Raw genomic sequence first — 69,949 nt, 5'->3', positions numbered from 1 at the left:
GACCCGACCCACGGGGAACTGCAGACCAGCCCGGGAGCTGCGGGTCTTCGCCTTGGCGCGGGCTTTCCCTCCGGTTTTACCTCTTCCAGACATACTTTGGCGACTTTCTTAATTTAGCTCACAGCTCGTAAATGCAAAATAGCAGCAAGTCGTGTTTCAAAAGAATGAATGATCTGAGCAGAGAGTGCTGTGGAATATAAACATGTCCAACCCTCGACCCACATGTCCAACCCCCACCCTCGAATTGTATTGGCCCTTTAGTGTCAGAAGTGTTATGATTGGCTCTGAGAGTAAATGACCTAGAATAGCTCAACGCTCATTGGTGTACCAGTGATCTGTGTCACGTCGTAAACCAATCAGAGTAGTTGTTATGGCGGTACCGAGTTTGATGGCCATCAAGTTTGAGCGGAATGCCAAGCCAATCATGTATTTTCCCTCCCGTTTCAATTTTCTTGGCGCAAAAATGTTCAGTATTTTGGTGAAGAATGTGATATTGGCTGTGTTCGAAATGGCATACTAGCATGCAGCTTACTACATACTCAAATGTACGTCATACATAGTACGAATGGTACATTTCGAACACAGCGATTGTCTCTATCTGTCCATTATTGTCACACATTATACCACTAAATGACATGTAATACTCTGTGATGTTATATATACGTTTCTATTTCACTCAGGAGAAAAAAATAACTTTTGGTGATTCTAGCATTTTTGAATATGGGGATTTCCTAGTGCAGGTTTGAATTCCAGCAAATGGGCCATCATCAGCAGGCTAGATGGGCCATCGTCACCCACTCTCTGGGGGGGGGGGGGGGGGGAATAGTCACATGATAAAGAGCCCATTGAGCTCTACCTTCCAATGATCAACACCCCACCCCACCCCAGTTAATAGGTTCCTAATGTTCCCTTTTACACAGACATTTGTGGGCAGAACAGCCATTTCTAATTACCAGGACGGGTAGATCTGGTTTCGCCATAATTTATGAAAATTGCAGAAATTCTAATTGGACCATATAGGCTACTGATCTCATCACCCAGTCTACCTACCCCGACCACAGACATCCGGGGTTCCTTTTTAGCTTTTGTGATTCATCTTCAATCACATGCAAATAAATCACGTTTATGACCAAATACAATGTGAGTTTCCAAAAAATAATTTATTTCAAATAAATTAAACATGACATATGCTCCAAATATGAAAGGATCTCTACGATTCAAAAGTTAAATTGTTTTGCTGCTTTTCGCATGACAATCAGACCAAAGGTCTACACCAAATTTAGAAGACAGCCCAGGACTGTCTCAAATGCCAAACAAGCTGGAACTTTTAAGAAGTCATACCAACCTACCGTAATTTTACCTGTGCTATTTTATGGCAAAAAATACAGATTGTGTGAGTGTACTTGGCAAACAGTATGCAATGATTATAAAGTCCTTCCTCTGAATAGAGGAGGTGGGTAGGGAACAACAATGATCCCTTTTCTACTATTGTATCACATTCCCTTCTTATAACATCAAATATACTGTAGGGATACAATACAAACTCAGAGCTAGTCAAAGTAATGCATTGTGCTGTTCTGAAATACACAAGCACTACATACTGTATATTATCAACAGAATGTACATTGAGTGGCAGCTCACTGATTCATTTTTCTTTTTCCTCAAAAAGCACATAATAATGTGCATGAGAACATTCATGTATATACATCTTTACATTTTGATTATGTGTATCTGTGAAAGGTAGAGCATATGTCCTGGAGGACTGCAACTTGGGAAAGTCTTGCATTGCAACAGGGAAAGTTGTAAAACCGTCTGAGCATTTTGTGAAAATTCTGAAACTGTTTTAATTAACTAAACTGTACTATTTGCCCTGAAAGTAGGAAGGACTAAACTACCCACAGCAATATGCATCCTGTCTGTCTTTTTAAGTATTGCATGTCCTCAGTCACTATTGCTGTCTGACCCCTAGAGTATTACTATAAAGAGGCTGGTTGAGTGAGGTTTTTTCTTAAAATTTGATAGCCAAAGCAGAGACAAATTAACAGTTTATGGTTTTAAAATAGCAATATTCTCCTAACATTCCACTTAATGATCTAAAAAATCAAATGAAAACACAGGCCTAGGCATACCTGTTTTGCTTCCTGTATAGGACACAATTAGGAACAATATTATAAAAAGAATAAGCCACTATTGAAGTCAACATTATCACCAACTTAAGACAAGGGTTGATATTTTGTTCTTCCACTAAGTTTTTTTTTTTTTTTAAATCAACACAACTAAACAGGAAAGAAACCACACGGTCATGTCTCTACATAATGCACCTACCATGACTCAGTATTCAGGGTGAACAGGGTAATCATTGTGTGTGAGTGCAAACAATACACATACCAATACACTTAACACAAGAAAAAGCTTTCAAGTGCTGTAAACAATCAGATAAAGTTCCAAAGTGCAACCAATAAAATCATCATAAATAATTTGGGGAGGCCACACTCTCCCTCTACTGCCCTCTTGTGCTCAATTAGGGATACAACATTTAATTCCATTCAAGTTTCTTCCTTCTCTGAATCCATCAAGCAGCAGAGGCTATTTCTTAAAATAATGAGCAAACCATTTTTCCAAAATGTGTGATTCAGGACTAATTTCCTCCATTCTGGTGGAGTGTTTCTTGTCCAGAGGGAGAGTCTTCAAAGAGGTAGGCCAAAGCATTGAAGACATACATGTGACCACCCACCCGGGGTGCACTGCCTACAAAAACTGAATTCATGTCAGCTTACCCATTTGATGCTAAATACAGAGGACATGTGGATGGGGTCTGACTTACACTCTTACAACCAGTCCATCCTCCTACCCCACCTGTGCCCGTCAGTTTTCCGCTGTGCTTGTCCCTCCGTTGGTGGCACTAGCTTTGCCCTTCGACTTGGACGAACGGAAAGAGAAGCGTTTGATGAGGCGTCGGGAGAAGCTGCCCGACTTCTTGCGGTCACCGGCAGTGGCAGAGGCAGAGTTGTTGTCAAGATGGGAGACATCCTCGTGTGACTGGCTGAAGCTAGGGTCCTTCTGTCGGTTTCTTCTACGGAAAAGCAACTTGGTCCCGCTGCGGAGGAAGCCCACTGGAAGACAAATGGGAGTAATATTATTGGATTTGATTGTTTGAAAGTTGGACAACAAGCAAATAATAACCAATTTGAATCCTCTCATTTCCTCCCATCATTATCTTTTGAATTGGAACATGCTTGGAAATAGTTTTTTTTTTTTTTTTGTGGCTCCAGCTACAGCAGGATGAGCTTAGAGCAGGCCTAGGGCTCTGGCACCTTTGTGGTCCTTGAGGCTGCGGGTCTCCATTGCACCAGTGGACCCGGTCTCTGACTCCACATCATCCACAGAAGGACGTTCTGACACATCAGAGGGGGTGGTCTCTTCTGGGTCCTGATGATGCCCTGCACCATAGTGGTTGGGGGCTCCGGCCTGCAGGGCAGCGTCCATGGCCGCAGCGTAGCCCAGCGACAGAGCAGAGTCATCTTCCGAGATGGGAACCTGAACCATCCATAGCCAGGAGACAAGATAATCAGTATGAGGTGCATCACGGAAAAAATGCACATGCACACAAATACACAATAGTTTGATTTCCCATGTTTAATGAACACTTGATGGATGTAATGAGTCAATCATTCTAACCACGTCAATAGTGTGTAGTGAATATAGAGTGCTGCGAAGCTGCAAAGAGCAGCTCTGTGTTTGGACACCACTTCTAGGCTCTGACCTTCGATACACCAGAGATGATGAGTGTGCTCCTTTTGGTCGGAGTCCTCCTTACTACCTTGCTGGCGGACTCTGTCAGCTGCCGAATCGCCGTCTCAGCAACAGGGTCCAGCCCATTGGAAAGAGGACTGTCCACTGGACAAAATACACACCAACACAAACCACAATCTGGTTGGTAAACTACTGTAGTTATGATACTGTATATTACATTGAGAGAGCTATAGATATTGTGGTGTGGAGCCACTCTTATATAGCACTTATTATTGTGCCTCTGTCGGGTAAACGCATGACAGCACTCACAGCTTGGAGTGGAGCTAGAGCTGGCCCTGCTGGCCCTGCTATGGAGGCCATCAGAGAGGATCATTTGTCCTTTCTCTGTCACCTCCAGTTTGGATGGGGACCGCGAGGGAGAGTCACCTGAGTCAGCACAGAGATAGGACGAGGAAGGATGAGTCACTTTCACATTGTTTTCACCTAATCACTATCAGTATCCCTGTCTGCGTTGTCATAACAGCACTCTGTCCATCCCTTCTATATTCATGCTCACACAGACCTAGTTTCCGGTTGTGTTTGGGTCGTGACTGGATGGTAGTGACAGTGGTGACGATAGTGCCATCTGGCATGACGGTGCGATCCACATCCACCTTCTTGGTTGGAGTGAGAGAAGTACAAAGGGGTGTTGCATTATGGCTGCCACGGGGATCCCCTGCCTCCAGGTACAGAACCTGTAGGGGGAGACAAATCATCACTAATAATATGGAGTCATATACAATAAATGAGGAAACAGATATAACAACTCATATTTGAATATACTTGAAGGAGCATTTGTGCTATTACAGACTGTTTACACATTCCCACTTGAACTGCAGTTCAACAGTTCACATTACACTCACCTCCAAGGAGACAGTAGCAGAGGGTGCCAGCCCATGGCCTGAGCTGACTGACACCACATGCTGTCCGGTAGGAGCTCTACGAAGGACATCCAAGGCTAAAGAGGCATGGCCAGGCAAGAATTCTGCCAGAGAAAGGAACACATGGGAGCTAAGCACATTACTGCTGAGAGAACAAATTGTGCTTTCTTTACTCTGACTGACTTTGCTGTGTCATTGCCAATCTATGGTATATAGCAGATAACTGCCTCGTATACACAAGTGCCTTACGTTCCCCCTTGCTGCTCCGCTCCAGCAGTCTCACTCTCAGCTCTTTGGTTTCCGGGCCCAGGTCCCTGCAAAACACACAGTAGAACAACTGGGTGTGTGAATGTCATAAGACATTAAGTCATAAGCATGTTTATCTATGAGATTTGACCTGATGGAAATGGACTAATTCAACTACAGTACGCTGTCGAAGCTGTAACTTACAGTGTGATGTCTTGGTTCCAGTCCAGCGAGGCGACAGGCCTGGAGGGAGCAGGCAGGAAGCGGGTCCTCCTCTCTGTGGAGGGCTGGTCCAGACAGAGGGCGCAGCACATCTCACGTGAACCGGATGAGTGACCTGCAGAAGAACACCAGTCATCAGCATTGGAGCCCTGGAGCTGCAGTGGACAGACAGTTCATGGGATAAGATGGTGGCTGATGGTGAAAGCTGACCTCCCCTGAGGCCCGTAGCACTGAGCTGGCGGAGCAGCAGCCTGCGGATGGGGATCCTCTGGGATGGGGGGTTCAAACCCCCAAGAAGACGCTCTCGGGGGAACTGGGGGAGAATAAGAGGTGAAATTAATTAGAGATCATTCTGCATTCATGTGTTAACGTTCGAAATCTGTATTCAAATATCAGGGAGAAGAGAGCGTTTCTTACTGCGGGGCTGGACACACAGGCTCTGAGGTTGAGGATCATGGCTGGTTGAGTGCTGTAGATAGTGTCCTCCACCAGCTCCCCGATCATCTTCAAATCAACCTCTGCGTCGCTGTCCTGAGAAGGAAACACCATCCACCAGAGTCAGGCACACAATCAGGCACAATTATCACCCAACAAATTCATCAGTTAACAATTGAGAATGCCGGGGGTTAGTAAGACCTGTCCGGTGTCTCACCTGTCTCTGGAGCCTGCGAGGGGCCACGGTCAGGGAGAGTGAAGGCTGCTGGGCCACGGTCCAGGACACCAGCAGACCCTCCTCCTCCACCTCCTCCAGACACACCACCAGCTGAGGGAGGAATGGAGGGTAGTGAGGAGGTTAAAAAGGGTGATTGAAACACATGACACAGCTGTTACATTTAGTAGGCCTATACAGTTCAGCTTCATGGTGTAGTTAAGGTTCTAATACTTGTTTTGGAGAGAGCGTTGATTACATGAGAATCAGTGTCATTCACCCACTAAAACAATTGATTGAAGTGAAAGTTGTCACTGTTTTGGGAGGCACACATGAACATTTACCAATTCAATATGGTAATGGTGTGTTGTGTTATACCTGGGCCAGTGGCGACTCTACAGTGATCTGGTAGGTATTCATGGAAACGGCTGCAGGTGATTGCTGAGTGACAGTCACTGGAAATGTTACTGTGTCAACTGCACAATTACACTGTAAAACCTGGAGATGGGTGGGAGAAGTCAGTGATTAGAATGTCCTAGAAAAAAAATGTCTATGGAACCACGAGAGGTCTGTCTTGTGATTACAGTAGATCATAGAGTTGCTGGCATGTGTAACTCAAAAGACAAACCATGACTGTTTGGTGGCTGTGTCAAAAGTAACCTTACTCACCATACTGTGAGCTGATTGGTCTGTGCAGGTCACACTATCTATGTTGGCAGAGGCAGAGAGCAGGAGACTGTTGTCGAAGGTTATCTGGATTGAGCTCTGAGGAAGAGAAGACAAACATACCATTTTACATCAGTCCAGCCTAGAGAATTTAACACAAGAGGGTGAAATGTTTAGGCAATCCCATCAGCATGATACAGATTATGTGAAAGTTGGCCTGCCAGTCAGGCTGCTTAAACCTATTAGCTGATGAGACTTCATTGCTCCTTTCACTCTGTGAAATACAAATAAATCTGAGCCTTTCTCGTAGTCAAATATCACTCTAAAAGCTCTCAGGCTCTCATGTATTTTGAGAATTCTGTTTTATACAGTACAGATAATTGTTTATTTTTAGGTCACATTAACAAATGGGTGTAAAAATGACAAGGAGCAAGAAAGAACAGTTTGCACATACATACAATGCAATCAATAACAGAAGTCAGAAACAGGAAATGGTGGACATCCAACAGTTTCCTGCCAATTCAACAACTTCCAGATATTAACTACCAGATTTATGAGAGAAAGAAACCAGATGCATATAGTGCCATAAGACAATTACGCAAAGTATGTAGCTGCCACACATTGTGGCTGGTGGGTGAAAAATACGAACTCTTCCTTGCAGCGCTCACTGTGATAATACATAATACGCTTGGGTCAATATTCACCCTCATGAGCTAGGATGCCTAAAAAATGAGAACTTACAAGTCACAGTAGCACTAAGAATACTGCAGGCTTTGAAATAACATCAAATGATGTGTAATGTGAAAGGTCAGGACTGCAGTGGCTTCAGCACAGAATGTGCAAGGCTATCCCCAAGTGCATGTGAATGACGGCATACACCATCCCAGTCTCTGGTCTCCATGACACAACAACCCAAATCAATAGTCAAACAAACAGTGGTAGCTCCAGCAGTCATGCTGTTCTTGTTTGTCAAATACTTTGCCAAAATGACTGGTACCACAGGCAAGCGCAATGATTGAGGGACCCTTGTGGAATCTCTCTGATTCTCTCCCGCTCTGTGCCTGTGCCAAAGGATTAGCAGCTCTGTATCATAAGTAGCTTTAACTGGCTCAGGAGTGGTCAAAATCCTTTATTTACAGGGCATATGTAACACCCCATCATCCAAGTCCAAATTCCATCAAACATAACTGATGGGACCAGACAGAAGTGGTGACGGTGCAGAGTAGAGACTGTGCGTGTGTGTCTGTGTGTGTGACGGTGCAGACTAAAGTGTGAGTGCGGCTATGTGGTTGTGTGTGTGTGTGTGTGTGTGTGTGTGTGTCTGGGTAAATGTGTGGAGAGATGGGTTGGGAGAGAGAGAGGTTGCCAACCTGAGTGCAGAGAGACAGAATTGCTGCTGCATTCGTACAGTACATCACGCAGCAGCAAGACTGCAGTCACACGACTAAGCCATCTAGCCTACTGTGAGTACTGGAGTTTGTGCTCAGTCACCCGGAGTTCCACTGTGCAGTGCAAAATGCGATTTTGATTGCACAGTGTGGCTCGACCACCAGCTTCATACCATTTTGCATGACTATAGATGGTAATTTGCCTTCAGTATGAGCTATGGCCACTTAATTTACATAAAACAAAAACCGGCCTAACAAACATTTCCCCTGGCCAAGAGGTCAATTCAGTGTTTGGTAGAAGCTTCTTAACGTCATTTACTTTTAATTCCAAGGGATATTGATATGGTGTGTATCCCTTTGGGGGATAACATATACATTGTAAATGTTTCAGTGTGTTAAGATTGTATATATTTAAATGACCTTTGAGGCACAGGAACTGGAGGGAGTGGTCCCACTGAGCAAATCAGCTTAAGTAATCATTCTACACCTGAGACAATGGAGACCAGCTCATTCTACACCTGAGACAATGGAGACCAGTTCCTCCGCTCAAGTGCTTGCATTTGCATTGTCATAAGGACCTGATCACCTCTTTTGTGTGCCCTGGGTCTGTCTGGAACACCCAGAAACTGGAATCAATGTAAGTGTGAGTGTTAAACTCATAGATCAGACAAATAAGTGAATTTGTATGTTTATGATATATAATATGACAAAATATAGCAGTCGGTCAATACCGTAACAAAATGTAATTAACAAAACTTATATCGAACCAGAACTCAAATAAAGCCTACCACCTCAGTGCACAGTATTTTGCCAATCTTGATGTTATGATTTGAAAATACTACAAGCTGAAATTGCACACACACAGTTGTGTAAATGCAGAAAATTGAGCCTTACTGTAAAAGCTAATATGACCATTAACATTATGTATATCTATAAATGGCCTTTGAGTTTAAATTTGACAGAACAAAACAACAAATAATATGTGGGCAATCCAGGATGTTGTGTGTTTTCCTGCCAACCTCATTGCAGATCCAATTATCAATTGGCTTAATCACAAAGCTAAGACCAGGTGCAGATGAATCATAATCGTTGTCATGTCTATTACACCACTGGAGGCTACATCCATATCCAGATTCATAATCACACAGTAAAATGTGTACCATTGTCAATCTTGCCAAGCAAACTTGCCACCATGGAAATAAGTTGTTGACTTTGTGGACTGTGATTTTATATGTATGTTTTTTAATATTGTGTGTGCTTTTTTTCACACACACACACACACACACACACACACACACACACACACACACACACAGGGTACTGTGGTGTCCTTCTAATCCACCATAGTGAGTGTATCTAGAGGGGGGATTTCTGGAAAAAGACCACCCTAAGGACAGTCATGGTGTCACTTTATGTTTGTCAGTATCCTGAGCCCTCTAAGGCTGGGTGCCTAATACACTCTGAAGAGCATCTGGATTCTGGAGTAACTAGAAATATCCATCTTTACTACACTCAAACTCAAGTTGGCCCCTGTCAGCCTCCCAACACAAAACGGTAATTAAACATTACCAACTGAGAAGGAAAGCATAGACAACAGGGAAATACTTCATGGTGTCCTACAGTCAGCAAATGAAGTTTCAATGGATACCTACCCCATGATGACTCACTGTGTCTATTCTATATTTACAGCCTAGACCTATTTGTGTATGCAACATTAAATCACAGAGGATGCACACACAAAGGTAACATATTCTGTGAAAGGGAAATGAAGGAATAAGATTGAGGGCAGCTGTCTCTCGAGTAAAACAGAAACAATAAGCATTTAGCCTATTGTCCAACAAAGCACCAGGCACAGAGAGGTAGGAAGAGACTGCTGACTAACTCAAGGCCAATTTATAATTGCAGGTCTGCAAGCCCATTAACAAGAAGCCTTCTTTCCTCCAGATGTATAATGATGCTCAATCCTGCGGCTCCCACAGTGACTGCCTTTAGAACAACCAGTGAGTGTTCCAGAGGCAATGCAAGTGTTATAATTCTAGCCCTGTCCTATGTATTAATTGAGTCTTTCTTCGTGTACCATTCCAGCCTGATTTCTGACATCCAAATGGCTATACATTCTATGTATCTGCAATGTCACTTCTGCAGATACATCCCCTCTGGTTAATTACCGTAAATGAGTCATGCACACCACACATCACACTCGGATAAGAACACAGCTTCTCTGTGGCAGGGGGGGGGGGGTCATCTGTGGCTCAGTTGGTAGAGCATAGCGAGTAACAACGCTTATGTTGTGGGTTTAATTCCCACTGGGACCATGTATACTGAAAGATGTATGCACTCACTGCAATGTAAGTCACTTAGATAAAGGCATCAGCTAAATGGCACATATTAGTGGCTTCCAAAATGCTGCCCCGAGGTGCAAACACACATACAGTAGTAAACATCTACAGCAGAATAGAGGGTAATAATGCATGCTCAGCCTCCTCTTAAGTGTAAGTGTATCTACTCTGTTTGTGAGACTCTATTCACTGTGCATTAGTCTGGAGAATGATGCTGTTGAATCAGCTCGTAAGAGCTGTGTCATCTGACAGTGCACATATGGTCCTGTTCTTACTCGTGGGTGAGTGGGAGCATGTGTAGGTTTACACATTAGCCAGACGTGTCTGTATATGTCTGTGTTAATCAATAGAGGTGGTTTATATTGTAAGAGCGAACAGATTTACATTATCTAATGTGCGCGTGCGTGTGTGTGTGTGTGTGTGTGTGTGTGTTTGTCTATGTATGCATACATACACATATGTATGTGCTCTCAGAGGACATCCTTCTGTTGACATGATCACACATAACCAGCTGTGCTGAGGCCTAACGCCAAATCCTTGGATTACGAGAGAGAGAGAGAGAGAGAGAGAGAGAGAGAGAGAGAGAGAGAGAGAGAGAGAGAGAGAGAGAGAGAGAGTGAGAGAGAGAGGGGGAAATCTGCTTAGTGACCCTACATCATCATTACCACCAACCGGAGGTGGACTGGACACAAACATGGTGGGAGAACACATCTGTAACACATGTTCCAACATCATGTCCTAACACTCTCCCTGGTGGGCACATGCCTGTGATGTTTCATACTGGTGGTGATTGATACTGTAACTAATATAAATGACGAGCAAGTCACAATGTCCTTTACATCATAAGTCCAATATGATCATAAAACAAATATTCATGTATATTCTTCTCTCGGGAATACATAGGAATAAACACATCAGATCCCCTGTCTGACCCTCACCACAAGAACATGGGTAATCTGATTGAAATGGTACTGTGGTATGTTGTTTGCAGGTCTATTAAGGCGTTCTAATTTTCTGTTCAAACATCTTCAACTTTAGGAGAGTGTGGGAGGGGGACGGACGGACGGACGGAACCGTCACACTGTATCAGACTCTCGGGTGTCAGCCGTCGGGTGTCTCACGCACCCACGCACACTCCTGCCTCTGACCTCCTCACTTCTGTGCTGTCAGTCCTCATAGCCTCACAGTAGCTGTATGTCTGGGATGGGAGTTAATATGGCAGGCTGACACAACCGAGCACCATGCAGAGATTCACAAAGGTCAGGACAAGGCCATAGAGGAGACAGATCCTAGCCCCTACACCCTAGACACGTGTGTATATCTGTAAGGATTAGATAGGTATAAACAAGATAGTGACGACTCCACCTTGCTCTTTGAATTTTATTTCTAAAACCCATCTAAACCTTTCAAATCTTGACATGTGTCTAGGATTTGTTTGTGCACGGGGCCAGACATTACCCAGTAGATTAGATTCAACCTTTTTGTCATTGCACAGAGTACAGCGAAATTGATTTTTTTTTACTCTAGGCACAGGGTCAGCCATAGTCAGCAGCACCCCTGGAGCAATTAGGGGTTAAGTGCCTTGCTCAAAGGAAAAACAGCAGTGGTAGGCACCTTAGATATGATGCCAGCGCCCCTCCAGTCGCCTGCTCACATGCAGCTCCCTCCTGAGGCAGGGATCGAACCAGCAACCTTCCGATTGCTAGCCAGCCTCTCTAACCTCTAGGCTACCGCCACCCCTTGGCGTGGTGTGGTGTGGTGTGTGTGGGGAGTATAGCCAGAGATGTAGTACTTTTACAGTAAACCAAATAAAGTAATTCCCTGGTAGTGTGTTCATGTGAGTATGTCACTATTTTCATTGGGGGATATAGTGAACAACTACTATGTCCTGTTTATCTGAAGGATATGATCATAACAATACTGTATAATGTATGAATAGCTGTCTTGAAGCTGCTCTTATATCATTATGGAAGTATTGTATGCCATGTGTGGTATATCATCTCATTACTACAGTCATGCATGATGCCAGGGCAGCACTTGGGGTTAATGTAATAACGGATTCATGTTTCTCAATCCCTGAGTAATGACACTGATGCCCTTTCTTCTAGGTCCTCTTTTCCTCCCAGCTGAGGTCATATTTTGCCCAATGCAGAAACATAATCATGATGATACGTAGGTCAGTGCTGAACGTGAGTCGCAGACACCATGGTTTGGGTTGTTGTCGAAGGTGTCCATTTTCGAGTGGCCACGGCAACATGCCTGGCAGGTGGCAGGTGCTTGTGTGTGGGAACAAGAGCGTGATGTGGCTCAGTGGCTACCTAACACTTGCCGTACCACAGCAATGTGCAACCCCACCGGCAGGTTTTTCAGGTCAGGTGTATTTGAGTATGAGAGGTGAGAGAAGGAAAAAAAGACAACCAGAGATATCTGGCACAAACAATGTTACCACATCATGCTCAACAATAGCATAGTGTGAAAAGGAAGTTGATTATGGAGCGGTGTTGCCTAGGGGTTATAGGTTATAGTGGGGTTAGTGGGTAACACAATGCATACCTTCCACAACAAAGGAGACGTATTAACTGCCTGAATGTAATAAAGACAACTTCAAGTCACCTGTTGTAATGAGGATGCCGACACACTATGGTATTCCAACCACACAGACTATGCCATTGAGACCAGGTGTTGTAATGAGTTATTAATTAAATAATGAGATATTTAGCGACGAGGAACATTAGGTGGCTCTACTAGTCTTGGCTTTTGGCCACAGCTCACAAATTAAACACCACACGGGTAAACAGCTTCTATCCGTTTCCTCTGCCCCGGTTGTATTTACTGATTGTGGAATTTAGAATTAAGAATGTTGCTGTGTTCTGAAATCCCTGACAATGTGGTTCTATCTAGGTTGCTGAACTAGCACTGCTATTGGCAAGAGACAGAATGGAAATAGTGTGTCAATACATGCTTTTTTTTATTTGGAAATAAAACAGGATCCAACCCTTTTAATCAAATTGTGCTACAGTAATTATGTTAAATAAGGCAGTGCGGAAGGTATGAAGTGACACATTCTGCAAGAATGTAAAGCTGCCTCAATATTTTTCCTACAGTACACAATATCATTCTTGCTCCAGGATACTATTGTTGTGGAGTGGTCATCGGCCTAATCAGGCAACCTCCTAGATTGGACTAAAGAGGAATAGGCTGTTTGTTCCAACGATGGTTTGATAAGCCTTGTAGGTCATAATGGGAGCAGGGTGCCGGAGCTCTTGGAAGTGTCCTCTTTCACTCTGGGGAGTAGCAGTGTGTGGGGGGGGGGGGGGGGGGGGGGGGGGTGGTAGAGGATTTCATTGCCCATGGGGCAGTCTCAGCAGTGACTTTGATACACACACATCAAAGGAAGTATTTAAATAAAGGAAAAAGACCTTTAGAGACTGCAGTCGGCCTCAAACACAGGATTAACCACAGTCAGGGATAGACAGAAGAGTCTATGACGAGAAATCACACAGCCATGGGCTTATGCATGAAAATCGTATATATAATTGTTATGCATTACTCAAAAAATTACTCAAAAAATTAGAAGCTCCCAAATGGATGGTGCATCTTGAGCATTCAAGTATAAATGTGCAGAGCATATGAAGGCATTCTTCAAAGACTAGTGTTGCCTTCTCTTCCCTTTCCTTGATTTATAACTCACTAAGTAATGTGTTACCACAGGGGATAAATATAAGGCATTGATGTTCATACTTGGCTGAGTTGGGTGGGATAGTCTCTATCCCTTTCATGTGTGTATTGATTCAGTGCTGTTACACAAGAACCTGCTTCAGTCCTGTTTATCGTGACACTCCAACTCCCACACCTCCAATGATAAGTAGCCCTGCCTGTGTGTCTACACATACTGCCAGCAAATATGGACACAGAACGTAGGAATGCACACACACATGGACAAATTACTTGCGGATACAGATAGAATTCCCTGTATCTTAATGTAAATTGCTACTGCAATGTTCAACAGTAACTGTAAAAAGCAAGTGTGTGCAAACTTTGTATTGCTGTACATATTCTCAATAAGAAATAAGTCTGTGAGCTTAAATGCACAGATCTGTAAACCACAAAAAAAATGCTTGACAATGCATATGAGTAACTCAGACATGGAGTCCTCAAGCTCACACTATTGTACTGAAGAACAATAGCCTTTTATCAGCAACAGCCAACAAATATAACAACTTACCCCATGCCTGCAAGCTTGCTCATTGAGTGCCCGGACCCAAGCTCTCTGCCAGTGTTCCCGGAAAGACTTGAAGTTGAACAGCGAGGTGAGTAGGCCCTTGACCCCAGCCTCTGAGGCTGTCCCCCCATCCTGGCCAAACCTCAGCTTGAGCAGGGACCCCCACACCCCTCCAGCCTGTGTCTGATGTGACAGAGTGAAGGGGAGCTGCCAGAATGTGTCCCCCCTGTTCGGGGTCGCTGACTTGGGGCTCTTGAGACGCAGTACAGCCAGAGAGTACTGGACCAGCCAGGCCAACACGATCAGCAGGGAGGCGAGGAAGAGCCCCACCAGACACAGCCAGCTTATGTCCTGGAGCATCATCATGCACTTCTCTGGCTTCTTCTCATATCACTGGAGGGTGAAGATCACGTCTGGGACTACTCTGCATGTGTACAGGGAGAAATTCAGTCTTTGATAAGATTATGAAAACATTTTTGAGAGGAATATTGAATGGCAGAAAGCAAGATGCCTCTGATATAGATGGACACACAATTGAGAGAGGATAACAAGTTGCCAAAAACATATTTCAATAGCCAATGGGGGGTGCCATCTCACCACTTTAGGCTACAATACATTGCGAATATGTGCGCTTTTGGCTACGTAGGTCATAAAAATGCTGCATGTGCGTTCACAGCGGAGTATACAGTAGTCGCGTCATCAGTAGGCTATTGGATATCAAAATGTTGCCAATTTAATATTGTGCAGACATGTAAACAAACATAAACCATGCATGAACAAAGATGTAGCGATGTGGTTGATCTCGATGACGCAAAGCTTAACACAGCAAAAATAAACAATTACCGTTTTTTATTCTCGAACGGTCCGACCCGCGACCATCAGCGGAGCATTGGCAGCGAGAAAGGTAACAAGTAGCGGGCTACATGTCATTGGCCAGCAGGTTACATTGTGTCAATGATATTCATATTCCGAATATGCTCCTATAGGCGACATCGCGAGTCATCTTCGGCGGATCGATGTGCAGTTTTTTGGTCAATGTGCAATTATCAATTCAATAGTTTGCTTTTACCTCTCACTATAAACGGATTATGATCCAATACAGTGCCTCCAGAATTGCGATTATAGCCTACCCCCGTACCTCCCACCTCTGGTCCAGTACAAAGTCGGCAGTGGTTATTGCGCAGGAACCAAGGAACTGTCAGATCGGTGCACAAACAGCGCGCGCGCACCGCCCATACATTTAAAGGGCGCGCGTTTAACGTCAATGACTTGCCATGAAGTGGTCAGAATTGGGGAACTCATCTCTCATCTAAATTAACCATTTACAGGTTAACGATTATTACCCAGGGTTTTCTGCAAAATTAATATCCACTTTTTTCATATCACTGTTTTTCCTTTTGCTTGCCTTCACATTTTCACATTTGATATCTTCTTATTGGCTACCTACGGTGGCTTCGTTTGCCGGTCTCGTTTCTATCAATCAGCGCTGATATGACCACACAGGGATAGGTGAAAACACTGATATGAACACACAGGGATAGGTGAAAACACTGATATGAACACACAGGGATAGGTGAAAACAACATCACTGATATGAACACACAGGGATAGGTGAAAACACTGATATGAACACACAGGGATAGGTGAAAACACTGATATGAACACACAGGGATAGGTGAAAACACTGATATGAACACACAGGGATAGGTGAAAACACTGATATGAACACACAGGGATAGGTGAAAACACTGATCTGAACACACAGGGATAGGTGAAAACAACATGATCATGAACATTCAGACTGTGATGTGCTTCCTTCTGTCCGTTTATTCACTTGGTGATGAGAGAAAGGAGACGAGGGGAGAAAGCCACTTTAGACTATTGTAATACACAGCGTTTAACGCATATGTATTATATACACAATATAAATAGACCTAAATCCTATCTCTGGATGTACAACATTCATATGTCTAAAAACGTTCAGTACATTGCGTGCTCTTGAACGCAACCCTGTTCACATAAACGGAAGTAGACGTGGTATTTGGAGTGTCCCACGCATACATGCTCGACGGGGAACACGGACGACAACCGATGTGTCTGTTTGTTTATGTCTGTGCACGGATTACCGTCATGAGATAGCTACAACTTTACTTTTCTTTCGTACAGTATTCTTGTTCTAATTAGCAATGTCCGCTTTTGGGATAACGATCTGACACCCTTTCCTGTTCTGCGAAAGCAAGTGTTATTATCTAATAAGACGTCAATGTATCTAGCGAAATAGCAGGTCAGCTCGCCTGACTAGCCCATATAGCTACTTAGCTACCAATGATTATTAGTGACAGCTCCAGATATCTGATATAGCTATTCCTGATCTAGTGCAAAGGCGATTCATATCCAGAAAATATGATGCCGATTCCCGTCCTACCCCTTGTCATCAACTGTTGCATGTCTGCACTTGGGTGCCTGGCCACATTAAAACTTATTCCTGCCTTCAAAGACCATTTCATCGCAGCCAGATTGTATGGGATGGACCTGAACAAAGTCTCTAAAAAGGAAGTGTGAGTTTATCTTTATTTGCTATCACTTACCCAGTGTATTAATGTTCAACTTGGAGAAAAATGTTGTCAATTGCATACAATACAATAGAGCTCTGAGAGTCAATCCATAGTTACAGCCAGCTCTTACAGTCAACCAGAAGCTATGCAGTCCAAACCCATGTGATTATTAGTTGTGTTTAACTCAATCATCACATTGTTAAGTAATAGGCCTCATAAATAACACATGTATTGTACGGTTGTTTTGTTGCTGTTGTCCTAATGCATTGTCCTTTCTCTCTGTTCACCCCCTCACCCTTGGCAGTCCAGAGTCTCAGGGCGTCATCAGCGGGACAGTGTTCCTCATCATCCTCTTCTGCTTCATTCCTGTGCCTTTCCTCAGCTGCTTTGTGGGAGAACAGTGCAAGGGCTTCCCACACAAGGGCTTCCCACACAATGAGGTGTGTCAACCCGGATAGTTTCTGATTATTCTCCCTGGTACAATTCCAGACACAGTATCATTGATCTGATCACTCTTTCAGGATCAGTGTGACCGACATCATGTCATGTGATGTGACTGACATTGCTCCCATTTCTCTCCACTGGTGTGAACAGTTTGTCCAGCTAATTGGTGCCCTGCTCGCTATCTGCTGTATGATCTTCCTGGGCTTCGCTGATGACGTGCTGAACCTGCGCTGGAGACACAAGCTGCTGCTCCCCACAATGGCCTCCTTGCCACTGCTCATGGTCTACTTCACCAACTTTGGCAACACTGTCATTGTGGTGCCCAAGCCCTTCAGGATTCTCCTGGGAATGAACTTAGATCTGGGTGGGTGTCACCATGGTCTTGTTTGTCTACAAAAGAGCTGCCCTGGGAGGTTGCTCTATTTCGAACTAAGATTTAGTGCTATTGAAGTTAGTGCAGTTTTATAACTGTTTTTGTACATAGCTTGCTGACAAGGTATTGTCTGTTTCTCTGTAGGAATACTCTACTATGTCTACATGGGCATGCTGGCCGTGTTCTGTACTAATGCAATCAATATCCTGGCGGGCATTAATGGCATTGAGTCAGGACAGGCCCTCTTCATTTCTGGCTCAATCATCATCTTCAACCTGTTTGAGCTGAGTGGTAAGTGGTCATTTACTTTCTCATCAATATCCCTTATTGAAACGTATAGAAAGATGATTGTAATCTCATTGTACTCTTCACTGATTGTTACAGGGGACTTCAGGGATGACCATGTTTTCTCCTTGTACTTTATGATCCCATTCTTCTTCACAACTTTAGCACTTTTTTACCACAATTGGTGAGTTTGAGCCTGTTCTAGGGTGATGTTCTAATGCATTATGCGGTCATTGCTGCAGCACCTTGATATTCTGTTAACATTTACGCATCGTCTCAGGTACCCTTCGTCCGTGTTTGTTGGGGACACGTTCTGCTACTTTGCTGGGATGACCTTCGCTGTGGTCGGCATCCTGGGACACTTCAGCAAAACAATGCTGCTCTTCTTCATTCCTCAGGTGGTCAACTTTGTCTACTCGCTGCCACAGCTTTTCCATGTAATACCATGTCCCAGACATCGCCTCCCCAGGTAACAAATCCTCTTTTAAAATGATCCCCTGAATTCTCATTGCGTGAATCATGACCCACCCTCCCATTATAAAAGCTATCCTAATCATAATTGTATCCTCCATACTGATTAATGGACAGACTGAACCCAGACACAGGGAAACTAGGAATGAGCTACTCTAAATTCAAAAGGAAGGACCTCTCCGAATTAGGAAATCTCATTCTAAAGGTAAAATATGTTTACTTGTGCTTTGTGATATGAGTTTCAAGCTTGCCAATGTTTTGTTTGTTGATGTCAATGTTTATATTAATGTTGTCTGTTGCCCAATAGGTGGCAGAGATGTTGCGGGTGCTAGAGGTACAGAGGGGCCAGGAGGGAGATGATGAGTTTGTGGAGTGTAACAATATGACCTTAATCAACCTGGTGTTGAAGATACTCGGGCCCACACACGAGAGAAACCTCACAACCATCATGTTACTCTTACAGGTACAACATGTTTCATCTGATAAAATAAGAGTTAAATAGAAAACAAATAAATACATATTTGGACATCACTATTTGGTAATGATTCATATTTTTCTGTGTCCTAGGTATTGGGGAGTGTATTGGCCTTTGGAATCCGCTATCACCTGGTGCGCCTATTCTATGACGTCTAGAGAGAAGGCTGAGAGACTACAGGGATGTCCATGTTGGAACAACTAATTTATGATCCTTCTGCGAGTTGACTGATTTCTTGATTATTGCTTCACATCTCCTTTTCTGCTTTAAGAAGGTGGAGGATTACTTTTTCTCTGTCAAAAAAGGGACAGTGAAGAAATTGTGCGTTCAGGCAACGCAATTGACGGAATTAAAAATCTATCAATGTATGAAACAATTTACCTTATTTTTGAATGAACAGTTAAGCACTGAATGGCAATCATAGAGAAGCTAAACTAACCCCAGTCCAATCTTATCCCAGTCTAAAGTCGTTGTACGAATGGCTGCTTTTTGGGACAGGTTCCATATGGAACTGAGCTATAATTATTCTATATAGGTGATTAAAGCGAGAGGCGCTGAAAGCAATGGGGGATATTACAAGGGCTCGATGAAATTGTTACTTTTCTTTATTATTGGTTTTAAGTGTATTTTATGACCCTACTGAATGTGTCTCAATCCAAAATATATTTGTTAGCCTTACCAATGTACGGCCAGCTTGTTTTCACATTAGACTTCTGCTTTTTGTATAGGAATGTAAGTACAAGTGTTGAATTTAAGAATGTATGTTTACTCTTGTAATGGAATGCTTGAGCCAGAAATTAAACAAGTGTTCAAAACAATCATTTTCCACATGAAATATTGAAAAGCTGCCTCAATCATTTTCGAAATTAAATCTAAGGTAATGTAGTACGCAAGCTGAATTCATTGCTGCAGTGGGTCAGTTACATGTTATTTGCGTGTATCCGGACCGTGTTTAACCGGTCTCGGTTTTGGAAGACAGATATCATTGTCGTACCCAGCAGCCGCCTTACGTGATTGGCTAAGCGCAGACTCGGAGGGACTTCTCATTGGACCACTGTTCACACCAAGCTAGTAACATTTAGCTAGCCGTTTGTTTTGTGTTGTCCTTTTTCTAAACAACTGGGGCATTCATATGTTCAAATGTCGTCTGATTTGACCAGTTATACACCGTCTTATTCGCTGTCATAATAACGTTGTTGGCATTAAGTGGTGGAGCCTAGCTAGCTAGCTGGCTGTTGACAGCTGACCAGTTGCTTACCAGGCAGTTAGGCATTTTCGTGTGAAATACACGACTGATAAAAACCTTCCTGCCATAATCCGTTTGCTCGAGATGCCTTCGAGCAAACGGATCAGGAAAGAGGACGCCCGGCTGGAGCTGGCGTGTGAGTGGGGGTCCTGTCAGGAGTCGTTTGGTCGGATGGAGGACTTCTGTGATCACCTGGACGGTCACCTCACAGCGCAGAGCAGCCTGGAGGACCCGGACAGTGACGGGCTAGGTGAGCTGGCCACGGACACATGGTTGATCAGACAGACTAGCGCCCTGCGAGAGTGACTGAATACATGACTGAATGACGAGGGCTTATTACAAACCCTTTATTGTTCACACAGTGCCAATGTGTCAACGTTTGACTTGTTATGAAGAAATACAGAGGGTTAACGTCCTGAAAAGACTAACTGACAATATAACATTATAAAGTGGAACACACTGAAGTGTTGATCATGTGTTTGCTTGTGTCTGTGTGTAGAGGAATACAGCTGTCTGTGGAGAGACTGTGGATTCTGCTCTGTGGAGTCTGCTGAGGAGTTGGTACGCCATGTGTACTTCCACTGCTACCACACCAAGCTCAAGCAGTGGGGCCTGCGGGTGCTCAATGCCCAGCCCAGCCACGGATCCTGTGCTATCGGCTTCCATAACCGCAACATTGTCCCTGACATCACAGACAATTTCATCTGCCAGTGGGAGCAATGTGAGGTAGGCCTACGTCTTGTGCAGCCTCTGCTGGTGTGGATCAAGCCAGCCTGGCCACTCCGTGGAGAGATATAGAATGAAGTGTGTTATGATGTCGACACTGCCACTGCATCGAATGCCCCGAAAAGTTATTGAAATGAAACAGGCAACAGCAGTCAAATCTTGCACTTCAGTTTATTCGATTTGAGTAACACTGGAAATTGTGTGTGTGTGTGTGTGTGTGTGTGTGTGTGTGTGTGTGTGTGTGTGTGTGTGTGTGTGTGTGTGTGTGTGTGTGTGTGTGTGTGTGTGTGTGCGTGCGCACAGCAACCACCCCTGGCTAACCCTGAGTGGTTCTACCGCCATGTGGAGATGCATAGCACCTGTATGGATGTACCATCCAATGATAAGGACTCCGTGGTGCGGTGTGGCTGGAAAGGTGAGTCAAATGAGCACTGTTTAAGGGGATGGTGTAGTTAACACACAAGACTCAGTTCACCACTACCATGGAGACACAGACAGGTGATAGTTTGTTTCCATTCCACTAGGTTCTATAGGTTTTATCATGGAAATTATTATTATTAGGGATGTAGTAAAACAGGCACACGGTGAATGTTTAAATGATGTATTTCTTCCCTCTAGATTGTGAGGCCGCCTTCAAAGGGCGTTTTAAGCTGCGAGAACACCTGCGCAGCCACACACAGGAGAAAGTGGTGGCCTGCCCCACCTGTGGAGGCATGTTCGCCAACAACACCAAGTTCTTCGACCACATCCGACGGCAGACCACCATGGACGGTGAGGAGAGGGGATACGTTTGTGTGTTTGCCTAGTGGACTCTAACCGAAAAGTCATTTACATTACCTTCTGGTGTCTGCGCATGTGTCTTGTAGGTCAGAGGTTCCAGTGCACCCATTGCTCCAAACGATTTGCCACAGAGAGACTGCTGAGGGACCACATGAGGAACCATGGTCAGTCCCTTTTTATTTATTTCTGTTCCTCCACTTCGGTTTATCTCCACTCTTCCTCCAAGTCGGACTCCTTCATAGTCATCCTATCCTCAGTGTTCATATCTGGCATGTTCTATTAATCTAATCTCTAATCTCCCCCGTCTCTCTGTTACTAGTGAACCACTACAAGTGCCCACTGTGCGACATGACCTGTCCGTCGCCCTCGTCCCTGCGCAACCACATCAAGTTCCGCCACAGCAACGAGAAGCCTTACAGCTGTGAATACTGCGAGTACAGGTAGAGCACCCTCTGGAGAGCCCAAGCCAAAGAGAAAAGCAACAGACTTGTTGACAGGATATCATGTAAAAAAGATTTGAAGGGAAGTTTTGCTAACCCCTCCTCCCACTGTTCCACCTCCTCCTCAGCTGTAAGAACTTGATAGATCTGCGTAAACACCTGGACACCCACAGCAGTGCGCCGGCCTACCGCTGTGACTTCACTAGCTGTGGCTACACCACCCGCTCCCTGCACTCTATCAAGGCCCACTACAAGAAAGTTCATGAGGTGAGAGGGGGACTGGCCACATACTCTATACACAGAGATGAACACTAATTCGCTTTCCGAGAGCAACTCTACTTCATTTGCACCCACATACAAACTACATTTGACCCCTTTCCTAAGAGGTGTGATATTGTGTTGTCATCTCAGGGAGATTTTGTGGCTCGCTACAAGTGCCACGTTTGTGAGCAGTGTTTCACTAGAGGCAACAACCTCACTGCCCACCTGCGCAAGAAGCACCAGTTCAAATGGCCCTCCGGACACCCCAGATTCAGGTAGGAGCGTGGTGGTGTTTTATCAAGAATCCATTGTGAGCGGTCAGAAATATAAAGAAGCTTACAGTTCTTCCTTGTTTGTGGTTGTCTCCCCTTCTCAGGTATAAGGAGCATGAGGATGGCTTCATGCGGCTGCAGCTGATCCGCTATGAGAGCGTGGAGCTGACAGAGCAGCTGATGAGCGAGAGGCCGGGTGAGGGGGAAGAGGGCGAGGATACTGTCCAGACTGGGGAGGGGGAGGGAGAGGAGGAGGAGGAGGAGGAGGAGGAGGAGGAGGAGGAGGACGCTGTTTCGGCAGCCCCGGCAGCCCCCATGGAGATGGAGGTAGAACTAAGAGGGGTCCTGTTGGAGGATGGGGGGGTGGGGGATCAGACTGGGGCAAGTGTTGGTGCCGTGGTGGCCAGCCAGGGGGAAGGGATGTACTACGTCCTGACTGGGGCCACCACTCAGGCAGGGGAGGACACAGTGATGCTTCAGCTCCAAGACACTGCTCAGCTGCTCATTATGCCAGTGGTGTAAAGACCACACACACAAAACACACACAAATGACACGCACACACACAGACTGTTCCTCTCACAGCATTCTCTCCTCTCAGCTCTTGTATGACCCAGCTACTGAGTGGAGCCACAATACAGAACAGCACCAGGACTAAGAGATGGTGGATGTCACTTTAAGGAATCATGGAATAACCATGGAATAAGTAAACCATGGCTCCTAAAGATTCAGCTTCATCATGCAGGTCCTGCCTCAGTGGACCTACTGTATTTTCACAGCAGAACGCTTGGCAGATTTCAGGCTGAAAATGTTGAACTGAGGGGATGAAACTAAACATCTGTAATGGGTAGATTTTGGTGCTATGTTTTCCTCTGATAACAATTATTGGTTGAACGGTTGCCATTCATGCTATTTATTTGAATTATTTTATTATTTCAATTGAAACACACTTATAAAGACGGTTTGCATTGGAAATGGCTCTTTCAATACTACCAGGCATCCTTACTCAATGCTGTAATGTGGTAACATACCTAAACCCTACATGTTGCAATTTGCATCAACTCTTATTGTGAGTTTCCTTTGCTGGTCTAATTGAGAATGCACTGACATACAGAATTAGAATAAACGGAATATTTCTGAAAGTATTTTTTTTTATGAATTATGCAATAAAATGATTGTGTTTTTAAAAATGGTCTCCTATTGTTTCTTTTTTGAGAGAGAAAGAGGGGCATTGATAGGCATTGAGGCAATGATAGACAGGCAGATATAGATGGGCTGCAGGACAGATATAGGGTGGTTAGATGCTGCTGATTGACGTTACACAGCGATATTCAAGGGCACAGATAACATCAACACTATTCAGTTGTGACTGCAGACATTTTGTTTCACATCAGTATCACAAAGGTTTTTGCAAAACCATCCTTTGTTTCCTGCGCTTTCTTTCCCTCTTATTTTTTGCCCATGCAAAATCACGTAATGTACATGGATACATCTTCAACCAGTTCTAAAACAGTATCATTTCTGTGGTGGTAGTCAGAATCAGAATTATTTGTTATTGCCAAGTATATTCACACGTACAGGAAACTGGTGTGGTTGGTGCATAGGACATAAAGATAAAAAAACTAAACAATATATAAGTAAAAATAGTTTCAAAAAGACAATAACAAATGGCAGTAGGACAATAATTACATAGGCTGGAAATTAGAATAATGTTAAACTAATATCGATTAGATTGTTGTATGTGAGTGTGTGTGTGTGTGTGTGTGTGTGTGTGTGACAAGGGCGGTGGGGGGCGGGGAGTGGAAGTCCCAGAGTCAATGAGAGGCAGTGGTTGTGTAGTGGTTGGGTTGGTGTTAGCTGTGTTTAAAAGATTAGCCAGCCTCTGGAGCTTAGTGTAAGCAGCCCTCACTGCACACTGCTCCCTCACTCAGTCTCCTCTGCAGTGACGTCTGGTTGGACAGAACGATAGGTCAATAATGTGATCTGAGTTCATAGCTGAACAGTCAGATGTGAGAGGTGTCTACCTGTCCTGCTTTAAAGGGACTAAGAGACAGGGCCACCATGAGACTACTCACACTGCTGCTTCTCCTGGGCTCCTCACATGGGGTGTTCACACAGTTGCCTGAAATAATGGAGGAAGAGCAAGGGGAAGGGAGCGGTAAGACAACTTGCTGTGACAATATTGCTTTTAAATCGAGTAGTCACTGGGAGTGCCTTACTTGGCTGTAGCATTTACTACTTTTGATATACCGTAGTCTGATGAAACTGATATGACTCAGGTGTGACAGAGTGGACTCCACTGCCGGAGCAGGAGCCTCAGGCGGAGACTTACTGGTCGGGAACGGCCCCCCTGTGTGTGGGGGGGTGTCGGGGAAGGCACCACGAGCTGAAAAGGGATCGCTGTGGAGACTCAAACTGCTGTTGGGTCGGTTTTAAATCCTTCTGCAGAGGTATGACTATCACACAGGGCAGACCCTCACATTGTTACAGGGTGTGTTCCATGCTCTTACACTGTAGCACACTACACACTAGCATATCCACACTGGACAGTAGCATATCCACACTGGACAGTAGCATATCCACACTGCAGTGGACACCCACCCATGACATTTAAAAGGGAACTGTCAGATTCTTATCACGTACGCAAGTATAAAATGGCCAGTGTGTGGTAAAGAGATTCCAACAGGGAATAGATAGATTCATCAAACATCTATCCCTCTTTACTTGTATGGATCATATGTTGCATATTGTCTACTGTGCTCTCTGGTGTTGGTCCTGTGTGAGGCAGTGAACTGCGGGAGGCCTGACGTGGACTTCAATGGCGTGGTGTATGGGAACGACTGGTGGGTGGACTCCGTGGTGAGGTATGAGTGCCGCTCAGGCTTCATGCTGGTGGGGGACCCCGTCCGAGCCTGCCAGTCCAATGGCCGCTGGACCGTCAAACCCTCCTGTCTCAGTGAGTAGCTGCTGGTTCATACAGCATCACAGATCACCGTTACATAACTTCAGTTGTCAGTCACTGAGTAGTCTTCACCTTTATTTCCTACTTTCTTTCTTTTGTCTTTCTTTCCCCTCCACCCCTCTCTTTCTCCCTGGCCCAGGGGTGTGTCGCCTGGGGCGTGTTGACATGAATGAGAAGGATATCGATGGGAACTGTTCCTCCAGCTGCCCCTCCAAGACCTACATAGGCCCTCCTAAGCAGGGCTGCAGCCGCATTGACAACTGCATCAAGAAGGAGTTAGGCTGGAACCGCTGGTTTACCCGCTGTGACTACTGTCAGTGTGACTGCTCTGTCGCCTGTGGTGAGTGTGACTACTGTCAGTGTGACTGCTCTATCGCCTGTGGTGAGTGGCTACTGTCAGTGTGACTGCTCTATCGCCTGTGGTGAGTGTGACTACTGTCAGTGTGACTGCTCTATCGCCTGTGGTGAGTGGCTACTGTCAGTGTGACTGCTCTATCGCCTGTGGTGAGTGACTACTGTCAGTGTGACTGCTCTATCGCCTGCGGTGAGTGGCAACACTACATTCACATAATATGATGTATCTGATTCACTGGCCATGGAAACAAGGTGATGAAGTTTGGCCAAACCGGTTTGACTGGTTTAACTGAACATAATGAAATACTGTATGTGGTTCTTTAGAGTGTGGTTAATGATTAGTTAGGGCTTCATTTGATCACATCTGCAAGGCGTTCATTGACCAGTTTCTACCAAACTCATTGAGACTTAATGCACACAACATATGTATACACAAACAATTAATTTTTGTTGTTCTGTCTTTTAGGATCTGCAGGATAAGAGAGTGAGTGAAATAATAAGAGGGTATGTGAACATCCTACTGTTTGAACCACAGATCCTCTGCAACTTCATCTCATCCGTGAGAGTTTACGAGGTCACAATGTTACATATCTTTGGAACTCACTTCAAGAACACTGGTAAAAACACTGTCTCATTTCCCCAGTTACTCTGCTGTTGGGTGACCACAATGTGGTCAGGTTTACCACAATAAGACCGTAAGAGAGAGTCTCTCTGCAGAGAGTGTTCATAAGGATTAAAGGCTCCTCCCCTACCTCCACCTGCTCTTCATTCAATCTGTCCTGCAATGATCTGAAACCTTAATCTTGTTACCTACCCAAGGTGAGAGGTGGCTATTGTGGTGTTGGAGATCAGAGAGAAGGGTCAGGCTAAGCACATCTTTGTGGGATAGCTCCATGGACTAAAATTGACATAGAACATGCAATATATTTAAGTGTATTGTAAACTAAATAAAAATAATAATGATTTAATGGAATCTACATTGTTGTACTGTATGTCCATGTATCCAGAGCTTGGTTAGAATGGTTGAAATGGTTTATTTGGATTCTGCGGCTTCCCATAATAAATCCTGGTTAATCTAAAACTGTACAAAGTCTTCATGAATGAATGAATGAATGAATGAATGAATGAATGAATGAATGAATGAATGGTCTTTATTGTCATTGCTATAGTACAGGTACCAACCAACGAAATTTGGGAGGGGGGGCTCCCCTGGTGCTAGGAAAGAAAAACAAACTAAAAAAACTAGAAGGGAAAGGAGCTGGTTTACATAAATAAAGGCTATGTACACTATCCACTATACTATACTGTACAGATAAAACACTGTGCTGTACTCTATGCTATGCTATACCTATTCTAACATTTCCTATTTCTCTGCAACCTTATGTACCCTAGGGTTGTCATATTGCACATAGTGTTATTGCACATTCATTTAAAGTGTCGCAGTTTGCAGGCTTGAAATGTACACATTTGTGCCTCAGCACTACACCAGATTTTTCAATACAGCAGCTGCCATCAATCCGTCCAGACTGTCCAGGGCCCAGAACCTAGGTCTTTGCTGTGTTCAGGGCCTGGATGGCCCTGGGGTAGAAGCTGAGCTTCAGTCTGTTTGTCCTTGCGGCCATGGTCCTGTACCGCCTGTTCGAGGGCAGCCGGGCAAAGTGTTCGTACCCAGGGTGGGATGGGTCTCTGGAGATCTTGGAGGCCTTCCTGAGGCAGCGTGTGTTGTACAGCTCTTCCAGAGAGGGGAGGGGGGCGCCTGTGATCTTCTGGGCTGTTCTCACGACTCTCTGTAGCGCATTTCTCTCTGCGGTTGTGCAGCTGGAGAACCAGTTGCAGATGCAGTAGGTGAGGATGCTCTCCACTGCGCAGCGGTAGAAGGCCACCAGTATCTCCTGCTTGTTGTGGTCCTTCCTGAGGACTCTCAGGAAGAAGAGCCGCTGTTGTGCCTTCTTGATGGTGGCTGCTGTGTTGTTCTTCCAGGACAGGTCATCCTGTATGTGCACCCCCAGGAATCGGAGTGTTTAGACCAAGTGCTGAGCTTTAGGATGATGTGTTCATGTGCTTTCGGCATGTAGCAGCCAATCCCTGCAAAGAAAAGAATATAATGTAGTCATATATACATTTTATCAACAATTTGATCTTATTTACTTTTAGAAACACACAAACACACTCACATTTTAATCATTTATTTCTGTCCACATAGAAACAAGTATACAAGGACACAAATACTGAAGGCACAGATGGGATGCATTCACAAACAGACATGGACAATGTCTTTCACATACAACAGGACAAGACTCACGGGTACAAGTAACACCGTCTCCGCCATATTTGGCGGCTGCCAATAATCGCAGAGACAGAGCAATACTTGCTGAGCCTTTTTGCTTCTCCCTTGGACATTCCCAGTAGACGTAGTCCTCTGACAACCAATCTGTGCACATGTCCAAGACTGCCAAATATAAAGACTAATAGCGTACACCTATAGCCTAGCTCTGAGATGGTGTCTACAAGCTGCTGGTATTTCATGACCTTAGTCATGAAGGCTTCCTCTAGGCTTATATCAAAGGTGCATGCTACCTCTAATACAGACACCTCTCTGGACTCTTCATTAACAACAACAACATCTGGTGTGTTAGCAGACAACTGTGAAAAGTGACATTGGTCATTACAGAAATTGAACATGGATGCATTGACACAAGCATGTGTATACATTTTCACTGTAACTGGGAAGTGGAGTGATATGTCCTTTACTATTAGGCTCACAATTCTGTCATGACGTGCTATATACATTCCTTTGTAAACATAACAGCCATTCAAGATATGTGAAAGTGTTTCTGTAGCCTGTTCTGTGGTGTGGTGCAAGCAATGAGGAACCTGAGTGGAGGGAAACCAAATAGAGAGGTTGAGTCTGGTAGGAAGGACTTGTAATCTGGCCTTGGTTGTGAATATGACAATGTCCTCATCGAGTGCAGTGTTTTTTAGAAAAGAATGGGAAACAGAGTGATCAGCTGTGGGAAGACATGCCAGTTTTCCCTGGAGTTTCAGACCACACACACACACACACACACACACACACACACACACACACACACACACACACACACACACACACACACACACACACACACACACACACACACTCTTAAGGATTGTTTCAGGACACACCCACCCATGTCCAACTTGGTCTGTGTCCCAGAGGACTCTGACAGAAGCTCCCAGTAGGTTTGATCTGCCTCCATCCCAGCCACTCCATTAACACTCTCCAGCAGGAGGCCAAAGTCTGGGTGATCTTTCACTGTGAACCTGCCAAGACATGGAGAGAATCATGGCAAAAATAAGACAATAATAAGAATATAGACATTTATAGTAAAAATGATTTTGCACAGAAAGTTATTTTCACTATATAGACAAACAAGTAAAGAACTCTAAAGCCTGTCACTCAACCGAAATAATTGCATAGCCTGAATTTGTCTAATTCTGTCTTACCTGATTACAGTATGTGTATTACTGTATGTACATTACCACATCAGTGCTTCCTTACTTAAAGTCCTGGTCAGTCTCCTGCAGTCTCCTCATAGCTCCCAGTAGTACTCCCCCCTCCAACACAGAGCTGGAGTAGGACGTAGGAGCCTCATTGGAGAGGTCATTCTCCACAGACAGTCTGATGGGTACAGTAACACCTAGAGTATGCAACATGACCCCCAGAAAATAAGCTTATTCTGAGCCTTCAAATGCTACACAATGTATTGAAAGCAACGATAAAATGATTCTACTCTAAGACCAGTCAATTGCATATAACTTTCAGCCTGCGTGTCATACACAATAGTCATGTATACTTTGATTATTCAATAATTAAGCGACAGACATGGGGGCCAACTGCTCTGCATGGCATGACTTAAAAGAAAACACAATCTGTCGCTGATAATACATCAGGATTACTGTAAAATGTCTGTACCCTTGTAAACATGATGCAAACTCACCTCCCTGTGTGAGATTCCCCAGTAACAGCACCTGTAATAGAGCCACAGAGAGTACAGTGTTCAGTCGTTGTGCCATTCTGTCTGCTAAGACGTGTTTCAAACACTCGTGTGCACACTACTTATACTGTACCCAACCTTACTTTATGAGTACATTCCAATCCCAGGTTGCCATAATTTGAGGTGATATAATTAGAATTTCAACAAAATACTTTGTGACAAATTGAGGCTGAAAATAACATTTATGTTTGTCCTTGCTCCACAAAAGGAGAAAGGACACATTTTGCAATACATGGCTTGTGAATAGAGGAAAATGTGCCAGATCCAACCAGAAAGATCAAACACCACAGTAATATTGAGTGAGTAATGATCTACCTTGGCTTTTTGACCCTGTGTTCCCTCAGGTGGCATGAAATATGAGGGGGCAAATACAATATAATAGACAATTATGGAGACGGCAGAGAGTGGCTTAGATCATGCCTTGGTTATAACCTTGAGGAGCTAACTTCGAATATTGCATATTGAAACATATAATAAACTATTGATTCACAAAGTCAAAATTATCTACCATTATCTACATATAAACATATGAGAGATGTTTCTCTGATGCTGTACTCTGAGTCTGCACAATAGTATTTCAGAACAGTCCGTGGTACTGGATATAGACTACTAGGCTATAATAACCACACGGTGTCGCTACAACCCCAATACGATCTCAACTCTTGGAAAGTAGGTGCGACACAACATAATTGCACAGCACAGGTAGCGTTCGACACACACGCATATTCCCACTGCGCACATCCTAATAGTAAATGTTGTCATAAAATAATATTTGCTCATCACTGAATTTGACGGCGACGCACTAAGGCACATGACATGATGCAGGAGGGAGAGAATGGCGTTGGAGCAAGAGTCTACCCCCAGAATACATTTGATTCTGATTTCATTCTTGTGCTTTTGTGTCATCATATTGTATTTAGGTCTTCTAACGTTTGGAATTGCTGCCTACTACAGGCTGTCATCACTGCAACATATTCTCAATAAACACTCATAGGTTTGTGTTAGACTACGAGGCCGACCTATCTCAATGATAGTAGGCATAGCCCAAGTAATTGCAAACTGCGACACTTTAAATGAATGTGCAATAATACTATGTGCAATATGACAACCCTCGGGTACATAAGGTTCAGAGATAGGACATGTTAGGCTATTTATAGCATAGCATAGAGTACAGCACAGTGTTTTATTTGTATAGTATAGTATAGTGGATAGTGTATATAGCCTTTATTTATGTAAACCAGCTCTTTTTCCCTTCTTGTTTTTAGTTTAAAAAAAAATCCTAGCACCAGGGGAGCCCCCCCTCCCAAATTTCGTTGTATGGTACCTGTACTATATCAATGACAATAAAGACCATTCATTCATAATTGCAGTAGGCCGAGGCTCAAGATTACATGAAACATCTTGCTTCCATAAACATACACAATATTATGGACAGGAGCATAGGCCTCTATAGCCTGAAGCTTCGCCGCTCACAGCTGATCAGAGCAATATCAGAATGTGTCATGATGTTAGGGGCCCTTTGTGATAGGCGATGCATTCCGCGTTGATTGAAAAAGAAAACAATTAATACAAAAGACGTAGTACGTTTTGGTTTCCTCTCGCGGGTAATGTAGGGCGTCATTTGAACGCGAGTAACCTCTGAGTGTTTCACCGAAAATAACCCGGGCACTGCAGCATCAGCACCGGGCAGATGCGCAGGTGCGGTTCTTTAAAGAGAACGCGACGTTGAATTCACACGTTTCTATAAATATAACTGCGTTTCCCGTTGTTTACATCATTACATCATTGAGGAGAAAACTACATTGATTGTTTGCATCGACATTGCAACCTGTTTCTTTGTAGGTAAAATGGTACGACATAGATAGCACATGTGACTGACTATATGAGAATCATTTGTAACATGTAAGGCAATTCTATAGCTACATGCAGATGGGGAGCATCTTTTTAACTGAAACACAGAATAGTCTATGATGTCATGATGCTAAATGTGCCAGTGTCCTAGATTAAAACAGATCTCAAAGGACAACACACACAAAAAAAAGTCCAGTGAAATGTTGAACTGTGCATCAATGCTTCAGGTGATTGTGTGATTCAACATGTCCAACAACTCATGTCTAAATGTCTTACTCATCCCTCACTTAAAACGTTGTGTGCGGGTGGTAGCCTATCAGTTGTCATATTTTGACTTAATTCAAAGTCAAAGCCACAACAAGTCTAAATGAAAGGACACAACATGTAAGATAAGTTATACTCCATCATGTCTTAAGTCAGTGCATGAGTGCATGTCTTCAGGTTAGGTCTTAAGACGACTTAAGACATCTTGACAGACAAATGTCTTATTTTGGTTAATTAAGACATCTTAAGACATCTCAAGACAAGGTGATGGCTGGGTATGTAAGATAATAAACAAACCACTCTGGCACTTTAAAGCATCCCAACACGGGCCTCATGCGGACTATCTCCTCGCAGAGCCTGCCAGTAACGCCCTGTACCCCAGACCAGCGGGCGTGCCAGCAGAGATGCCTTACTGACCGGGAAGATAACGGGATTGCTGCTATTGAGCTACTGCAGCACGGCGCCATCAGAGGATGTGGAGAGACGGGAGGAAAGGCAAATAATCAACAACGTTATACTGCAGCCAGGCGTGTGTGTGTGAGTAGCCTGATATGGGAATTCTGGACATAGGACTAGGAGTTGAATCAAAAGAGCACAGGTTTATTCTGTCCTAAATCGAGCTCATTCCTTGATTGACTCTTAAAGATGCAGCGTTGTCTGAATTATTAATCTATCATCCTACTTGTTCCGGACGCGGATTTTTTTATTTCAGAGTTGCCACCAGTATTATATGCGGGACCATGTACCGCGCACCTAGAGATTTCCTGGGGGATAGCAGGATCGTTTCCTCCATTGCATCAGAACCCAACCGGGCTTTCATGGATCCTGGCGCACAGTAACCATCTTTGCCTGGCACGGGACTCGTCGGGGACACTCTCCTGTTGCTGGATCTTGATTTTTTTAAAAATTAGGATGACCTGAGCACAGCACCTAAAACAAATAGGAACGCAAGTGCATTGTTGGTCACTGCAACACACAAGAATAAGTATGTTGGTTCAATGCATAATTGTTTTGCATTTCCAAAGTGTGTGTGTGTGTGTGTGTGTGTGTGTGTGTGTGTGTGTGTGTGTGTGTGTGTGTGTGTGTGTGTGTGTGTGCGTGTGCGTGCGTGTGTGTGTGCGTGTGCGTGTACCGCGTGCACAGTTGTTGTATGATGTATGATACATGATCAATTTCTCTTCTTGCCTCATTCATCCCACTTCCACCCCACCTCATCTCTGTAAGTGCTGTGCAATACATTCTGTTCATTCTACAGAGCTCATATCCAGTCATGTTAATCTGCTATTGTGAGATCTCTCAGACCTATGTGCTTCACTGGACTATTATAGTTTGATGTTTACCTCATCATAGGAGTACAGTAACAGGTGCGTCTGAGAAGACCTGTGCCACATAGCCAATACATTGACATGCAGTGTATTGTATAGTACAGTGTATATTCTCAGTAGATTATTCTCTCTACAGTCAGTCAGTAATGTAGGCTGCAGCTGGTTATATTAACCATATTCATCCGGATCCATTCAGGTTTCTGAGTGACAGGGCACGCATGATAGAACATGGTGGCCTTTCTAGAAGGCCATTACAGGCAGACAGTGTTCTGTAGAGCAGTGTGGTAATGGACATTTGCTAATGGAAAGTTAATCAATAGAGGCCATAGTCAGTGTTTTCTCCTCTTCCTCATTTCAGAATATGAAGTCTGAGCCATGCTGCACTACACTGAATTTTACAGTACAGTAGTCTGGACAATAGTCTGTACAATAGTCTAGACAATAGTCTGTAAAATAGTCTGGACAATGTAGTAGTATATTCATCTCCTTTGGGCAATTCATTATTAAAGGGTTTGCAGGGTGTGCATAGCATATTCAATATATTATTGAAAAAAGACAATAAAAAAAAGAGTATGCAGGGGTACCCGTTTTGCTAAATTACTATGCTGATCATCTAGAGTCTTTGCTGTCTATGATAGTATCTGAAATAGGCTTGAGCTTTGTCCACCATTGCCCATGCTGTGTGTTTTCTGTAATGGCATGGCACTGTTGCAGATGGTCAAAGATTGAATTAGACTAGTGTGGGATTTGAGTGAGTCGTTAAATTCCAAATCTTCTGTTTATGACCACTCTATGGAAGCTTAAGTCACCTCTTATCGGCATGAAACACAATAACTCCAAGCTACTATTTCTCATATCTCCATTGCTTGTAATTGTGCGCTGAGCAATTTCAGCATGAATAAAAGTGTCCTAGGCCTGGCTCATAGGTTGTTCTAAACAAAGGCCTGGGACAGGAGTGATTCATCCTAGCAGAGTAGGTGCGGCCCCCCCATGTAGAGAGTCGCTCCTCTGCCTTTTATGCCCTCCCCGCAAATTCCCTCCAGAATGAGTCATAGCTACAATCAATCATATTAGTTTGATGGGAGTTGCAACAAGGGGACAAGCAAACAAGCAGAAATATGTCCCAATCTCAGCTTTATACCCTGCAATAAGAGTGCTTGCGGTGTGCGCATGCATACAACGCATGTACTGTAAGGTTATATGAATGTGAAATATGGTGTATTTTCTCTCAATCTGCTTGTGTGGGGCTGTGTGTTTCCTCCTGGCCCTCCTTTAGTCCTAGGGTGTGGATGGTGGGGGACAGGACGAGAGGGAGAGAGGGAGAGAGGGGGAGAGGGAGAGAGGGGGAGAGGGAGAGAGGGGGAGAGGGGGAGTGGGGAGGGTTCACTGTTATCCAGGAGGTTTCTGTGAATCAGCACTATGGCTCTGCTGCTGTGTTGAAACCAGATCCCTACTCCTTACACACAGGAATCACATTCCCTACATCCAGCCAGTCCATAGCATCCATAGCGTAATCAGATCACCAACACATCATACCTCTTAGAGCTGATTGTCTGCAATCAGTATAACGTAATTTCCACAGGCTGGCTGTTTACAGATTCTCTGGAGCAACTTCATCCCCACACACATTTACCTCGTCATGTTTCTTTATGAAGAGGAGAGTGTGCAATAAGCAGCAACCACTTAATTCTTACAAATTATTTCACTCTCCCACTTTTATTCAAATCTTAGCTTTCGGTGTGCTGCCACAAGCAGCCATTTTACTCAAAAGGTGAACGAGTGTCTGTTTAAGAAACCTGCAGTCTAATAGTCTTGTTGAATGGTACGCTTTATAAACCATCCTATCATTTCAGCCTTTTATGGCTAATCAAACCATTAATGTTGTTATGCTTGAGAAAAAAATCAGGTGACAGTAATGAACTAGCTGTAATAATTGTGTTCATGAAAAATCTTACTTCAACCACTAACATAATTACCATGTATCTCTGAATAACTTAAAAATGTCCCCTCTTTTCCAGTCTGTTGGTATGGCTGAGAGGCCAGTGGAGCAGGGCCCAGGGTCTGTCAGCATCCCCATGGAAGAGACCAAGCTCCAAGCGGGTGCACCCCAGGAGGCACCTTTGCTCACCCACCTGAAGAAAGTGGAGAACCACATTACAGAGGCTCAGCGGTTCTCCCACCTACCCCGGCGCTCTGCTGTGGACTTGGAGTTCACTGAGCTCTCCTACACCATCCGCGAGGGCCCCTGCTGGCGGAGAAGAGGTACTGCAGCACATACACTGATAGAGGAGATAGAGAAGGCACCGGTTACAGTATCTTTCCCATTCATTACATTTGTGGCACCATGAGGGATGACATGAATGAATGAATGAATGAATGAATGAATGAATGAATGAATGGTCTTTATTGTCATTGCTACAGTATAGGTACCAAACAACGACATTTAGGAGGGGTGGCTCCCCTGGTGTTAGGAAAGGAAAAAAAGAAATCACTTAAAAAAATAAAAAAACAAGAAGGGAAGGAGCTGGTTTACATAAATAAAGGCTATGTACACTATCCACTATCCTATACTGTACAGATAGACGACTAGGGTTGTCATATTGCACAATAGTGTTATTTCACATTTATTTAAAGTGTCGCAGTTTGCAGGCTTGAAATGTACATATTTGTGCCTCAGCACTACACCTGATTTTTTCAGTCCAGCAGCTGCCATCAATCCGTCCAGACTGTCCAGGGCCCAGAACCTAGGTCTTTGCTGTGTTCAGGGCCTGGACGGCCCTGTGGTAGAAGCTGTTCTTCAGTCTGTTTGTCCTTGCGGCCAAGGTCCTGAACCGCCTTTTCGAGGGCAGCCTGGTAAAGTGTTCGTACCCAGGGTGGGTCGGGTCCCTGGAGATCTTGGAGGCCTTCCTGAGACAGCGTGTGTTGTACAGCTCTTCCAGAGAGGGGAGGGGGGCGCCGGTGATCTTCTGTGCTGTTCTCACGACTCTCTGTAGCGCATTTCTCTCAGCTGGAGAACCAGTTGCAGATGCCGTAGGTGAGGATGCTCTCCACTGCGCCGCGGTAGAAGGTCACCAGTATCTCCTGCTTGCTGTGTTCCTTCCTGAGGACTCTCAGGGTGTATAGCCGCTGTTGTGCCTTCTTGATGGTGGCTTTTGTGTTGTCCTTCCAGGTCAGGTCATCCCGCATGTGCATCCCCAGGAATCGGAGGGTTGAGACTCTCTCCACGCTCTCTCCGTCGATGAGCAGGGGCTGGATCTCGGACTTTTTCCTCCTGAAGTCTACGATGATTTCCTGGGTCTTTGACTTGTTCAGCAGCAGGTTGTTAACCTTGCACAGCTTGCTCAGTTGCTCTACCTCATCCCTGTACGCCGCCTCGCCCCCCCCCGAGATGCATCCCACCACGGTGGTGTCGTCTGCAAACTTTACGATGGAGTTGCTGGGGTGGACGGGGGTGAAGTCGTAGGTGTAGAGGTTGTAGAGGATGGGGCTTAGCACGCAGCCCTGGGGGGACCCAGTGCTGAGTCTGAGGGCTGTGGAGGTGTGGGGGCCCACCCGCACCCTCTGGGGGCGGTCGGTCAGGAAGTCCTTGATCCATGCACATATAGAGTGTGATAGACCCAGGTCTAGTAGTTTGGTCACTAGCCTGTCTGGAAGGATGGTGTTGAAGGCGGAGCTGAAGTCCACAAAGAGCAGTCTCGCGTAGCTGTTTCCCCTCTCCAGGTGGGATAGAGTGGCGTGGAGAGTCGTCGCGATGGCGTCCTCTGTGGACCTGTGGGCTCTGTAGGCGAACTGGTATGGATCCAGGTTGGGCGGGAGGCGTGTGAGTATGTGGGCCCGGACTAGTTTCTCGAAGCACTTCATGATGATTGGTGTGAGTGCCACCGGGCGGTAGTCGTTTAGGCAGCTCACCGTGCTTTTCTTCGGGACTGGGATGATAGTTGAGGTTTTCAGGCAGGGTGGGATGGTGGCCTGGGACAGGGACTGGTTGAAGATGTTGGTGAAAACCCCGGCCAGCTGGTCGGCGCAGTCCCTCAGCACCCGTCCCAGGACGCCATCCGGCCCGAGGCTTTCCTGGGGTCCACCGCCTTCAGCACGCGTCTCACTTCATGCTCTGTGAGGGTGAGGCTGCTGAGAGCTGGAGAGAGTGGTGTTTGTGTTGTGGTTACCTCCGTTCGCCCCTCGTCGAACCGGGCGTAGAAGGTGTTCAGCTTTCCCGCCAGCAGGGGGTCGTCCTCTGCGGCTGTGAGCCTGTTGGCTCTGAAGTTTGTCATCTGCTGAACCCCCTGCCACATCCGCCTGGAGTCGTTGCTCAGGAGGCATTCCTCAATCTTCTCTCTGTGGTCTGCCTTGGCCGCTTTGATTCCGCGCTTTAGGTTAGCCCTGGTGGTGCTGTACAGCGGTGTGCTCTTCCCTGCGAAGAAGGCGTTGTCCCTCTCGTTGATCAGTTTTTGGACCTTCCCAGTCATCCATGGCTTCGTGTTGGGGTAGACCCGGACCCATTTGTCCACGGTGACTGAGTTGGTGCAGTTCACTATGTGGTTCAGAACCGACGACGTGTACTGTTCCAGGTCCTCATGCTCAAATTCCTGCCATGGGGTGTCATTTAGGCAGATCTGCAGTGGAGCGGACCCTTCTGGCCAGGTTCTGACAGTCTTAGTGGTGATGGGAGCACTTTTCCCCATGGTAGTGTATGCTGGGATCAGGAGGATTGACACATGGTCAGACATGCCTAGATGAGCTAGCGGACTAGCCTTGTAAGCACGTTTGATGTTGGTGTATACCTTGTCCAGTGTTTTTTCTCCTCTTGTTGCACATTTCACATGCTGATAGAACTTGGGTAGTACTGCCTTCAGGTCGACATGATTGAAATCTCCTGCTATATTGTGAATTGCCTGTGGATCTGTGCTTTGTTGACCACTGATGACGTCATATAGCCGCGCCAATGCTAGGCTACCATCCGCGCTAGGCGCAATGTACATGTAGTCTACTAGCCAATTGGATCAACGCATTGTCTTCTTCTTCAAAAGGCAGTAAAGGGAAAGAATCATATTATATGGGGAGCTCCATGTAGTCAACTTTCTTCATCTCCTTCACTCAAATTACAGAAGAAGGAAAAAGTTGACTACTGGTACATGGAGCTCCCCATAATTACAGTATATTTAGGGGACTGCGCCCTCTAGTGTTTATACATCATAACCAGAATAGCTTTTTTATTACATCCAATGTACAATATGTTGCAATATGATGAAATGCTAAATCATACAATATGCAATATAATGCAGATATGATACAGTACAGGAAGTCAAGTAGAAGTCAGCTAGTGTTCAAGTAATCAGGTAGTGTGTAGGTAGTCGTAATATATATTATTTTTACAGTGAGGATGGTTTGGGGGAGACAGTCTTTTGTCTTCCTCCACTGCATTTCCCCAGGAGCCTGATTGCTTGAGGGAAATAACTGTGAGATCTTTCAGCATTTATGAGATAGCATCACTGTCTCATATGGCCATCCTTCCAAATCTTGTCTCATTGACTAAACTATCCTGGCCATCCAAAGCTAGCATCACCAAGAATAATCGATGACCTAAGCATGATCATGAGCATGGCTGCAGACAGTAGAACAGGTAAACAGACACACAATCATGCCCGGCACTCAATTATTGGTTTAATCCTAAAATGCTCTTAGTGACCTACATTAGTCATGTTGACGGTGACGTGTTTTAACTGACGTATGACATCCTGTTACAGCACAATGTTATTGCACAATGATTTAAGTCTGAGAATGCCCATTTAGGTCAATACGTGTGTGTATTTTGGGCATGCATGAGGCCCATGTTGGATGCTTTAAAATGCCAGAGTGGTTTGTGTATTTTGGGCACATGCCATGACATTTCAGACAGCTATATAGCTCCGAAATTATATTTTGTGATAATATATATAACCTAGTTACCGGTATATATACAGTAAAACAATATAACATGGTTAGCCTATTTGTAAAGTTAGCACCCAGAGTAAAATATAACCCGCCCAACCTCAGTTTTTGCGACTGTGTGAAACAGTCTAACAACGCATTTTATTGAGAATCGCTCATAACTATATCTGGTGTTATTTTCCCAAATAGTTCAGTGAATAACTAACGTCACCACTCTTGCTTATGTTCTTTGAGTATTTTTTCTTAAAGAAAAACCAGGAAGCAAAATTGGCTGCCATGACCCTTTAATGATAATGCTCTTAATGAAGGAAATATCATGGTCATGTCCAAAAACAGCATCTTTCTTGGCAAGATAAAGGTAAAGATTTTATTATCTTCTCTCTTCGCCCTCTGTATGCCCCCCCCCCCCCACCAAAAACACACACAACTCCATGGTCTACCATGGATGTGGCTGCAATTTTGCTGAGTTCAGCAGAGTTTAGACATTGTAAATAATTCACACTAGCAGCCTGGCACACTGCTCTCTGCCCCCCTCCCAGCCGCCCTCACTTACGATAGGAGCAGGCTATGGCAGACAATCGCACGATTGATCTACTCATAAAATATGAATGGCATTTAAAACCACCACCCTAATTAATGAGGAGACTCTAGGCTCTAGCCTTAAGCAGGATTGGTCATTATTCTCTGTCAACACCCCCCAAACCACCCACTCCAAAATGTCGCTATGCTTGTTAAGCAAGGAGGGGAGGTGAAGTCGTCCTTTGAAAAGAAAGCTTTAGCTGTGTTCTCTACATATGGCGTATGATGCATTGCATCTAATCTTGTTGGTCACACAGTATGTTATGGTGACATACAGTATGTGGATGGGGTAAATGTGTATTCCATGGTGATTGATTGTGAAGTCTCAATGTCTAGTAGTGATAGATGAAAAGCCGGGGAGGAGAGGGATGACGTCACATGTTCATAGCTAGGCTAACCCTTGTAGTTGTTCATTGTATTGAAGTGTAACATTGTGTTACAAACATTGTGTGTCTGCATTCTCCATTAGTACAATCTTTGCTTTTGCTTACTGTTTAGCCTGTCTGATGTGGACATGTGTAGCGGATTATTCCCAGTGTTAAATTAAGAATGGTGTGTCTTCCAAGCAGAGGCTGCACATTTCATCTTCTTCAAAGACAAGCTATTTAGAATCTAACTGAACCCCCCTCGGCATTAGCACTGGAACCGTGTAGGTCACCTTCACCACAGAGAATCTGCCCTATTAACCCCTCACTGCCTTTCTCTGAGCTCTCACACTCATTGGATTCCTTGTTGTTACTTACTGTATATTCCACCAAAAATACCGGATATATTTTTATAGGCTTGGTGGGATTGTTTTCTTTTCTTGTGGAAGCATCTGAATTAGAAGCCCTTTCTTCATCAGAGGTGCAGAGACAGTTCCTATGCAGTACACAATGAAAGCTTTAAAGAATGGGTGTTATAGCACGCGGCTGAGCATTGTGCTTCAGGCTGTGCTTTTGTACCAAAGACTTGTTATAAAGATCTTCGCATAAGAGTGGGGGAGGGACCAAGTGGGAGCTGTAATATCAGAGGGTTTCCACATGAAAGTTCTACTGATATAGAGTGTCTGAGGAGAGTCAGTGTGGAGAGGTTGCTTTGATTGGTGGACTCCAGGGAGGGTTTGATGTTGGAGCAGAGGGTAGAAGGGTAGCAGGCCAGGCAGGTCAGGGTTACATTAGATGTGGGTGTGAGCCTCCTCTCCATCTCTTCTTATCTTTTATAGTCTCACCCCCGGGATGACCATCTCTGTCTGTTATGATGAGGTCATTCTAGGTTTATTTAACGAGGTCATACAGCTCTCAAGGGAGATTATAAATGATGTAACACTGGTGCAGGAATGGAGTGTGTGTGTGTGTGTGTGTGTGTGTGTGTGTGTGTGTGTGTGTGCGTGCGTGCGTGCGTGCGTGCCTGCGTGTGTGCATGTGTGTGTGTGTGTGTGTGTGTGCATGCGTGCGTGTGTGCATGTGTGTGTGTGTGTGTGTGTGTGTCTGTGCATGTGTGAGTCATTTGAAACTGTGAAGTGGGGGTAGGGTTCTGGGGTTCTCACAAAGGGGGGTCCTGTTAAGCAGTTCCACCTGCAGGTCTCTGGACCCCAACCTTCTGGTATTTGCCTGTACCTGGTAGTTTCCACACCTCTCACGACATACACTGGGTTTGCTGCCTGGAGTATTACCTGGGGAATTTCACCTTGTCGGCATCTGGCACTATATCATGTGTACTGTAAGCTCTGAACATGTGTTATTGAGTCTGCCAGATATCTCTCTTTCATTCAAAATGGAATGCTTTTCTTTGTTCGGTGCATTAATTAAATATGTTATTTTATTGTGAGGTGTAAATCTCACTAACTAACAGTAGTATTGATTGATGTAACTTAAGAGAAACAAGGTTTTAGTATCAGTATCATAGGAAATCGTAGCGAGCTGTTTAGCCTATGCTCCTTTGAAATGCATTACCATTCATGGCATCACTTAAGCTGAGGATGTTTAGATGCACTTGGACCTCCTGTCTGTGCTGTCCGACAGAGGGATGGGGAGTTCTTGACTGTCCTGAGATGACAGCTCTGTGTGACGGGGGGCAGACAAGGGTGACATAAACAATGTGGACGGGGTTAGCTCATCCGGATCTCGGTGACACAGACAACGCCAAGGCGGATCATCAGTATGCGACAGCAGCAATACAGGGGTTATGCTATTAGTATGCGCCACCCGCAGCATGGGTTAGATCATCAGTATGTGACACACGCTGAGCTAGGGCTATTTCTCGGAAAGGGGGCTGCTCCCCTGTCTGACTGTGGCGTATCTGATGGATGTAATACATTGCGGGGGAGGAGGGCTGGCGGGGGAGGGTGGGTGGGGCGGCTCCATTAGGCCAGTCTACTAATGGGCAGGGGTTGAGAAGGGTCTGGCAGACCGGCAGAGAGGCCTAATTACACAACCTGAGACTGGAGCACTAGAGCACCACTGTAGCACTTTCTCTCGGCTAGCGAGTACGCAGAGGCAGGCAGAGATCAGCCTTACTTGAGCCGGTCGCACAGTGGAGCTCAGCGGTGCTTCGATACAACCAACAACCTCAGTCAGTGTCGTGATAAGTGAATGAAACACTCGTGCAAATTGAAGATATGTCTGACAGTCATTTTGCCATCAAGAGAAGTTAGACACAATCCTATGCTACTAATCACCTGGAAGAAGATCTCTCGGTTATTATCATGAGGCTACTGTATGTATATAAGGTTGTATTTGTTTTTGGTGCTTCTAACACGTAACACTGACTGGGTGTGTGGAAGTTGTTGCTCCAGAACGCTGTGTAGACAGAGCGGATTGTTATCAGTCAGACATACCTTCTGTAATGATGCTTAATGCTCTCTTGTTGCCGTGTTGGGCAGAGCTCTGGAGATTTAATATTCCTGTCTCTTTATTGATCGCCCTCTCTCATCTCTCTATCTCTCTATCCCCATTTGAATCTCTCTCTCTCTCTCTCTCCCTGTCAGACCTGCTCTTAATCCTACTGTCTCATGCCTCTTCCTCGGGCTATCTCTCCCCGTTGTCTTACTCCCATTTTTCCATCCCACTTACCTCTCTTTGTTTTTGTCCATCGTTCTCTCAAGCCTCTGTCTCCTGATTATCTCCTTCCACAGCGCCGTAAACTCTCACCTCCCTCACACTCACAGTTGGATCCCTCCTCACAAACACATGAGGAAGGTAGCATTAAACCAGCATGATGAATGAATGAATGAATGAGTTTAATGACCACACGACCTAGGTCGGTGGAATTTGTTTTCGGTACAGCTCAAAAAGCAGTGTCAAAAAACATACACACATTTTACATGACTATTACATGGACATGAAACACACATAACCACAAGACAAGACAGAACATATTTACAATTTACAATTGATACAGTGCAGTGAGTCAGGTATTGAGAGTCCTTATGGCAGAGGGGAAAAACTGTTTTTGAACCGGGATGTTTTGGTGGCCAGGGATCGGTAGCGCCGTCCAGAGGGCAACAGTTGGAACAGGTGGTGAGCAGGGTGGGAGGGGTCAGAGATAATTTTATGTGCTCTATTTATGGTGCGTTTGAGATACAGTGATTCAACTGATGGGAGAGGGGTGCCGATGATCTTGGATGATCCAGTGTGTTTGGCTGCTTCATCTCATGTACAGCTAAAGTACGGAACCTATGGATAGTGAGAGTGTTGTGTGTGTGTGTGTGTGTGTTGACTCTTCCTCAGGTTACAAAGCCCTGCTCAAGTGTCTGTCAGGGAGGTTCTGCAGCAAAGAGCTCATTGGCATCATGGGACCCTCTGGGGCAGGGAAGTCCACTCTGATGAACATCCTGGCTGGGTACAGGTGAGACACAGGGAGTGTTGGGGTGTGTGTGTTTTTGTGTGGGGGGGGAGGGGGGTGTTCCCTGTTCCCAATGACTGGAATATAGAACGCACCCGCAAGTAGTTCTAGATCTCTGTTCTACAGCATGTTGATATTTAACAGGTTGAGCAAGAGAACCATCTGAGTAGCAGCCTTGTAGTTGAAATAAGTCCAGTGTTTTGAATCATCCTTAGTAAATCCATGTTTCCGTGCTTGTGAACAGAGAGACAGGAATGAAGGGTCAGATTAAGGTGAACGGGCGGCCCAGGGACCTACGCACCTTCAGGAAGATGTCCTGTTACATCATGCAGGACGACATGCTGCTGCCAAACCTCACCACACGGGAGGCCATGATGGTTAGGTCACACCACACATCTCATACCTCCAGACCATGTGAACACTGATGATCTCTGACTGATAGTGTCATTTGTGTAATTAAGGGATGAGAGGTTCTTATGTTCTATCTCTCCTTTAGGTCTCTGCCAATCTGAAGCTGAACGAGAGCATAGAGGTGAAAAAAGCACTGGTGAGCTCAACTTCAACTTCAACTTCAACTTTGAGCTCAAGCGGCCTCATTCTAGAGGAGAATACACCCCAGGTTTAAGGGCAACAGTAGATGTGCTGGATAGGCCTTGATGGCGAATTGCAATGCATACATGTATGAATAAAGATGTTTGTGAATATATTGACTGACTGTGTTATGCATAGTTTTGGTCTTTTCCAGGTATAGATACAGTTTAACGGTCTTACAAGACTGTCCACGCTGATAGTAGTGGCAGTTCAGGCGAAGCGGCGTGGTGCTAGAATGACAACATCTGACGTAAGACCTGCTATAACGGCCTGTTCCCTGCTGGGATGTACTGTATCCATCCTTCCTGTCTGTCTGTGTTCCAGGTGGATGAGATCCTGACCGCCCTGGGTCTACAGGAGTGTGCCCAGACGCGCACAATCTCTCTCTCTGGTGGTCAGTGTAAGAGACTGGCCATCGCCCAGGAGCTGGTCAACAATCCCCCTGTCATGTTCTTCGATGAGCCCACCAGGTAACTCAACCCCCCTGACACAGACATGGCACATACCTAAGATTCATGTACTGTATATTAGGGATATCTATATACATGGCTGTATGCAACATTTGTTTTGTTTAAGCATAACTGTCTGTCTGTCTGTCTGTCCATTCGTCCGCCCGCCCGTCTGTCCGTCCGTCTGTCTGTCTGTCTGCCTGTCTGCCTGTCTGTCTGTCTGTCTGTCTGTCCGTCCCTCCGTCCGTCCGTCCGTCTGTCTGTCTGTCTGTCTGTCTCAGTGGTCTGGACAGCGCGTCATGCTTCCAAGTGGTATCCCTGATGAAGTCCTTGGCACAGGGAGGAAGGACAATGATCTGCACCATCCACCAGCCCAGCGCCAAGCTCTTTGAGATGTTTGATAAGGTTACTCTTTCCCCCTGACTACCATAGGCATTGCCATTCATTGTGATTTAGAATGCAGAACATGAGGCCTACACTGTTGTGTTGTAAGTAAAAGGCATCATACTGTGTGTTTCATCCAGGATGGCTGATATGTCAGGCATCCATGTATAATTCAGTGAAGTGACATAAGGTAAAGTTGACATTGACACTGTTGTTGATTGCTATGTGTCTGTCTGTCTGTCTGTCGCCTCTTGTAGCTGTACATCCTCAGCCAAGGTCAGTGCATATACAAGGGCACTGTCCCATACCTCATCCCTTACCTGAAGAACCTGGGCCTTCACTGTCCCACGTACCACAACCCTGCAGACTTCAGTGAGTCTGCATGCAGATACAGTATTTGTGTGTGCATGTGTGTTGACATTTACATTTACATTTACGTTTTTGGCATTTAGCAGACGCCTTTGTCCAAAGCGACTTACACCAAATACATTTGACTAAGTAAGTGAATCATTTATCCACTAGTCACAGCAGAAAAAAGTAATCTATGCTCAGGCCAGGGGCCATTGGCAGTCGTTGTACTAGAAGAAGGAAGGTTTTTTTCTTCCTTTTTTTTATTATGACACAGGGGAAACAGTACAGGGGGTAGTAGATGTCTCAGGAGACAGTTAAGGTGTAGCCTGAAGAGATGGGTCTTCAGTCTCCGGTGGAAGATGGGGAGTGATTCTGCAGTTCTGACAGAAGTGGGAAGCTCGTTTCGCCAGAGGGGAGCCAGTATAGTGAAGAGAGGTGACCGAGCAGCGCGACTGCCGCCTCCGCATAGAGGCGGTGGAGTCAGTCGGCCAGCAAAGGTGGAGGAGCGGAGTAAACGGGCTGATGCTTGCAGGTAGGCAGGGGCTGTTCCTTTCGCCGCCTGGTAGACGAGCACCAGGGTCATGAATCTGATGCGAGCTGCTATCGGGAGCCAGTGCAGGGTGCGAAGGAGGGGGGCTAACATGAGATAATTTGGCGAGGTTGAATACCAGTTGGGCGGCATCATTCTGGATGAGTTGCAGAGGTCTGATGGCGGAGGCAGGGAACTCGACCAGGAGTGCGTTGTAGTAGTCAAGGCGGGAGATGACCAGTGACTGGACCAACTGTGTGTGTGTGTGTGTGTGTGTGTGTGTGTGTGTGTGTGTGTGTGTGTGCGTGCCTGCGTGCGTTCATGTGTGTGTTTGTGTGTGTGTGCGCACACAGGTGAGCGTGTGTGTGTCTGTTCTTGTTTTACCAATGTGTCCTCTGTTTTGTGTCCCCAGTCATTGAGGTGGCCTCGGGGGAGTATGGGGATCTGAACCCTGTGCTGTTCGAAGCCGTGCAGGGAGGACTGTGCTCAGAAGAAGGAAAGAAGAACTCAAGTGACAAGAGTGAATCCTGTCACTCCTGTCACCCTGTGAGTCCCTCACCATTCTAGTCAAACACCATGACATGATCAGGAGTCACACAGTCACTCCCTCACCCATTCGGTCAAATCCTGCTTTAAAACCTACATACTTCATAAAGAATGAGTCATTGTTGGACTTACATTCCTTTTATTCATAAAACTGTATTCATCTATCAAGGATGCATACATATTACCTTAATGATATGATGACACATTGATTGTGCCAGCACCTTTGTGAAACAGGTCAGCATGTTCTCTTGCGAAAGGTATCTCACTGGCACTGTGTCCTCTCTTTTGTCTGTCCGTCCACAGGACACAGGGACGATTGAGAAACAAACCTTCGCCACGAGTGCCCTGAACCAGTTCTGCATTCTGTTCAAAAGAACCTTCACCACGATATGCAGGGACACGGTACGAGAATTGACATGATAATGTTCCCAATTTAGATAATGACTGTGCTGTGTTGTGTGTGCACGCGTGTGTGTGTGTGTGTGTGTGTGTGTGTGTGTGTGTGTGTGTGCGTGTGTGTGTTTGTGCGTGTGTGAAATGAAACTATAACTAGTAAGGTGTAAATGGAGGGAAGAATGAATAAATGAATGATAAGTAAAAGAATAGAGTTGAAATGTAACAGTAAATATTTGATGTGGAGCACTGATATGAGGTGTATGTTTTCTGTGTGTGCCTAGGTGTTGACCCACCTCAGAGTGATGTCCCACCTATGTATAGGGGTTCTGATAGGCCTGCTCTATCTCAATATCGGCAACGACGCCAGTAGGGTCTTCAACAACACTGGCTTCCTCTTCTTCTCCATGCTCTTCCTTATGTTTGCCGCCTTGATGCCCACCGTCCTCACCTGTAAGACAGAGAACGTAGAGGGGGGGGGGGGTCACAATGTTTTCATGGGAATGTTTTCTTCCTGTAGAATGAATAGGAAATTCAATGGACTCATTCACAGTGTCATGTCCCACAGTTCCTATGGAGATGTCAGTGCTGCTTAGGGAACACCTCAACTACTGGTACAGCTTGAAGGCGTACTACCTGGCCAAAACCATGGCTGACATACCATTCCAGGTAACATAATCGTTTCTTCCTTCCTTGGGTTTTAAATTGAGTGCCCCCCCCCCCCTCTCACTCACTCTCCATATCTCTCTCTTCCCTCTCCCAGGTGATCTGCCCCATCATGTACTGCAGTATAGTGTACTGGATGACACAGCAGCCTCCTGAGGCCACCCGTTTCCTACTGTTCATGGCCTTGTCCACCTCTACAGCCCTGGTAGCCCAGTCCCTGGGCCTCCTCATCGGGGCTGCCTCCACCTCCCTACAGGTACCTGGGCCAACGGTTTACCCCTCAACAGCACTATTCTCATGCTCAATCACCACCAATCACCACAGCAGCTGTCTGCCTCCCTCAAGAGGGGTCTGGGTCGTAGTTCAATGAATAACACACCCTCCTGTCTCTCCAGGTGGCAACTTTCGTGGGCCCAATCACAGCTGTCCCTGTGCTCCTGTTCTCTGGCTTCTTTGTCAACTTTGACACAATACCCAAGTACCTACAGTGGAGCTCCTATGTGTCCTACGTCAGGTGAGTCTGTCTACACAGGGTCTGGGGAATATTAGCTTCCTGAAATGGTCACCGGCAGGCAATGAGATACGTACGTACTTCAAAACAAAACAAAAACAAACAAAATGTTATGATATAACATGCCGAGTATAGTGGAATGTTCTCTTTAGTGGAATGTCTCTCTCCTGTGCCTCAGGTATGGCTTTGAGGGGGTGATCTTGTCTATTTATGGGATGAACCGTTCAGAGCTGGAGTGCCCGGGGATGGTATGTAAATTCCAGAAGCCTGAAGAGGTGCTGCAGCTGCTGAATGTGGAGGATGCTAAGCTCTATGTGGACTTCATTGTGCTTGGAGTCTTCTTCTTCGTCCTGCGACTGGCAACCTACCTGGTCCTGCGGTATAAAGTCAAGTCACAGCGAGAAGACTGCTTTAATCGATGCTTATGTTTCACATGAGTGCGCACACACACACACACACGCACACGTGCACACACGCGCACACACGCGCACACACACGCACACACACACACACACACACACACACACACACACACACACACACTCGTGCGCAGACGTGTGCTGCATCATTACTGCAACTACTTCAATAGTACAATATGACTGGATAAATATTTAGAGGACTTTTTGTGGATGTTTTGTGGAAACTGAATAGGAAGCATTTAGCAGATTATTTTTTGAAGAGGGTTTTAGCTTTTGATAACGTTTCTTGAAAAGGGAAGATTAGTTAAGGCCACAAAATGTAGTTTTCCCTTCCATTACAAAATATTTTTTTGTTTCAGTTGTCCTTATCCAATTCATATTGTTTACAGTATTTACATATCATCTTTATTGTCAAAGAATACTGTGTAAATGCACTATACACAAACAAATACCCAATATAGTAACTATAAAGCATGTGTCCCTGTGGAAGGGAATAGAGATGTACAGAAGTCGGTGGGGATAATTCCAGACAGGCCCCACTCTGCACTGTAACCTCTCACACACCAGGGGTAAGGAGCTACAACCCTCTTGGTCCAGGATGGGCCCGGACGGTGTCAAGGTCCCACCCCAACGCTGCACTTGACTTACAAACCCTCAAACCCCCACAGACATTCCAATGGACAGTTCGCACAGACAGTGTGCCCGAACAAACAGATTTAAGCATGGACATATTATTGTAAAAGAGAAGAGATACACAGGTCTTCGGAGCTGGGGAAGTCTGATAGAAAACTCTCGAGAGATGTCCCTCTCCCAGTGCATTGCCAAGTCTGGATGTGGACAAGTGAAGGTGGATGGTAAGTGTCATTGATGTTAACTCACAATGACTCGCAATCACAATGCATCTCAAACAGAGCGTTTGGGTCCACCTCCCAAAAGTCACACTAAAGTATCTGCTTCCATCAGAACAAAGCAATGTGTTCATTCATTGAGAGAACATGAAGGAACTATGTTAGGCATCCTCACTGAAACCAGACCACAGCCTCTCAAATGAAAGGTAATACCGTGTTTTTGACGTAAGAGAGGACCATCTCACATTAGTTCAACTGAAGGAGTTACTTTTTTCGTTCAAGTATTTGCAATAGGCAACTGTGGTAGAATGTGTTTTTTGTGAAAATGGTGTCATCATTCGGACACACAACGTCGAACTGCTTATTTCTGCTTGCTATATCATTGTTTGAACTCGTTCCTGAGCTCTGAAATGATTTTTAGTTTATTTTTTCTATTACAAGTTCTTGCAGTCCGACAGATGTGTGTTATCAAAAACATGGCTAGATACTTGAAATGCTGGCTGGACAGTTGTTGTGCCTCTGCACTGGAATGGAGTTCCTTTTGCTTCAATGCACATTATTTACATAATACATCTTAGGCCAACACACACACACACACACACACACACACACACACACACACAGACACACTTAGCTATCTTTAGCCAAGCTTCTCTGTATCACAGGGCAATGCAAATATTGTTTTCCAATAGACTATTGCTATATAATAATGTTTCTTACTAAAGATATTCTACTTAGTAATCCTCATTATAATAATGTGAGTATATTCAATGTGTACAGTGAGTATGTTATGCTGTAAAGAATTGTACATATGCACTTTTTGATGTATGTTTATTGTTTTCTGTTTGTATTTTATTTGAGTTATTCTATATCAATGTGAAGAGTGCTGCTTGAAGGTAGGGGTCAGCAACTGGATGTTGCATGATGATTTTGGAATGAAATATACAAAATCTGAAAGAAAAGTGGATTGGTGACCCACTAACTACTATTATCTGTCCCAAAATATTTACTCTTGGTACCAGGGTTGCTAAGGACACAAAGCAGAGTAACCAATTTTTCATCATGTTTTGACTTATCTTTCTGCAAATTAAATTCTTTGGAAACCCATGCTCCCCTGACCCAGTTATATAGTATAGTACTATCCATAAAAAGAAAAAGATACAAAAATGTGCACTAGAAGTAGACAGATCTGTCTGGAAACGACTACCCTCATTGAAAACAAACAAGTGAAACAGAGAGCTGACCTAGAAGGGTTTTGTTATTGAGTACCTCTCTGTAAATGAAGACTTTAAGCAGGATTAGAATGATGATTTAGAATTAGGACTATCGCAGTTCCCATGGTTTAGGATTTTCCTAAAGGAAGACTATGGAACATATTATGTTTTGAAGCTGTCACTAATAGCAATAGTTCTCATGCTTTGTGAGTGTAACCTAATTTCTACCCCAAATGTTGTCCTGCATCATTTAAAGTATTCAAGTGATGGGCTTGATTTTAAAGAGATGTTTCGCTGTGCCCTTGTTATTTGTGCAATACCCATTCAAGGGCATTTTACCTCTAGCAGACTAATTTGCAGGGTGAGAAAAATGTGTGACATTTCACTGTGGCTTTGCCAAAAAATCGATCATTTTATGTTTGCATTGTGTAAGCTCTGAATATGCCATGTTTCAGTAGATGCCAGTGCACCATTTTGCACTGCGTCATGCATGGCCAATAATTACTTGTATCCCTCAAGAGCATTCCAATGATATGATGGTTTATGATGCTGCTGATTATTAATAGTGGAATAACAGACTGTTTACACACAAAAAAAATATGTATCTTTTGGTTCATTTGGTTTGTCTATCATTCTGTCTATATTATGTTGTCAACTTCAACAATGCAAGTTCTGTGTACTGAACGCTGTTCAGGGGATTATAATAAATACAATTATTTATAACCTGTTTACCTGTTTTCATACTGAGAACATTTGTGGGAATATCAATGTTTTGTGAGATCATGCTGCTACCTTCTGTCATCGAATATACATAAATGTCCAATCAAATGCACCAAGAAACATGAGAGGGAATAGGAACATTAAGACTTATGTCTCTTTCAACTATGTTGTCATCATATTACAGTCATCTTGTGGGTAATAGTGCCCTCTGCTGGCGTCTTACTTCAACAATCAACAACTCGCTCTTAAACCAATCACACTACAGTATTGTTCTCTTTCTGTTATATTGCCTTGAATGGATTTTGACAAAAGATGGCCAGAGGCACAGGTGTGCTGAAGTGTGTTGTTTTCATGATAGCTACAGTAGTGCACCAATGACTCATCACATAACCACTGGTACTCACTGTCCCTTCTCGTTGTCAGATAACACAGTTCTGTACTGTTTCCATTCCACAGAAAATGCTGGGTGACCTTCAGAGTCGATACAGCCTGACAGCCTTGTATAAAGCTATCTCTCTCAAACACACACACACACACACACACACACACACACACACACGCGCGTGCACACACACACACACACACACACACACACACACACACACACACACACACACACACACATAAAGCCCGATGTCAGCTCCCTACCATTCTTAATAATATATATTATATATAATATAATATAATAACATGATTTTGTTATGAACATAACAGTGATGTCTAGGTTTGACATGGGCAGATTCGTTGTGGCGTCTTGTGACTGCATGTTCCCACTGACCTTGCTTACTATTTCATAAATCTATGGCGATGCTGTATGGTAGTAAGGTTTTACGAGGTGGTGTGCTTGAGTCCTTGTGTGTGTAAGGCAGATGAAGACTGTTCAACAAAGACAGTGTGTCTCAACTCCCCCTTGTGCGCGCACACACACACACACACGCACACACTCACACACACACACACACACACACACACACACACACACACACACACACACACTGTGTGTGTACTGTCCCTAAAGCAAGTGAGGAGGTGGAGCCCCATGGCAGGATTGAGGTTGAAAATAAAACACATTTTCTATCACTGTTTTCTATCACTGTTTCTCTGCTCATTCATCGAGGAGACTTACTCAACATGAGACACACTACAGGTAATTACATTGAATTATGTGTTGCTTTCTCTCTCTCTTTCTCTCTTTTATCTCTCATCACTTCCTAAGTTACTCATCTCTTGTCATTTATTCATCATCTGCGTTCTTGTTGGGTGTCCTGTATGTTTGTGTTTCGTCTCATCAGAATGTTAGGAATTTATGTTCTCTCAGTAATCAATATTTTCAGATTTTTTGATCATAACATGGTATTTTACCCTCTTTAGACTAGAGTATGAGGCATCATGCTCTTGTCAGTTAATACTGTGAAGACTATTGCATCTGGAAGAGATGCTGCTATTCATCAGGGTCTAGGCTGGCTATAACCATGCATGTCTAGTCACCAGAGACAGTTTGTGTCTCAGCAATGCCACTGTTCCCTAGCACAAGGAACACGTTGATGTCTGTGCACTGACTGGAAGGCTAGTTGATGACCTCCCCTGCCTGATGGTTTATGGAAGGGAAAACAAACAGAGTGCCATTAGCAAAACCAGAGTGCCTGCTATGGCTGTTATCAAAAGATAGATAGATAGATAGATAGATAGACTTTATTTGTCATTGTTACAGTACAGGTACCAAACAACGAAATTTAGGAGGGGAGGCTCCCCTGGTGTTTAAGAAAGGAAAAAGAAACACATTTTGGAAAAAGCATAGATGCATAAAATCACAAGAAGATAAGGAGCTGGTTTACATCAATAGAGGCTATGTACACAATCCACTGTACTATACTGCACAGATAGTCAACTAGGGTTGTCATATTGCACAAGAAAGTATTTTTTTTCACATTTTTTTAAAGTGTCACAGTTTGCAGGCTTGAAAATGTACATGTTTGTGCCTCGGCACTAGCTGCCATTACAATCCGTCCGGACTTGTCCTGGGCCCAGAACTTAGGCCTTTTCTGTGTTCAGGGCCTTGACGGCCCTGTGGTAGAAGCTGTCCTTCAGTCTGTTTGTCCTAGCGGCCGGGGTCCTGTACCTCCTGTTCGAGGGCAGCTTGACAAAGTGTTCGTGCCCAGGGTGGGTCGGGTCCTTGGAGATCTTGGAGGCCCTCCTGAGACAGCGTGTTTCGTACAGCTCCTTCAGAGAGGGGAGGGTGGCGCCGGTGATCCCCTGTGCTGTTCTCACGACTCTCTGTAGATCGTTTCTCTCCGCTGCCGTGCAGCTGTGGTACCAGTTGGAGATGCCGAAGGTGAGGATGCTCTCCACTGCGCCGTGGTAGAAGGCCACCAGCATCTCCTGCTTGCTGTGTTGTTTCTTGAGGCATCTCAGGGTGTATAGCCGCTGTTGTGCCCTCTTGATGGTGCCTTTAGTGTTGTCCTTCCAGGCCAGGTCATCCCGTATTATGTGTCCCAGGAAACGGAGGTTTGAGACCATCTCTACGCTCTCTCCGTCGATGAGCAGGGGCAGGATCTCGGACTTTTTCCTCCTGTAGTCTACGATGAGTTCCTGGGTCTTTGACTTGTTTAGCAGCAGGTTGTTTACCTTGCACAGCTTGCTCAATTGCTCTACCTCATCCCTGTACGCCGCCTCGTCCCCCCCCGAGATACATCCCACCACGGTGGTGTCGTCTGCAAACTTTACGATGTAGTTGCTGGGGTGGATGGGGGTGAAGTCGTGGGTGTAGAGGTTGTAGAGGATGGGGCTTAGCACGCAGCCCTGGGGTGACCCAGTGCTGAGGCTGAGGGCTGTGGAGGTGTGGTAAACTAGGAAAAAGGGGTAAACTAGGAAACAGTTCCATGCTCCAATTGCTTGGGTTGTTTGTTTTGATGCTTGAAAGACTTCATGTTTGATCAATGTTTTCTTCATAGGAAATATTTTGTGCACACTTCATTATCATACATTCAATTAGTAGGATATAGTAGGTCAACATCAACAAATTCAGTTTGCTACCATACACTATTGTGAGTTTGTAGTAGGAACGAAGAACAACATACAAGATGTAAGCATGCAAATACCTCTCACATTTGATTTACCACCTAATTCATCTAACTGATGAGAAACTCACAAAGGTAAACATAATAGTTTAGGAGTCATTATAAAGGGAAGGGTGCTTACGTTTTACCCACCCTTGTTCTCTTACAGAGAACAGGCTATAAAACTGAGATGTTGGTCTGGCCTTGATTGATTAGCTACTCTCTTAACTCTACCTTTTATACTACAAACATCTCTAGTGGTGGATATCTAATGCTCTTGTGTTTATTAGGTTTATCTAATCCGTTTGCAAGGACAAAGGATAAAGAGAATACCAAACTGATCATTGTTACTTCATGATAATTGGGGTCAACAACCGTGTAATCATAGGCTCACACAGAAGGTCTTCGCATATTGTCAGTTAAAATCTAAATGGGTTTTCTCGCGCACTCAAGAGGACATAAATCTGATGGGATGTAAAGTGAATGTTATTGAAATGTTTATAACAGACGTTTGGGAGGAGAGTTTAAACAATGAGATAACACAACTAAGGCAACATTGATTTACAACATTGACTATTGATTCATGGCTCACCTAGAAGGACATAAGAGAATTATCGGAGAGCAATCAACAATAAAACCAATTGGTTAACTGGTGAACTAAATAGAGGTACCTGACCAATGTTCCCTCTCTATTTCAGGGCTGGTGGAGGTCATAGAGCTCACAGAGTAAGTCAGTTTTGGTTCTTACCTACCTTACCTTTTTTACCCTTCATCACTCCCTTCTCCCACCGAACGATGCAGATATAACACTAAATGTATGGACAGTGTGTACGCCGATAATATACATGGAACTTTTCCTGGATACATGGTGTACAGGTTTTTCGCCCTTGCTTGCTTGCTTTGCGCCGGTGGTCCTTGGGCCTCCCCTTGGGGACCCCCGGCTGCCCCGTGTGCCTGGTCTGTTCCGCCGCCGGGGCACCTGCTTGGCCGTCCTTGTGCGGGGCCTTTATGGTCTGTGCTTGCTTGGCTGGACCGGGTGTGCTGGTGGTGGGGCGGGCTGGGTGTGTGGGGCGGCGGGGGCTCCCCGGGGGGGGGGGGGGGGGTGTGGGGGCCCACTGCTGGGTGCTGGTAGGCAAACTGGTTAGTAGTCGCTCTATGTGTAGAGGGCTGCAAGGGAATTTTCCTGGCTACATACCGTAGTGTACAGGTTTGTACTTTTGCCTGCTTGCGGCTCTGTCAGTATTGATTGATTGATTGATTGATTGATTGATTGACTGAGAATGTTCATTATGTGAAGCGCATTGAGTTGCATCTTGTAAGAAATGCGCTATACAAATAAAATTTGATTTGATTTGATTTGATCTACTTTTCTGCATCATTCAAATTTCCAAAGTTTGTGCATGTGAAGGAATACTATGTGTGACAAGAGATGAGGTGAAGTGGAAACATTCATTAACATGTAAATCATACACATACACAAGTTCAGCCTCAAAGATTGCCCAATCTGAAGAAACTGGGAGTTTCTGTAGTTCATGCGTCTATTTTTCTTGACTGAATAAAAGTATCATTGTAGTGTCAAATGCTTACTTTAACACACATGGTACTCCCATTGACCTGTCAAGACTGTGTGTCTAAGATAAGCCCCCATGTGCACTAATAAAAACTTACTGTGAGAATTGTACTGCACCACAGATAGCACTACTTACGTAGTGGGGCCATATACTGTTGTTAATGCTTCCTTATGCAAAGGGGATTTTGAAATATCAACACAAACTGTGATATCTATCTATATCTTGAAATATCAAGATGATGAGGAATAATACATGTTTTATATCAAAGGAAATTCACCTTCAATCCTAAAGAGGGAATAGACAATCCAGCAATGGTCATCTCAGATGATGCAGGTACCTCTACTCTCTATTGTCACAGTGATCTGACATGTTAGAAAAATGCTATCCGAAATGTAAACTAAATATGACATTGCTTCCTCTAATTGTCCCCAGAGACTGGATCCACACCAACACCGCGTCTTTGTGTTCTCAAACAGGAAGCAGGTGAGTCATTTGGCTTCTGTCTGGGACTCGAGAGGGGCTGCCGCGGTCATGTGATCAGGCATGTAATGGCATGGGGGGTTGCAGAGCGCCGTGGCCTCAGAGATGGAGATCGGCTTCTGGAGGTCAATGAGGGCTTTGTGGATGATGTGTCTCACTCAGAGGTAAAAGAGTCTGAACTCAAGCTACTGTATAATTATGTATAATATAATTATGTATGTTTAAGCCATTTAGTTTAACCCAAAATATCTGTCATTCAATCAATAAATACTAACTGAACCTACCCTCACCTCTCTCTTTCTCTCTCTCTATTTCTCTGTGAATCAGGTGGCTAGGCGGCTACGGGTCAGTGGGCCTCAGCTATGTCTGCTGGTGCTGGATGGGGTGGTGTATGACCAGGCTGTGTCCCAGGGTCACGACCTCAAGGCCCTTGCCAGAGCACACAGAGGGGAGGCCTGCAGCCAGCCCAGGCTCTGTCACATCACCAGAGACCCCACCTCAGGCCTGGGCATTCACTTTGCACCCATAGAAGGTGAGACCATGATGATCCTGTTCTGTATGTTCTGCTCGGTCATCGTAACACCCCTTCCTGGTAACATACCATGTGGAAGTTGACTTTGTGTCATGTGACCACCCACAAGGGGAGAAGGGCAGATTCTCTGTGAGCCTTGTGAGCGGGGGTCCAGCTGAGATGGCAGGGGTTTGTCAGGGAGACCGGCTGGTGTGGATCAACGGAGTCACAGTATCTGAGCTCACACATTCTGCACTCAGCAAGATGGTAGGTCAGGCAGAGCACCCTCCGTTATTTGATCAACCTGTCACTAAGCTGGTCATTTGATAAAGACTGTACATGTTTGCAGGTGAAGAAGTGTGATGACCTCATGACCATCTTGGTGGTTGACTGTGAGAGTGAGGAGGGATACATCCGCCGGCAGATGCCCATCTTGCCGTCCATGGCTGGCTCCCACAACCTTCCCCATGTGCCCCGGAGGCTTCACCTGGCCCAAGAGCTTGAGGGGTACGGCTTCCTTCTCAGACAGGAGAAGACACCATTAGGGCGCGAAGGTGTGGGAAAGACACACATACACACACACATACACACAGACAAACAGACAGAGACCTGTAAACCTTTTGGATTGTAACTCTGAGTGTATGTGTGTCATATGGTATTTTTCGACAATAGCTAATGTAATGCGTGAGGTGGACATAGGCAGCCCGGCAGAGAAGACAGGCATGCAGGAGGGGGACCTACTGCTGGAGGTCAATGGAGAGTCAGTGGAGTCACTAAGGCATGAGGACATAGTGGACAGAGTGCGTCAGAGTGGCCAACGGGTCACCCTCACCACTATCACACCCCGTGGGCTAGACTTCTACACACAGGTGGGTGGGTGTGACCAAGGTCAACCTTGGGTGAAGATGAATGATTTACAAAATAGGGATTACATGCAGTACATCCTTGACAAAGGGGTTCTAGTTCATATCAAAACAACCACTGTAAGCAGTCCATCGTATAAAGTAGATCTAATGAGATAATGATTGTTTATCTTTATGCCCTTTTCTCCTCTCAGTTGGGTCTGTCTCCACTTTTCTACTGTGGGAGTGAAGCTGTTGAAAAGGAAAACAAGAGTAAGGCACCTCCACCCCCAGTTACAGTGGAGGTTCTAAAGGAGGCATCAGCTAACCTGCCCGGTTCACGACTCTGCGTCCTCCAGAAAGGACCTCTGGGCTTTGGCTTCAACTTGAGCTGTGTCCCACAGACTCCTGGCACCTTCATAAGCCAAGTAAGGCAGTCACACTAGCTGTGTTCAGCAACAGGTTTATTAAAAATTCAGTATGTCTTTTGAGCCAAAAGCTAAAATCCTGTGCCATCCCGCTAGCCCCTGTTTACACGGACATTTTTAATACATCTCTTGCCCGTGCTGCAGTCCCACTGTGTTTTAAGCAGTCTATGATTGTACCAGTGCCCAAAAACAAAAATCCGTCTTGCCTGAATGATTACCGCCAAGTGGCACTGACCTCAGTAGTCATGAAACGTTTTGAGAGGCTAGTAAAGCCGCACATTTTCTCCTCACTGCCCAGCTCGTTTGACCCCCTCCAGTTCGCATACAAACCCAATAGGTCCAGGGATGATGCCATCACCAACCTCCTGCACACCTGTTCCCTAGGGGGAACTATGTGAGGATGCTGTTCATTGACTATAGTTCAGCATTCAATACCATAGTCCCCCTCAACCTGGCAACAAAGATGAGGTCATTGGGGCTCAACACTCTTTTATGTGATTGGGTCCTGGACTTCCTCACCGGCTGCCCACAGGTAGTGAGGGTGGGCGGTGGCGTCACCTCCAGCACACGGACCCTCAACACCGGCGCCCCCCAGGGGAGAGTCCTGAGCCCGCTGCTCTACAACATCTACACTCATGACTGTGTGGCCTCTGACAGCTCAACCACCATCATCAAGTTAGCTGACGACACCGTGGTGCTGGGTCTGATCTCCGATAACAACGAGCAGGCCTACCGTAGCCAGGTAGCAGACCTAGCACTGTGGTGTCAGTCTAACAATCTGTCCTTGAATGTTACCAAAACAAAGGAGATGGTGGTTGACTTCAGGAGGAAGAAGGGCAGCGGGTATACCCCATTGACCATCGGCGGGGAGCCTGTGGAGAGGGTCTCCAGTTTTAAATACCTGGGCATGCACCTTAGTGAGGACCTCTCCTGGAGCCTACATACTGAGCACACGCTCAAGAAGTCCAGGCAGCGGCTGAGGAAGTTCAAGGTCGCACCATCCATCCTGAAGACCTTCTACTCCTCAGCCGTCGAGAGTGTCCTCACTGGGTGCATCTCATCTCCGCTTGGTACGGTAACTGTACAAAAAGGGACCAGGCAGCCCTGCAGAGGGTGGTGCGCTCAGCGGAACGCATCACCAGAGCGTCTCTGCCCACCCTGAAAGACACCTACTCCAAGCGGGTGACAGCTAGAGCTCACAAAATCTGGAAAGATGCCACACACCCCAATTCTAGCCTGTTCACCCTGCTGAAGTCAGGAAGACGCCTTGGTAGCCTGAAGGCAAGAACAGAAAGGCTCAAAAATAGTTTCTTCCCCAAGGCCATCCGCATGCTAAATGAAAGACAGTAGAGGTAGAAAGACCGCGGCACACCTATTTATTTCTTAATTTATTTCTTAATAGCACATATATTTATCTCTTAAAGCACACCTATTTATTAACTGGTTTTTAAATTGGTTCCCTTGTACTGCGCTAGGCTACTGCCTTTTTAAAAGTGTCTTTTTATAGCGCAGGACACTGTTGCTACTTGCACAGCACTTTATGTTCAGCACTGTATGTCCCTTATGTCCTGTGCCTTTTATTTTTACTAATGTCTTTTTCTTTTCTGGCACAATGTACAGTGTTGAGTGTCTAGTCCTATATTTCATTTCACTGCATGTTTTACTTTGTATTTCTGTGCATGTGACAAATAAAGTACCCTTGAATCCTTGAGCTCTATAATAGTACTAAATGGCAATGATAAAGATCATCCAGTGAGAAGATTCTAACTTTCTAACTTTCTAAAATCAGGAATTGAGGTTGAGCACTTGCCTTCACATCTATTTCATGTTTTGTTTGTTTACAAGGTTATGCTCATGTTTGCCACTAAATGTAAATATTGCATATTTAAATTTTCAAATGTTCCTTGTGGCCAGAGATGGCAGCAACATGCAGAAATACATGCTTCACCTGCAAACGTGTATTGTCCTGAGCAGTAAGATTAAGATACATCTTGTCCTCTGTACTTTTGATAGAACAAGGAAGTCTTTTTTATTTCAAACTAGAGATATCTTGCAATATGTGGGATAAATAAATACCCATCACGTGTATAATGAAAGAGTTTGTCTATAAGGTCCATTATTGAACTGATATTTATTTTCCTCCTGTAGGTGGCACTAAGGGGCTCTGGGCAGAGAGCAGGACTACTGGAGGGGGATGTGGTGATAGAGGTTAATGGACAGAATGTGGAGGAGACATATCTGGAGGATGTGATTGTCCTGGTGAAGGAGGGGGGGGATGTTCTGTATCTTTCAGTTGTGAAGAGTAGGTACAACAAGCTTAAACAGAATTGGACTCCCTCTTCTGCAGAGCCACAGGACCATTGTTTCCAGGTGAAAAAATAAATATGACCAAGCGCTGTACCTGCAGAAAATATATACATTGTATACAGTATACTGTATGTTTTGCTTATACACTGATGCTTGTAAGTATGTGAACCCCTAGTGCAATTATAAAAAAAATTGTATTTTTGTTTTACCATGAACTAAATTATAATTTAGTTTTCCTACTACACGCATGATTCCCTCTAAACCAACATATGGAATTGGTCAATATAAACCTGTTATGTCAGATAAAAAAGACTGGTTCTGATTAAATAAAGATTTCATGGTAAAAACAAAACAAATCTATAATTGCACAAGGGGTTCACATACGTTCAAGCATCACTGTATATTGATTATATAGTTTAAGCTTCATCCTTACAGGTGGAGGAAAGTACTGACAAATCAGCCCTGTGAATACAAAAGCCCCTAAGTGAGTGACAACCTGTATTCAAGATATACGAGTCTGAAGTGCCTATAGGGAACATACTGTACTAAACCACTAAGGGTAAAGAAGGAGAGTAATAGCAGTGTTATAGCCTGCGGTATACCTCTAATAGCTGTGGTCCTTTATGATCCAAAATCAACCTCAGAGACATCTGTGCAGCTGAAAGAATTATTCTGAGTGGTCCAGATGATAACATCAAGTGTGGATGAAACTCATATGACACTCCCAAAAGGAATATATAAGTCTACTCCTAGTCTATACTTAAACCACACCACAAAGTCTGCTAAATGAAGTTTGTGTAACTAAAACCTAGTGTTCTCAGTATTAACCTTTAGACAGTTATGTAACATGTACAGTAGTTTGGTTATTACTATATCATTGCGATTTGAATGTATCTAAACAAGTTGTTTCCATTTATCCTGAATTTGAAATTAATTATGTATTTGAAACTGCATATAAAGAAAGATAATTCCTTGTCTTGAGGTGAGGCTCTTTTTTCTGACAAAATCAGTGTGATACTTTTAAATTATTTAAAAAACATTATGGTAAGTGTGATAACCAATGCAATAGTGTGCTGAAAGTAAACATTAGAAAGGACAACTTCTGCAGGCTGGAGAAAGTCTTACAAAAAATCGGGCAATTTGGTCTCACCCAACGTTCTTGACTAGAGATTGTTCCCCAGATGCCCCACTGAGAGGTTCAGATGATCATTCCTGCCTGGAGCCATAAGGTTTTTAAAGGTCCTCACACAACATCTATATTACAACTATCTCATGTATTATTTATTTATGTGCAATGCATTTAGGCCTAGAATGTATGCATATGACTACTGATGCTAGAGAAAAATTGGTTCCTCTTAAAAAGGACATTGGACATTGGGCAATAAATATGATTCAAGTAATTTGATGAATAATTTTGACAAAGATTAAATCAGTCAGATTATAAATTACCACCGCCTCTGACAAACTCATGAATATGGTCCAGGGGGAATATTGATCGTAGTAATCGCTGATCGTATTAAAAGAGGAAATTAGGTCAAATTTATTAAAGGGATGTTCCACCTTTTCTATTTTTTTCCTGATTGGGCTGTAGTTGATTAGCCCAGACAGTTTTTAGTTTCACATTTGGGCCCCATAACTTGGGCCCTATTCACTTTTTAAATATGTCCAAAACAATTAACAAAAACAACAACAACAACAACAAAAAAAAGTTCATTTGGAGTTTCTGCAAATTTTGCAGAAACTCCAAATGAACTTTTTTATTTTTTATTTTATTTTTTTACCGAATCCCCGTCCTGGATTAGAGTGACTGCAAGGTGTTTTCGTACATAATGTTTTAGAATGACCTGAAATATCACTATTCTAAACACTGTCTGAGCTAATCAACTACACGCAAGAATGAGTCGAACATCCCTTTTAATGGGAAGGCTCCGTGCTTCCGTTCAGGCAGTCATATAGACAGCTATACTCGCAGGTCCTTCTAGTTGGAGGTGACATTCAGTCGCGGCGGACCAGTTGAGAAGAGTGCAGCTTTGAACATCACTGAAAGCAGAGATCACCATGGCCCAGGCAGTGCAGAAACTGGTGGCCAAAGTACCCACATTGCTCGGCGGTAAGTGTATTGATCTCTGATAGGAATACGTTGATTTAATTAAAGCAATGGTATGCATGTTATTGCTATCGAACTGTCAATGACGCGCGGGGCCTCCTGTGTTGAAACCCGGCAGCAGCACTGCAGCATTTAGCAGCTAGCTAAAAACGCGATCACATTTTGACAGCTAATGTTAGCTACCCAGGAAACAAACAAACAAAGAAATAGCTCAATAGAAACACAGACATACTATTTTATATAAACGGCCGACGTGACACTATTTGCAAATGTAGCAAAGCGTTCGTTAAAGTAGCTTGAGTAGCTAGTGCTAAACCAATGTTGCTTTGATATGACAGCAGCTAGCAGTGTAAGCAGCATTAGCTTTGCCACTGCGCGAGACTGTGTGGCTCGTTAAAGTCAAACAGTTCATTGCTGTGTTCCAACATGAGTCCTTGCACTCTCGGAACACGCCGTGTCTCGTGTCCCGTTTGACCCGGCAATGACATAGCAAGCATGCATAAAGAAGAGGCACAGAGGACTGATTTCATGACATTAAAACGCTTTTGTTTATGTTTCAGCCGCTGTCACCTTCTCCAAACCCCGACTAGTGACTTTCTGGCATTACGCCCGAGTCGAGCTCGTGCCCCCTTCACCTGCCGAGATCCCCAAGGCCATTGAAGGTGTTAAGGGTATCCTGAAGGGCTTCCAGACTGGGCGTCTTGGACAAACAACAGTTAAGGTAAGTAGAATATGCTGATGGATTAATTTAAAAAAGAATTCCCTCTTTAAGTGTTCTAATTGTGACCCATGCATTGCCTGACAAGTACCTTGTAGTAGTAGTGTCTATTTAAACTGTGTCTTTGGCCGCATTTATCTCACAGGATGCATTGAGGAATGGACTGGTTGCCACAGAAGTGCTGATGTGGTTCTACATTGGAGAGATCATCGGGAAAGGAGGTCTCATCGGATACAATGTTTAAATGTTCTGTTCATTCTTTTTTCTTCATTGAGTGTTGTGTACTCTTAACTTCCAGCTCCAAACATTAAATGTCTATTGTTCAACTACAGTACTATGTAATTTGAAGATTTCATCATTGGGTACACTGGGCTTATCAAATGTAAATATAGTATTAATAATAATATTTCTCATAGATTTTGGTGGGAAATGTGTGATTGGTCAACACATTTCAACATTGTACACACACACACACCATAACTGCAACTGAATATTTACCCAAAGATGACATTTCTGGTTTAACATGGTTTATTCATTTAAAACAATGAAGCCTTGTGCCATAGCAACTGAACAGGTTTGGATTCTGTGTAAAAAGGTATAAGACTTCCCCGGCTATATATTGAATCAGCTCTATTGAGCTAGTAATGATCCCATTGAAGGATGTATACATGTTTGATGGGGACATGGTGCAAACTGTTACAATATTGTTGGACATGTAGAGACCTATTTCCCTCTGTATAGAAAAAAGTAGCATAGACTGGATGCTGAAGGCTTCTGTTGCCATTAGTGTATATTAGGTAATGATAGACATCTCCTCTCGCTCTCGGCTCTCTGACAGTGTATGCACAACTTTATCCAAGTATCTGCGAAACCCTTGCCGCACGTCTTCTGGCTCCTCGTCTAGGTTAGAGTGAATGAGTGGTAGCCTGTTCAATTGTGAGGCTACACACAGGAAAGAAATAAACACATAGAATACATTGATGAATATTAATAATGGTGATTGCTTCAATTTATAAATCGCTCTTCATTGCAAAAAAGAATCTCAAAGCACTTGACAAGATAAACCTGTGAGAGAAGGATAAACTCCCTGGTTACCTAGTGCCGGTCGTCCATTATCTGTTCCACTACTAGGCTTGTGATGGGCCAACAGTAGACATTGGCTGTCCTGCAGCCCCTGAGATGAGATGAACATTGAGTGCCATGTCTCCACTTCTTTTAGGTGGCTTGGCATGTCTGGGTTAAACACAATGACCACCCCATTGGAGTCTTTCATTAAAGCTGGCCAGCAGGATTCAAACCTTGACCAGAAAAAACAAGTTCATAAAGTTACCCAGAGCTTGTTGATAAGCTGGTAATACAGCCCCCAGTTTCCCTGTGAATAATTGACTAATTTGGATAACTACATTATGTACAGATGTGAAATGGGTTGGAAGTGTTTGAAATATTGATCCTTACTTAAAGTCTCCAGCGCAGTCCCAGAGTTCCACTGCACATGTTGAGTATTTGTCACCACTGCCTTCATTCTGAGATTCAAACTCCAGTATCCTTGAATTGAAATAAGACATGGTTGAATGATGCTCCAAACTATTATTATAAATATTTGGACACAGATTTTCTCAGCTACACTTAAAACATACAACCTTTTGTAACTAAAACAACTAATCAAATGTTGGGTTGAAGGTTGAAATTGTTTTGTCAATTTCATATATCATTACACCACACTTCTCGTTTAAAAGTAGACTCTGGTATATTTATATATATATATTTTTTACAATATTTCTACATAGGGGACTCAACTAGCTCCCCCATAGGTCAAAACGTTCCTACTCTATTCATAGCACACATAACAATCAGCTGTCAAGAACCCTTCTCAACTTCATTATATATTTATGTATAATACAATGTTGTCAATTTACCTGACTCCTTGCGTAGGATTGTAATCTCCTCCTACTGTCTCCACTGTGTCAGACAGAAAATTTGCGATAACTGTTTTTCCAGACTGAAACACAGACGTTTTATTGTTGTCATTTTCGACATTTAGCAAATTAGTCAACGAATTTAGCAAATTAGTCAACGTTTTATATCCAGGCCTAATCCAAAAAGTGTCTGTAGGCTACCCATACTGCAGCTAAACGAGAAGATGCAGCCAATGTGCCCCGTTTCATTAGTTCTACTTGGCCCAGTCCCATAACACAGTCCCATTGCCATGGCATTGCCTAGCATTACGTCTCACTAGTAGTAGCCTAATCTGAGATTTTCATTGAGGCTTTGCGAATTTGGTTAGCCACCAGACCCTACCAACATCCACATCCTTTCCAGTGGAGAGGGTTCTCCTCTTACCTCACTTGGTCCAATTAAAAGTATTTTTGCTTTAAACATTTCCAGTCAACGTTGGTCTTGTTTTGTGTTGACAGTTAGCGAGCTAGCTAGCTGGATAGCTACACCCGTTAGCTAGTCTTTCTAAAGACGCAGAGATCTTTTTGAATTTCTCAATTAAAATGTTGCTGTTATTAATATCACTTGCTGTAATATTGCAGTTATAAAAAATACACGAGAAGAAGCTCTTTAGTTTGAGAAACATCCATTGCTTGTCAAACAGACCCTCTCTGACATAAACATCCTTCTGATCACTATGGTTTCCGAGGCTGCGTTCGTAAACTCGCTCTGGAATCTGATCCGCACTCATGGAATGCCTCTTGGCCAATCAAATGACTTACTCTTTATGACGTTGAACCCAGTGTGCGCTCCGGCGCTCAGAGCGAATTTACGAACGTAACCCAAGAGGCGTGTCTTCCTGTGCTAAATCCTTTCATTCAATACGCTGGGATAAAGAGCTGTCCCAGGCAGAGATATAGATAGACAAGATTTAACTCCTCCCCCCAATTTTGTTTATTTCTTTCATTTTTAAGTTTTCCGTCCAAACACAGTCCGGTAGGTGGCGGTAATGCGGCTCAAGTTGGTCGCAAACCACCATTCAAACTGAAAAGAAGAAGAAGGTTTCACAGTCGACGTCATCAAAATACGCGCGCGCATTTAGGCAACGGAAGCTCGCCTCGGACAAAAACAACATTGTTGACCCAGAGTTAGAGTTAGGTAAGCTTAACATAGCTTAACAACTGCTACTAGCATAACGAAATGTCTGGTTGTTGCGTGTTCGGTTGTCAGAATCGGTATTCCACGACTATCGGACTCAAGTTCTACCGAATCCCGTCAGGATCACGACCGTTTCAGAGCAACCGACGGGGGCTGTGGCTGCAAGCGATTAACCGTGTTGACAGCAGTTGGACTGAGGACACGATGAAGAATGCTCGTGTGTGTGGCGCCCATTTTATATCAGGTAATCTCTCAAATCTGTAGCTAATCTACTCTCTGATTTCAATGGAAAACCTATTGTTTACATGAACAATTGTCAGTAATATGTAGCTAGACTAAGCCAAAGTAACCAGCACTAGCTGGTGTTGTATCTGTATAGTAAACGTGTGTGTGTGTGTGTGTGTGTGTGTGTGTGTGTGTATGTGTGTGTATGTGTGTGTATGTGTGTGTATGTGTGTGTATGCGTGTGTATGTGTGTGTGTGTGTGTGTGTGTGTGTGTGTGTGTGTGTTCGTTCTGCAGGAGAGGCGTCATTGGACTGGTCTAGTCCTGATTTTGTGCCTTCTGTATTTGTGAACACAAACCAAAATGAGAAACCTGAAGCCAAGATGGCACGGTACAAGTCCTTAGTCATGCAAGCTAAAGACGACGAGCTGGCCTCTGGAACGAAGCAAAAACGGGCCTTCACGTACCAACAACGTGAATCAGGCTCCAATGATCACTGTTGTGTGCCACAATGTGTGAATTCGGCGCGCTACAATTCGTATTTAAGTTTTCATTCCTTCCCAAGCAACTCTGAGGCAAATGCTAAGTGGCTAGCGAAGATTCGGCGGGACGCATTTCGTGTCACCAAGAACAGCAAAGTGTGCAGTCGGCATTTTGAACCAGGTGATTTCGCTGTGCCAGCTGCAGGTGGGTTAAGGAGGCTGAAGAAAGGAGCCGTCCCGTGTCTCTTTAAATGGAACCAGTTCGCCAAATCAGCACCCAGGCCAGCTCTGCAGGACTCCTCTGATGAGATGGGGGTCACCCTGCAAGACCATGATTACTGCGTGGCTCCTAATCCTTTCGCTTTGGAGGATGTCCTGGCCCAAAACGAGTCATTGAAGAGCGAAATCGAAAAGCTCCAGAAACAGCTAGAGACCGTCCAGCTACAGGCCAACTTCAGCCTGCGGCGATTCGCAGGTTCCGACGAGGACATACGCTTTTACACCAGGTATGTGTGATTTGTATAATGTCATTTATTAATCCCCCCAGGCAAATTAACTCACCTGTTCAGTCTCTCCACCCCCATCTCTCTCACGCACACCCACGTAGTAGATAATAAGTACTGTACCCATCGTGTGATAAGGATCATATTCTTGTGATAAGGATCATATACTGTATACAAGTCTACTAGTCCATATGTTTATAAAAGTACACAGTTACATGTTAACTCCCCCCTGTCTATATACTCCCCTGTGAATAGGCCATATAGTGTATATACGTATAGAAGTTCACATTAAAGATACATTCTCAGATGTCTACCGACCACTTATCCCCCCCCCCCCCTATTTCTATTTATATCCCCCCCTATTTATCTCTCATTCTTGTTTTTTTTACTATCTTAAGACTGTTTGTTTGTTAGCACCTAGGGTTTGCATTTGAATTTCGTTGTACCTGTTACAATGACAATAAAGATCATTCATTAATTAATTAATTAATGTATACATACATGTTTGCTTGTAGTCTAACAACTGTATAGATACAATTAAACTAACACGTCATGTATTCTGGCTTGTCCTAAGGTTTGCTACCTATGAACATTTCATGTGCTTCTGGCGCATGATCGAGCCTTGTACCTCCAGAATGGTGAGGGTCACCCGGGCTAAGGTATCCTCTACTGACCCTGAGGAGCCTGTTCCTTTAAGAGCAACGGTAGGTTTTCTGCTTTGAACTGGACATCATTTTAAAAACAGTTAAATTACAACATGTTGGCCGTTATAGTTTGGTTATATCAGCTGCTGTTCTGTTGTGGATCAACTAAGTATAATAACAATAATAATAACTTTTTATTTGTATAGCGCTTTTCCTGCAAACGTTGCAGCTCAAAGTGCTCCAATCATTATATAATCATAATTGTATTATTTAGTCATTTAAAGGCAATATTAAAAAGATGGGGTTTTAGTCTTGACTTGAACATATTTGCTGAGGTTGCATCCCTAATGTAAACTGGCAGTGCATTCCACAATTTGATATAGAGAATATGAGAACATGATGTCTGTTTTTCTTTATTGACAGAAACTTGAACCTGTTGACGAGCTGTTCCTATTTCTGATGCACCTTTCGGTGGGCATGACGCTCAGGGATCTGGGCCATCGATTCAACATTCACCGCACCACAGCCAGTAGGATTGTCGTCACATGGGCCAACTTCCTTTACAACCTGCTGGGGTCAGTGTGTCTGTGGATGTCACCGGATGCTGTCAAAGCTCAGCTGCCGCTCGAGTTCAAGTTGAAGTACCCAGACACCCAGGTCGTGATCGACTGCACAGAGATCCGCTGCCAAACACCTTCCTCCCTCCTCTTGCAGAGTGAAGTGTTTTCAACATACAAGTCACATTGCACCTTCAAGTGCATGCTGGGGATGGCACCACATGGAGCCATTACATTTGTTTCAGCACTCTATGCAGGCTCAGTGAGTGATAAAGAGATATTCAAACAATCTGGTATCATCTCTCTCCTGACCCCTGACATGGCCATCATGGTGGAAAAGGGCTTCATCATTGATGACCTCGTCCCCTGCAGAGTGTACCGGCCGGCCTTCCTGTCTCAGAGGACCCAGATGCTCCAGGAAGGCATTCGAGAGACCAAGTCCATCGCACGGTTGAGGGTCCATGTGGAGAGGTGCATCAGGAGGGTGAAGGAGAACAAACTGTTTGATACAGTCATCCCCCTCTCCGTCACTGGGAGCATCAACCAGCTGTTCAGCGTGGCCTGCTTCCTGGTGAATTATCAGAATGGACCTCTGGTCAAAGCATGGGCCACACAGTGATGGAAACCTGGCCTTCAACCTTCCCAACCTGGCCTGCAATCCTCACTTCAAAATATACATGAATTCATGGTCTAGGCAGCCTTTCTCAACTCCAGTCCTCGAGACCCACTTGCCAGAAGATTTGTTGTAACCAGGAACTCACACACCTGACTTCACTAATCAAGGGCTTTTCTGATGGTTTGGTTGGTTCAGTCATTAAATCAGGTGTGTGAGTTCCTGGTCAGGAACTAAATCCAGTCCAGATTTAACACCTGATTTAATGACTGAACCAATCAAACCATCAGAAAAGCCCTTGATTAGTGAAGTTAGGTGTGTGAGTTCCTGGTTACA

At 44.5% G+C, this 69,949-nt stretch overlaps 9 protein-coding genes across 9 annotated transcripts in view; 6 read left to right on the top strand and 3 right to left on the bottom strand.

Moving 5' to 3' along the window:
• h2ax (H2A.X variant histone) overlaps window positions 1-93 on the bottom strand; it is a gene marked incomplete at both ends in the record, with an annotated part of 441 nt that extends 348 nt beyond the window's left edge. The window contains one exon of the mRNA XM_080528708.1: window positions 1-93. This exon is cut by the window's left edge and continues 348 nt beyond it. Coding sequence (XP_080384834.1) covers window positions 1-93 — 93 coding nt within the window.
• A 1,054-nt stretch (window positions 94-1,147) lies between these two features.
• On the bottom strand, window positions 1,148-15,366 carry c2cd2l (c2cd2 like). The gene is made up of 15 exons (XM_080528776.1): window positions 15,249-15,366; window positions 14,409-14,829; window positions 6,460-6,555; window positions 6,169-6,288; window positions 5,794-5,904; window positions 5,559-5,672; window positions 5,352-5,454; window positions 5,124-5,256; window positions 4,923-4,987; window positions 4,656-4,777; window positions 4,310-4,487; window positions 4,063-4,179; window positions 3,764-3,897; window positions 3,315-3,537; window positions 1,148-3,113 (listed from the first exon to the last, which is right to left on the bottom strand). The coding sequence occupies exons 2-15, from the start codon at window positions 14,769-14,771 to the stop codon at window positions 2,866-2,868; spliced, it is 2,127 nt and encodes a 708-aa protein (XP_080384902.1). The 5' UTR covers window positions 14,772-14,829; window positions 15,249-15,366; the 3' UTR covers window positions 1,148-2,865.
• Window positions 15,367-16,526: 1,160 nt separating this feature from the next.
• dpagt1 (dolichyl-phosphate (UDP-N-acetylglucosamine) N-acetylglucosaminephosphotransferase 1 (GlcNAc-1-P transferase)) lies at window positions 16,527-19,817 on the top strand. The gene is made up of 9 exons (XM_080530420.1): window positions 16,527-16,963; window positions 17,265-17,400; window positions 17,555-17,768; window positions 17,922-18,068; window positions 18,162-18,246; window positions 18,343-18,531; window positions 18,651-18,738; window positions 18,841-18,996; window positions 19,101-19,817. Exons 1-9 carry the CDS (start codon window positions 16,809-16,811, stop codon window positions 19,164-19,166), a joined length of 1,236 nt encoding a protein of 411 aa, XP_080386546.1. The 5' UTR covers window positions 16,527-16,808; the 3' UTR covers window positions 19,167-19,817.
• A 521-nt stretch (window positions 19,818-20,338) lies between these two features.
• hinfp (histone H4 transcription factor) lies at window positions 20,339-23,255 on the top strand (the record flags this gene model as incomplete). The annotated part of the gene is made up of 10 exons (XM_080529063.1): window positions 20,339-20,504; window positions 20,754-20,980; window positions 21,287-21,395; window positions 21,599-21,751; window positions 21,847-21,924; window positions 22,080-22,200; window positions 22,329-22,467; window positions 22,612-22,736; window positions 22,838-22,955; window positions 23,109-23,255. 10 exons carry the CDS (start codon window positions 20,339-20,341, stop codon window positions 23,253-23,255), a joined length of 1,383 nt encoding a protein of 460 aa, XP_080385189.1.
• Window positions 23,256-35,551: 12,296 nt separating this feature from the next.
• abcg4a (ATP-binding cassette, sub-family G (WHITE), member 4a) lies at window positions 35,552-48,713 on the top strand (the record flags this gene model as incomplete). Its single annotated transcript, XM_080529062.1, has 14 exons — window positions 35,552-35,786; window positions 43,742-43,859; window positions 44,101-44,233; window positions 44,353-44,403; window positions 44,772-44,917; window positions 45,178-45,301; window positions 45,538-45,652; window positions 46,573-46,706; window positions 47,010-47,108; window positions 47,384-47,552; window positions 47,668-47,768; window positions 47,863-48,021; window positions 48,161-48,279; window positions 48,455-48,713. The coding sequence occupies 14 exons, from the start codon at window positions 35,552-35,554 to the stop codon at window positions 48,711-48,713; spliced, it is 1,962 nt and encodes a 653-aa protein (XP_080385188.1).
• Window positions 48,714-49,494: 781 nt separating this feature from the next.
• nherf4b (NHERF family PDZ scaffold protein 4b) lies at window positions 49,495-61,380 on the top strand (the record flags this gene model as incomplete). Its single annotated transcript, XM_080529061.1, has 11 exons — window positions 49,495-49,549; window positions 55,232-55,259; window positions 56,373-56,437; window positions 56,537-56,748; window positions 56,912-57,116; window positions 57,226-57,362; window positions 57,445-57,649; window positions 57,768-57,964; window positions 58,153-58,365; window positions 60,514-60,671; window positions 61,317-61,380. 11 exons carry the CDS (start codon window positions 49,495-49,497, stop codon window positions 61,378-61,380), a joined length of 1,539 nt encoding a protein of 512 aa, XP_080385187.1.
• Window positions 61,381-62,646: 1,266 nt separating this feature from the next.
• atp5l (ATP synthase, H+ transporting, mitochondrial F0 complex, subunit g) lies at window positions 62,647-63,828 on the top strand. The gene is made up of 3 exons (XM_080529005.1): window positions 62,647-62,782; window positions 63,340-63,500; window positions 63,643-63,828. The coding sequence occupies exons 1-3, from the start codon at window positions 62,731-62,733 to the stop codon at window positions 63,739-63,741; spliced, it is 312 nt and encodes a 103-aa protein (XP_080385131.1). The 5' UTR covers window positions 62,647-62,730; the 3' UTR covers window positions 63,742-63,828.
• Window positions 63,829-63,953: 125 nt separating this feature from the next.
• On the bottom strand, window positions 63,954-65,807 carry ift22 (intraflagellar transport 22 homolog (Chlamydomonas); the record flags this gene model as incomplete). The annotated part of the gene is made up of 5 exons (XM_080529060.1): window positions 63,954-64,439; window positions 64,593-64,795; window positions 64,953-65,042; window positions 65,414-65,496; window positions 65,796-65,807. The coding sequence occupies 5 exons, from the start codon at window positions 65,805-65,807 to the stop codon at window positions 64,291-64,293; spliced, it is 537 nt and encodes a 178-aa protein (XP_080385186.1). The 3' UTR covers window positions 63,954-64,290.
• A 1,390-nt stretch (window positions 65,808-67,197) lies between these two features.
• On the top strand, window positions 67,198-67,812 carry LOC308155685 (THAP domain-containing protein 1-like; the record flags this gene model as incomplete). The annotated part of the gene is made up of 1 exon (XM_080529059.1): window positions 67,198-67,812. The coding sequence occupies one exon, from the start codon at window positions 67,198-67,200 to the stop codon at window positions 67,810-67,812; it is 615 nt and encodes a 204-aa protein (XP_080385185.1).
• Between the last annotated feature and the right edge of the window lie 2,137 nt (window positions 67,813-69,949).

This window comes from Nansenia antarctica (assembly GCF_963989245.1).
Source record: "Nansenia antarctica genome assembly, chromosome: 4".
In the NCBI taxonomy this organism is placed as follows: Eukaryota; Metazoa; Chordata; class Actinopteri; order Argentiniformes; family Microstomatidae; genus Nansenia; species Nansenia antarctica.
Note: the sequence above shows the minus strand (reverse complement) of the source record. Positions and strands in the feature narration are given on the sequence as shown.

What these genes read in the sequence shown, in the direction of transcription:
- c2cd2l (XM_080528776.1), bottom strand. Translation starts at nt 14,771, where the DNA reads ATGATGATGCTCCAGGACATAAGCTGGCTGTGTCTGGTGGGGCTCTTC. An exon ending in TGGAACCAAGACATCACACT is followed by an intron (nt 4,988 to 5,123) that starts GTAAGTTACAGC and finishes TGTGTTTTGCAG; the next exon opens with GGACCTGGGCCCGGAAACCA. An exon ending in CTGCTACTGTCTCCTTGGAG is followed by an intron (nt 4,488 to 4,655) that starts GTGAGTGTAATG and finishes CTCCCCCTACAG; the next exon opens with GTTCTGTACCTGGAGGCAGG.
- atp5l (XM_080529005.1), top strand. Translation starts at nt 62,731, where the DNA reads ATGGCCCAGGCAGTGCAGAAACTGGTGGCCAAAGTACCCACATTGCTC. An exon ending in AGTACCCACATTGCTCGGCG is followed by an intron (nt 62,783 to 63,339) that starts GTAAGTGTATTG and finishes TTTATGTTTCAG; the next exon opens with CCGCTGTCACCTTCTCCAAA. An exon ending in TTGGACAAACAACAGTTAAG is followed by an intron (nt 63,501 to 63,642) that starts GTAAGTAGAATA and finishes TTTATCTCACAG; the next exon opens with GATGCATTGAGGAATGGACT.
- dpagt1 (XM_080530420.1), top strand. Translation starts at nt 16,809, where the DNA reads ATGATGCCGATTCCCGTCCTACCCCTTGTCATCAACTGTTGCATGTCT. An exon ending in AAAGTCTCTAAAAAGGAAGT is followed by an intron (nt 16,964 to 17,264) that starts GTGAGTTTATCT and finishes CACCCTTGGCAG; the next exon opens with TCCAGAGTCTCAGGGCGTCA. An exon ending in GCACTTTTTTACCACAATTG is followed by an intron (nt 18,247 to 18,342) that starts GTGAGTTTGAGC and finishes GCATCGTCTCAG; the next exon opens with GTACCCTTCGTCCGTGTTTG.